The 72,089-nt window shown below is 37.6% G+C and overlaps 1 protein-coding gene and 1 pseudogene across 1 annotated transcript; one reads left to right on the forward strand and one right to left on the reverse strand.

Annotated features, from left to right (window-relative positions):
- The first annotated feature begins 16,118 nt into the window (after positions 1-16,118).
- On the forward strand, positions 16,119-41,911 carry LOC110798007 (probable inorganic phosphate transporter 1-3; annotated as a pseudogene).
- On the reverse strand, positions 37,563-40,202 carry LOC110798005 (cytochrome P450 81Q32-like). Its single transcript, XM_022003134.2, has 2 exons — positions 39,050-40,202; positions 37,563-38,420 (listed from the first exon to the last, which is right to left on the reverse strand). The coding sequence occupies exons 1-2, from the start codon at positions 39,959-39,961 to the stop codon at positions 37,800-37,802; spliced, it is 1,533 nt and encodes a 510-aa protein (XP_021858826.1). The 5' UTR covers positions 39,962-40,202; the 3' UTR covers positions 37,563-37,799.
- Positions 41,912-72,089: the final 30,178 nt, after the last annotated feature.

A 72,089-nucleotide genomic window follows, 5' to 3' on the forward strand; every position in this document is an offset into this window, starting at 1 on the left:
CTTCGCTTGCGGTAGAGGTTTAGTTAATGGATCTGATATGTTGTCATCAGTTCCAATTTTGCTTATCTCGACTTCTTTTCTTTCAACGAACTCTCGTAGAAGGTGAAATCTACGAAGTACATGCTTGACTCTCTGGTGGTGTCTAGGCTCCTTTGCCTGTGCAATAGCTCCGTTATTGTCACAATACAGGGCTATTGGTCCTTTAATGGAGGGGACTACACCAAGTTCACCTATGAACTTCCTTAGCCATATAGCTTCCTTTGCTGCTTCATGTGCAGCAATGTACTCCGCTTCAGTTGTAGAATCCGCAATGGTGCTTTGCTTAGCACTTTTCCAGCTTACTGCTCCTCCGTTGAGGCAGAAGACAAACCCAGACTGTGATCTGAAATCATCTTTGTCGGTTTGGAAACTTGCGTCCGTATAGCCTTTAACAATTAATTCATCATCTCCACCATAGACCAGGAAGTCATCTTTGTGCCTTTTCAGGTACTTCAGAATATTCTTGGCAGCAGTCCAATGCGCCTCTCCTGGGTCTGACTGGTATCTGCTCGTAGCACTGAGTGCGTACGCAACATCCGGGCGTGTACATATCATAGCATACATTATTGAACCAATCAATGATGCATATGGAATCCCATTCATTCGTCTACGCTCATCAAGTGTTTTTGGGCACTGAGTCTTGCTTAGAGTCATTCCATGAGACATGGGTAGGTAGCCTCGCTTGGAGTCCGCCATCTTGAACCTATCAAGCACCTTATTGATATAAGTGCTTTGACTAAGTCCAATCATCTTTTTAGATCTATCTCTGTAAATCTTGATGCCCAATATGTACTGTGCTTCTCCTAGATCCTTCATCGAAAAACATTTCCCAAGCCAAATCTTGACAGAGTTCAACATAGGAATGTCATTTCCGATAAGTAATATGCCGTCGACATATAATACTAGGAAAGCAATTTTTCTCCCACTGACCTTCTTGTATACACAAGATTCGTCTGCGTTCTTGATGAAACCAAAGTCACTGACTGCTTCATCAAAACGTATATTCCAGCTCCTGGATGCCTGCTTCAATCCGTAGATTGACTTCTTTAGCTTGCATACCTTTTTAGCATTCTTTGGATCCTCAAAACCTTCAGGCTGTGTCATAAACACAGTTTCTGTTAAAACGCCGTTTAAGAAAGCAGTTTTGACATCCATCTGCCATATTTCGTAATCGTAATATGCAGCGATTGCTAACATTATCCGAATAGACTTTAGCATTGCAACTGGTGAAAAGGTTTCATCGTAATCCACACCGTGGACTTGCCTGTAACCTTTTGCAACCAATCTAGCTTTGAAAACTTCAAGTTTCCCATCCTTGTCCTTTTTCAGTTTGAAAACCCATTTGCTTCCAATGGCTTGGTAGCCATCTGGCAAACCGACCAAATCCCATACTTGGTTTTCAGACATGGAGTCTAATTCAGATTGCATGGCTTCTTGCCATTGCTTGGAGCTAGGGCTCGTCATAGCTTGTTTGTAAGTCGCAGGTTCATCACTTTCAAGTAATAGAACGTCATAGCTCTCGTTCGTCAAAATACCTAAGTACCTTTCCGGTTGAGATCTATATCTTTGCGATCTACGCGGGGTAACATTTCTAGATTGACCATGATTCTCACCAGATTCTTCTAAAGATCTCTGAGTTTCATCCTGAATGTCATCTTGAGCATTCTCTAGAGTTTGTTGTTCGACTCGAATTTCTTCGAGGTCTACTTTTCTCCCACTTGTCATTTTGGAAATGTGATCCTTCTCCAAAAAGACACCATCTCGAGCAACAAACACTTTGTTCTCAGATGTATTGTAGAAGTAATACCCCTTTGTTTCCTTTGGATAGCCCACAAGGATACATTTGTCAGATTTTTTGGATGAAGTTTTTCTGAAATTAATCGTTTGACGTATACTTCACATCCCCAAATCTTAAGAAAAGACACATTTGGAGGCTTTCCAAACCATAATTCGTATGGAGTCTTTTCGACAGCTTTAGACGGAGCTCTATTTATAGTGAGTGCAGCTGTATTTAGTGCATGTCCCCAAAATTCTAATGGAAGTTCGGCCTGACCCATCATTGACCTGACCATGTCTAGCAAGGTTCTGTTCCTCCGTTCCGACACACCGTTCCAATTTGGTGTTCCAGGAGGAGTCAACTCTGATAGAATTCCACATTCTTTCAGATGGTCATCAAATTCATAGCTCAGATATTCACCGCCTCTATCAGACCGCAGTGCCTTAATCTTCTTGCCTAATTGATTCTCTACTTCACTCTGAAATTCCTTGAATTTGTCAAAGGATTCAGACTTATGCTTCATTAGGTAGACATAACCATACCTACTGAAGTCATCAGTGAAAGTGATAAAGTAGCTGAAACCACCTCTAGCATTTGTACTCATTGGTCCACATACATCTGTATGGATTAAACCCAATAGTTCATTTTCTCTTTCTCCAACTTTAGAGAAAGGTTGCTTTGTCATTTTGCCAAGTAAACATGATTCGCATTTACCATAATCCTCTAAGTCAAATGGTTCTAGAATTCCTTCCTTTTGAAGTCTTTCTAAGCGTTTCAAGTTTATATGGCCTAATCGATAATGCCACAGATAGGTGAGATCTGAATCATTCTTTTTGGCCTTTTTGGTATTTATGTTATATACTTGTTTGTCGTGATCTAATAAATAAAGTCCATTGACTAATCTAGCAGATCCATAAAACATCTCTTTAAAATAAAACGAACAACTATTGTCTTTTATTAAAAAGGAAAATCCCTTAGCATCTAAGCAAGAAAATGAAATGATGTTTTTAGTAAGACTTGGAACATGGAAACATTCTTCCAGTTCCAAAACTAGCCCGGAGGGCAACGACAAATAGTAAGTTCCTACAGCTAATGCAGCAATCCGTGCTCCATTTCCCACTCGTAGGTCGACTTCACCCTTGCTTAACTTTCTACTTCTTCTTAGTCCCTGTGGATTGGAACATAAGTGTGAGCCACAACCTGTATCTAATACCCAAGAAGTTGAATTAGCAAGTATACAGTCTATAACGAAAATACCTGAAGATGGAACGACTGTTCCGTTCTTCTGATCTTCCTTTAGCTTCAAGCAATCTCTCTTCCAATGCCCCTTCTTCTTGCAGTAGAAGCATTCGGATTCAGAAGTAGGTTGACTGACCTTCCTCTTTGCAGATTTGGCGCCAGTTTGCTTAGTTGGGCTGGCCTTGTTGCCACCTTTCTTAGCATTCCTCTTCTTTCCAGATTTCTTGAACTTGCCCCCACGCACCATAAGCACATCCTGCTTATCACTTTTGAGCGTCTTTTCAGCGGTCTTTAGCATACCGTGAAGCTCAGTGAGCGTTTTGTCCAGACTATTCATACTGTAGTTCAGTTTGAACTGATCATACCCGCTATGAAGAGAATGGAGGATGGTGTCTATAGCCATTTCCTGAGAAAATTGCTGATCCAGCCGACTCATATTCTCAATGAGTCCAATCATTTTGAGAACATGTGGACTTACGGGCTCGCCTTTCTTAAGTTTGGTCTCAAGAATTTGCCTATGAGTCTCGAATCTTTCGACTCGAGCCAGATCATGGAACATGTTCTTCAACTCACTGATGATTGTGAAAGCATCTGAGTTGATGAACGTTTTCTGCAGATCCGCACTCATGGTGGCGAGCATTAGACATTTCACATCCTTGTTGGCATCAATCCAACGATTGAGGGCTGCCTGAGTGACCTCGTCGCCTGCAGCTTCGGGCATCGCCTCATCTAGGACATACTTCTTTTCTTCCTGCATAAGAACTATTTGCAAGTTCCTTTGCCAGTCAAGGAAGTTTTTCCCGTTCAACTTCTCCTTTTCGAGAATTGATCGAATGTTGAATGAATTGTTGTTTGCCATATTAAAACTACAATTGAAAAGAATAAACAAATAAATAACCATTCACAGTTTCTCTTAATAAACTTAAATTCTAGCATTCATGCATAATTCAATGTTTATTAAGCATTTTATTCAAATTATGTGTTCCGGCAGGTGTGAATAAAATGATTCCAAGATCCTAAAATCATTGAAGAACTAAGCACAGTTTGTCGACTTAATCCTAGAACATCTTAGGTAAGCAAAAGCCTTTTGCTAATAGTCTAGAAACTATTCTTGGTTGATAGGTACGTCTAAGAACTTATTAGGTAAACCTATCGATTTTGCCACGACATAAAAGGACTCCTTACTTATATCGTTGAGTTTCACCAAAACTAACATGTACTCACAATTATTTGTGTACCTTGCCCCTTTAGGACCAATAAGTAACACCTCGCTGAACGAAAACTATTACTAGATTGATGTAAAGGATATCCAAGCAAGTGTATATTTTGGCATGGCACCTTTTAACTCAATTTTTTTAAGTTTGGAACTTAAGGCTCTTACTATGTTGGTTAGATTTTAAGTGAACTAAAATCCTTAATCATGCAACATAATCAAGATTTTGATCTCATGCATTTTAAGACATATTTAAAAGCAATAAATAACTTAAAACATGCATAAGATATTTGTGATCTAGTATGGCCCGACTTCATCTTGAAGCTTTAACTTCAAAGTCCGTCTTGAAAATCTCCGTGGGAGGCACCATTTTCTTCAAATAGGATAAGCTATAACTAATTACAACTATTTGATGGTTCGCAGACCATATTTGAATTGAAAAATAACTTTGGTACTTTAGACCAATTACATTCAAATTAATGGTACGCAGACCATATTTTCTATCCTATTTGGGCCATACTAGTCACTTCATAACCTGCAAACAGTACATATACAATATATACCATTCACCCATTCATTATCATGAATGGCCCACATAGCTGGTTAGTAAAACACATTATGCATCACATAAACATTTGCAGCAATTAATCAAGGGCACCAATAATCTACCAATTATTCAGTCCTTATTAATTCTAATCAAGTTGTTTTAACCTTAAGGATTTGTAGACCTAATCAAGAGTTTATGACTAAAAAACGCTCCCACTTAAACCAATAAATTTATATGCTTTACTAATTTTAAACATAAAAATGTATTTCTAGTCTAACCGGAAACATACAAATTTAATTAAAATTTAAAGCTCATATAAATTTATAATTGAATCCAAAAAGTTTAATTTAATTTCAGTCGTTTATTTAAATTAATTCATGATTTTAATTTTAGTAAAATAATTAGAATAAATAACATTTATTATAATTACAATATTCAAAATTAAAATCCAAGAAAATAATTTAAATTATTAATTTTAAAATTAATTAAAATTACGTGAACTGAAATTTCCAAATTAAACATTCAAAACGATCTAATCGTAACGCAAACACCCTACGCATTGCACGCCCATGGGCCGCACGCACACAGCCATCGCTGGCCATGTGCGCGCAGCCCATGCGCTCGTCGCATAGCTGCTGCATTTCCATCGCAAGCCATCGCACGCTGCGCGCGCGCCAGCGCTCGTCGCACGCGAGCCATTGCTCGCAGTGCGCGCTCGCCAGCGCTCGCTGCGCGCGAGTCATCGCTCGCTGGGCGCGCGACATCGCTCGCTGGGCGCACGACATCGCTCGCTGTGCGCGCGACATCGCTCGCTGGGCGCGCGACATCGCTGGCTGTGCGCGCGAGCAACGCTGGGCGCAGCGCTCGTGGCACGCGAGCTTGCGCTCGCTGCGCGCGAGGCTGCGCGCTCTTGCGCGAGGCAGTGCGCGTTGTGGCGCAGCTCGCTTGCTGCCCACACGCGACTGCCTTGGCTCGCCCTTCGCCCATGCCCATTCGTCCATTGCTCGTGGCCCACGACACAAGGCAGGGCTGCTGCCTTGTGCTCGTGCACTACGCCCTTGCTCATTGCATTCGTGCCGCACGGGCGACGAGCTCCCTTGCTCGTCGTCGCATGCCTGCACTATACAACACCCCTTAAGGGTAACACGAAGCGTCCATTGCTTTGTGCGTGCAAGTTATATGAACGAATCGCATAAAAAATTTAAAATTTATAAAATTAATGACAAATTAATAAATATTATTAATTTCATAATTTTAGGGCGAAAAATCGAAAATTTATTATCCAATTGATTTCCGATTGTTATGGATTCAAGCCTAGGTCATAAAAATTTAAAATTTATCATAAATTTACAATTTTTATGGTGGTTTTTAATCATAGGTTTCTAATTAAATTACAATTAATTATGAAAATCAAATTAATTCTAAATTATTCTAATTTTCAACAAATTAATCATAATTACAAATTAGATTGCATAATTAACAAGACTAGGCATTCAAACTTGTTAAACATATGCAGTAGGTCAATAAAAAATTCAAGATTTATCAACAAGAATCGCAAATATTTAATTTAACATCTTAAATTTACGAAATTTTGCATTCGAAAAACTAAAACCTTCGAAAAGTCATAGTTAGGCTTCGAATTTGAGAATTCTGGGTTCGGCAGAAAAATAACTATTTTTGTCAAAATTTTAGAATGCCTTTTACATGCGGAATTGACACAAAAATCAATCGATTTGGATGAGTAACGAAGAAACTGCCGAAAAACTGCGTACGTATAATTAAATAAACGCAATTTGCAATTAATTAACAATTACGAAAATTAATCACCCCTTTTAATTCTTGCAAATTTGTAATATTTAACCATGTTTATGCAATTTAGATTATGAAAATAATAAGGGGCTCTGATACCACTGTTAGGTTATGATACATATGATATTACATAAATCATGCGGAAACAACCATTAACCCAGGATTACATATTATTTACACATAATCATATAGCATAATTTAGATGCATACTCTTTGTTGCGTGCCCTCCCAAGCTGCGCCCGAACCGAGCAAGAACAAGTCTTTAGGACTCCAAGTGTCGTCCCTCCGTAGATAGTCCACAGCACGTCCGGATCCGCCTTAAGATTGACCAACTAGAATCGCCCTTAAGGTACTAGAATTTTCGGCACTTTTGAGCAAGATGTGTGGCTGAATTTTTCTCTCAAAAACTCACTTTGAATACTTTGAAAACTCGTTATAAATTGTGAACCCAGGCCACATATTTATAGGGGTATGGAAAGGGAATTGGAATCCTATTCAGATACAAATTGATTAAACCTAGAATCCTGCAAGAACTCTAATTTAATTAATTTATCAAATAGAATTAGGAATTTAATCATTAACCGAACTCTGCACGTTTTAGGAAACGTGCACGAACACAAACACTTACACACGCACACACGGCAGCCACGATGGGCCGCCCATGCGTGCGCACGAGCAGCAGCCCACGCAGCGAGGCCTGCGCGAGCTGCAAGCCCACGCAGCTCCCGCGCGCGCTGCGCGCGCTGTGCGCGCTGCCACGGCCTGCTGGGCCTGGCCTTGCGCTGGGCCTGGCGTGGCTGTTTGTGCGGCGCGCTTGGCTTGCTGGGCGATGGCCTGGCTTCGTGCTGGGCCCTCGTCCGGCAGGCTTCGTCCGATGCTTATTCGTACGATACGCTTCCGATTAAATTTCCGATTCCGGAATCCATTTCCGATACGAACAATATTTAACATTTCCGATTCCGGAATTAATTTCCGTTTCGAACAAATATTTAATATTTCCGTTTTCGGAATTATTTTCCGATTCCGGTAATATTTCCGATTCTGACAATATTTCTGTTTCCGGCAATATTTCCGATTCTGGTAATATTTCCATTTCCGATAATATTTTCCGATACGTACCATGTTTCCGTTTCCGGCAACATCTACGACTTGGATAATATTTATATTTCCGATACGATCCATATTTCCGTTTCCGGTAATATCATCGTTTCCGGAGTATTCATTTCTTGCCTGTGACGATCTCAGCTCCCACTGAAACCAAGATCCGTCGATTCCGAATATCCATAGATAGAGTATTTAATGCCATTAAATACTTGATCCGTTTACGTACTATTTGTGTGACCCTACGGGTTCAGTCAAGAGTAAGCTGTGGATTAATATCATTAATTCCACTTGAACTGAAGCGGCCTCTAGCTAGGCATTCAGCTCACTTGATCTCACTGAATTATTAACTTGTTAATTAATACTGAACCGCATTTATTAGACTTAACATAGAATGCATACTTGGACCAAGGGCATTATTTCCTTCAACATGTTCGGATTTTCTAAAGAACTTCGAAAAGCCTCCTGAATGTCCGTTTATGTTTGTTGTTCGCCTCGAAGACTTTCGAGGTCTATTTTCTCCCACTTGTCATTTTGGAAACGAATCTCCAAAAGGACATTATTTCGAGCAAACAAACATTATGTTCTCAAAAATTCGTGGTAGAAACAATACCCTTGTGTCTCATTTGAATAAGTTACAATGAAACATATATCTATACTTGGGCCTTAGTTTGTTGAACAACAAACACTAAGTTCCCACTGAGTTTAGAAACTCTTTAGATATATATGATTAAAAAGATATCCTGAAATTACTTTTCAATAGCTTTGACGAATTTGGTTTAGTTTGGTGGTAGTTGAGCATTTTGGTTTAGAAATTATAGGAAAAGTCTTTATGATTCATCATTGATCGAATCAAGTACTAATTGACTTCGATCATTCCACTTAGATATGCCATATCTCATGGAGCTAGATCGTGAAATTACAACACACAATCATTGATGATCATTCTTGACTTAAGTAATCATCAACATGATCTGACCTTGTTTCCTTGCCAAGTGGATTTTATACTTCTGAATCTTTGAACTAGCCAAACAGATTCAAACTTATATCACATTTGAGTAAATAAACCTATATTCACTCAAATCTATGTGAAATAATAAAGTCATAAAACCTTTCTTTAGCTCTGAACTCTATCGTCTAGGCGTTCTAACAATAGTTCATATCTTTTGTTACTTTCAACAAGTAAGACTAGCTTGTCTTGAATTGATCTAGATATCAATCAACTTTCAAAAGTCCATCAAAATAGAGCTTTATGAATGTTAACTTCTTGATATGGTCTAAGCAACAATGCCAAAGTTTAGTGGAACTCAAATCAAAGGTTTGATTTGAACCTTGTAAAGTTTTTATTGTTAAAGAGTTGTTTGTTTTAATCAAGCATATTGACTCAACCCGTAATTGACCATTTCATTCAAATAAACAAACAAACATTGTTTTTGTTTTTCTTGAATGTGAGTCTTTCTGTGTTTGAAAACAGAAATTTAGGTATGATGATTATGGAACAAAATAGCCATTAAGTTCCAGCCTTTGAAAGGACTTAAAACAAACTAGATGACCCTACAACTAATGTAGCATTGCCATGCTTCATTTCCCACTTGTAGGCCATTAGTGTAGCTTAGCTTCCATAGTTTGAGTTTTTACCGAAGTAAGAACCTCAAACGGTATATGATACCAAGGAAGTTTGATTGCTAGGTCACTTCTCTTTAAACATAAACTTATAGGTAGAAACGGAATTGTAAATTCCTTTCATTTGTTCCTTTGTTTTCCTATTTCTTGTACCCTTTCTTATAGTCTTAAGAATTGTATTCTTTAGTGTTGACTTTTATATTTTGTTTAGACATGTCCAATGTCACTCCAACAAGGTTCTTACCATTTTAATTTATGTTGAATATTTTGTTTCAAATAGATGATCTTACCAGAAGCTTCTAAAGTTCTCTAAGCATCGATCTATTCGAATGTCTAGGGACTAGACTCATTCGAGAATTAAATGGACAAAGATGTTAGGTTGTTAACCATTGGTAAAGCTGAGCGTTTAAGCTCAATGCTTTATGATCTCAAAACTACATTGTATTTTGAATTCACAAGCACAAATCGGTTTGCCATTCGATTTTGATACTCGAAAACAACCATAAAAGTCGCTATAAGAATAGTACATTTAAATTGCTCATTTTCTCTCATTTTCGTGAATCGTTCTTGGATTCATTACCAATCGAGGAAATTTACTGTTACCTTTCTAAAAGGATTTACTGCAGTGCAAGATATTTAATTATAAACAATAATTAAAACATACATTGAAGGATGCAAAGTCTAAACATTTATCATGAGTAATAACTTGAAAATTAAAGCAATCATGCAATTTAAACAAGTTATTAGCATTTTATTCGATTTTATTGTTCCGGCAGGTGTGAATAAAATGATTCCAAGATCCTAAAACCCATTGAAGAATTAAGCACATTATGTATTTAGACTCAATTCTAAAATCTTTTAGGTAAGCAAAAGCCTTTTGCTAATAGTCTAGAAACTACTCTTGGTTGATAGGTACGTCTACGAACTTATTAGGTAAACCTATCAATTTTGCCACGACATAAAAGGACTCCTTACTTATACCGTTGAGTTTCACCAAAACTAACATGTACTCACAATTATTTGTGTACCTTACCCCTTTAGGACCAATAAGTAACACCTCGCTTAGCGAAAACTATTACTAGATTGATGTAAAGGATATCCAAGTAAGTGTTTATTTTGGCATGGCACCTTACTATGTTGGTTAGATTTTAAGTGAACTAAAATCCTTAATCATGCAACATAATCAAGCCACAATCTCATGTATAATTAAGACATATTTAAAGCAATAAATAACTTAAAGCATGCATAAGATAAATGTGATCCAGTATGGCCCGATTTCATCTTGAAGCTTCAACTTCAAAGTCCGTCTCAAAAATGGTAACTTCGTCTTTAATTTCACCGTGGGAGGCGCCATTTTCTTCAAATAGGATAAGCTATAATTAAAATAATTACAACTATTTGATGGTACGCACACCATATTTAAATTGAAAAACAAATTTGGTGCATTAGACCAATTACATTCAAATTAATGGTACGCAGACCATATTTTCTATCCTATTTGGGCCATACTAGTCACTCCATAACCTGCAAAACAGTACATATACAATATATACCATTCACCCATTCATTATCATGAATGACCCACATAGCTGGTTAGTGAAACACGTTATGCATCACATAAATATCTGCAGCAATTAATTAAGGGCACCAATAATCTACCAATTATTCAGTCCTTATTAATTCTAATCAAGTTGTTTAACCTTAAAGGATTTGTAGACCTAATCAAGAGTTTATGACTAAAAATGCTCCCACTTAAACCAATAAATTCATATGCTTTACTAATTTTAAACATAAAAATGTATTTCTAGTCTAACCGGAAACATACAAATTTAATTAAAATTTAAAGCTCATATAAATTTATAATCGAATCCATTAATTTAATTTATTTCAGTTGAATTAAACGAATTTAAATTAATTCAAGATTTAATTTTAGTAAAATCATTAGTATAAATAAAATTTATAATAATTATAATATTCAAAATTAAAATCCGAGAAAACAATTTAAATTACGAATTTTAAAATTAATTAAAATCGTTTCCGAACTGAAAATTAAAAATTAAATTCAAAACGCATCAATCGGGTCAAGACGAGGCCATGGGCTTGTGCCCATGCCCCGTCGAGTCCTCGAGGCAGCATCGCCCCTCACGAGTGATCGCACAGCAAGGCACGAGCAGATGCCACGCGCAAACGCAGCAAGCCGAGCCACGCTTGCGCGCAACATCGCTCGCTGCTTCGTAGCACAGCAAATGCTTGGCGAGGCTGGGCGAGGCAGCGCTCGTTGCTGCGAGGCACCCCTCGCTGCCCGCGCGTGCGCCTGCCATTCTCGCTCGCCTTGCTTCTTCGCCCATCCGCCAATGCATCATCGCAGCACTCGACGCAAGGCAAGGCTGCTGCCTTGTGCTCGCGTGCTACTCGCCTTGCTCGTTGCATTCGTCCCGCATGGGCGACGAGCTCCCTTGCTCGTCGTCGCATGCCCGCACTATACAACACCCCTTAAGGGTAACACGTAGCGTCCATTGCTTTGTGCGTGCAAGTTTTTTGAGCGAGTTTCATAAAAATTAAAAATTTTATTTCAAAATTAATGACAAATTAATAAATCATACTAATTTCATAATTTTAGGGCGAAAAATCGAAAATTTATTAATCAATCAATTTCCGATTATCATGGATTCAAATCTAGGTCATAAAAATTTAAAATTTATCATAAATTAACAATTTTATGGTGGTTTTTAATCATGGATGCCTAATTAAATCGTTAATTAATTATGAAAATCAAATCAAATTCTAAATTATTCGAATTTCAACAAATTAATTACAATTACAAATTAGGTTGTATAATTAAAAAGCTTAGGCATTCAAATTTGTTAAACATATACAGTAGGTCAATCAAAAATTCAAGATTTAACAACAAGAATCGCAAATATTCAATTTAACATCTTAAAATTACAAACTTTTGCGTTCGAAAAACTAAAACCTCTGAAAAGTCATAGTTAGGCTTCGAATTTGGGAATTCTGGGTTCGACCGAAAAATAGTACTTTTGTCAAAATTTTAGAATGCCTTTTACATGCGGAATTGACACAAAAATCACTCGATTTGGTTGAGTAACGAACATTCTGCCGAAAAACTGCGTACATATAATTAAATAAACGCAATTTGCAATTAATTAACAATTACGAAAATTAATCACCCCTTTTAATTCCTTGCAAATTTCTAATATTTAACCATGTTTATGCAATTAAGATTATGAAAATAATAAGAGGCTCGTGATACCACTGTTAGGTTATGATTCATATGACAAAACATAAATCATGCGGAAAAACCATGAAGCCAGGAAACATATTATTTACACATAATCATTTAGCATAGTTTAGATGCATACACTTTGTTGCGTGCCCTCCCTAGCTGCGCCTGAACCGAACAAGAACAAGTCTTTAGCGCTCCAAGTGTCGTCCCTCCGTAGATAGTCCACAGCACGTCCGGATCCGCCTTAAGCTTGACCAACTAGAATCGCCCTTAAGGTAGCTTAGGAATTTCGGCTATTAGGTGCAAGTGTATGGCTGATTTTTCTTCAAAATCTTACCTTTAGAATACTTCAATTGTGTCTATAAATTATGACCCTAGGCACCTATTTATAGAGGTATGGAAAAGGAACTGGAATCCTACTAGGATACGAATTAATTAAACTAGAATCCTAGTAGAACTCTTATTTAATTAATTTATCCTTTTAGGATTATGAATTTAATCATATATCGAATCCTGATAGCTTTAGGATTCGTATATGAACACAAACACACACACGCATGCACAGCAGCCCACGAGGGGCGCCATGCGCGGGCGCGCAGCCCGCGAGCACTCGCAGCCCATTGCCACGAGGCCCACACGATGCCGCAGGCTTGGCGCGCGCTGGGCCTGCCTTGCGGTGGTCCTGGCGCAGCCTTGGCTGGTGCGTTGTGGCGCGCTGGCTTGCTGGGCGATGGCCCGGCTTCGTGCTGGGCCTTCGTCTGGCAGGCCTCGTCCGATGCTAATTTGTACGATACGCTTCCGATTAAATTCCCGATTCCGGAATTTATTTCCGATACGAACAATATTTAATATTTCCAATTCCGGAATTAATTTCTGTTTCGAACAAATATTTAATATTTCCGTTTCCGGAATTATTTTCTGATTTCCGATAATATTTCCGATTCTGACAATATTTCCGTTTCCGGCAATATTTCCGATTCCTGCAATATTTCCATTTCCATTAATATTTTTCGATACGTACCATGTTTCCGTTTCCGGCAACATTTACGACTTGGATAATATTTATATTTCCGATACGATCCATATTTCCGTTTCCGGTAATATCATCGTTTCCGGAGTATTCATTTCTTGCTTGTGACGATCTCAGCTCCCACTGAAACCAAGATCCGCTGATTCCGAATATCCATAGATGGAGTATTTAATGCCACTAAATACTTGATCCGTTTACGTACTATTTGTGTGACCCTACGGGTTCAGTCAAGAGTAAGTTGTGGATTAATATCATTAATTCCACTTGAACTGAAGCAGCCTCTAGCTAGGCATTCAGCTCACTTGATCTCACTGAATTATTAACTTGTTAATTAATACTGAACCGCATTTATTAATTAGACTTAATATTATATGCATACTTGGACCAAGGGCACTATTTCCTTCATCATCATTGCTTTAATTAAAACGGTTCTGCACAACAAATTCATAATGGAAACGAAGACCTATTGAATCGAAGAAAAGAGGGAGGTGAGAGAAAACGAAAACTTACAGAGAATTTGAAGATGAGAGTACAGAGATGAAAGGTTGAAAGCCCAGTCAATGAAGAAGATTAAACAAAAGAGGAGAGAGAATATGAGAAACAAAAAAAAAGTTACCGTAAAAAAATTGTTTTATGGGAATTTCAGAAATAAACATGAAATACATTTACTGCATTTTCCGGAAATTTAGATCATTTATTGCATTTTCCGGATATTTAGATAGAAATACACACATGGATACCCATTTGGAAAAGTTTGCGGCTGAAATTCACTTGGACCCCACATATTCGGTGGTCAGTATAATTCTGACCACTGAAGTATGATCGACAATTACCCCATACCTTTTTCTCCGATCCTTTCTCTCCAAAAATACAAAGTCTACGTTGAAAAAATCAAGTCAATGATCTAAATCGAATTTCAGGTGCTAGTCAACAACCTAAATGTGTTTAAGGGCCTAGTTTGTCCAATTTTTGTAAAATATAATTTTCTCACCAAAGTAGTACCATAAAATTAGGGTCGTCTTTTAACAAATTCCAAAAATTATATTATATCCAAAGTTCCAACATTCTTGTTTTAAAGATTGTATATAAAATTTGAGACTCTTTCAAAAAAAAAAAAAAAGTGACGCTAATATATACTTAAAAAGTAAATAAATACATTGCATGGAATGGTAATACGAATACTATATGAAAAAGTCATGTACTTGACTTAGCATAACAAAGCTATTAGTCTAATAATAATAATAATACTAATCCTCTTTTTTTAATAAGAAATAATACTAACACCAACGATTAAGACATTAAATCAAATTGGTATTAATAAACTTAAATCATGAATATAAATAATTTGGCATCATTCACCATTGTCCACCACCTTAATCATAGATTCATAGGTCATCTCTAACTATAACAAGTTTCTCAGCCGCCTTTCTCAATCTTCATAGTCATAAGGTTCGTTTACTTAACAAGGTTCCTACCAAAGAGGGCGAGTAAGGATGCCTTTCTTGAATATAACAAACAGGGCGACAAAAACTGTCCTGTTAGATCTCAACCAAAGAGGGCGATTTTTAATATTTGCCCTGAAAAGCTAATACAACGGTGGTAACAGGGCGACCTTGAGGGCGATTTTGAGGTCGCCCTTTTAGCTTAACAGGGCGATATTTTGATCAAGGAGGGCGACTTTTTTCGCCCTCTTTGATCTTATATGTTGTAGTGGCAGTTTGTAATGATATTTTTTTTTTAATTATCTGCAAATGAGAAATATGTCGTTTCTTTTTTTTTTATTTCATGTTATTATAAAATGGATATTTTACCTTTGTTAATCAAACAATCATCCAAACTCAGTTTGTTTTAACGTAAAACATTTTTATTATACAATGATTTTAAATAGAACACCGTATTTAGGTTCTGTTTGATTTAACGAATACATTTTCAATGAAAACATGTTATTCATGAAAAATATTTTTCAAGAAAAATAGACAAATGTTTCTTTATTTAGTTCATTACAAGAAATGTCTTAGGAACATCGAAATTGGAGTGAATAGGTGAGAATTGATGGGGAGAGTTAAGAGGGATTTAAGAAAGGGAAAATAACTTTCTTTTCTTTTAAATGGAAAAGGTTTGTTTTCCATCATTAGAATTTTTTTTTTGTTATTTTTGACATAGACATTGGAAAATTGTTACTCCTTAAAGGGAAACACATTTGTAAAATAATTTTCAGACCATGGTTTCCTTTCAAAAGAAAAGTTATATCTCCATATTTTATTAAATTGTGCACTTTAATTTTTACAAAGCGACTATATTTAATTAGATCGTACATGTTCCATTTTTTACTTTCTCCGTTTCATAATGATATTACAATTTCTATTTTTTACGTCTGTTAATGCACATTTTATATCATTTTTATCTCTAATTGCACAATATTACAAATTATAAAATTTTGATATTCTTAAAATGTTATTGAGACAAATCAAACAAGACCAACATGAATATGTTTTTTTATATGTTGGAAATAATTAAAAAGATTATCTGTAATCGTGAATAGTCTCAAAATTCTGAACTAAAACATCATTATAATTAAAACGGAGAAATATTTTTTTACATTTTAATAATATATAACAGTTTAAACATTAACATTTGATTTGTGGCTTGTTTTGTCCCTTTACAAATTAAAGGTTAGTTCCTAATCAATGGCGAAGAGACAAAAGTTAAAAGTGCTAAGTGTACTTGACGTAGGAAAGACACTTGAAAGTTTTCATCATTGTTGGTATGGGCTTCTTTACTAATGTCTATGAGCTTTTCTCCATATCTGTGGTGACCAAAATCTTAGGCCGTCTCTATTACACTGAGCCAAATCCAACTAGCCCAGGGTTTTTACCCATGAATGTGTCTTTCGCAATTAGTAGTGTGGCCTTATGTGGTACCTTTGCTGGGCAACTCTTCTTTGGGTGGTTAGGTGATAAGTTAGGAAGGAAAAAGGTATATAGTCTTACCTTAGTCATGATGTCTTTCTTATCATTAGCCTCTGGTCTCTCATTTGGCCATACAACAAAGGCAGTCATCACAACTCTTTGCTTCTTCCGTTTTTTGGCTTGGGTTTGGTATTGGAGGAAACTATACACTTTCAGCCACTATCATGTCGGAGTATGCCAATAAAAAGACTCGTGGGACATTCATCGCAACTATCTTTGCTCTTTGCAATGCAAGGAGTTGGGATCGTGTTAAGTGGTGTCATCACTCTTGTTCTAGCTGCAATCTTCGATAGCAAGTTCAATCCACCTTCCTTTGAAGAAGATGCAACTACTTCACTTACTCCAGAAATTGACTACATTTGGCGGATCATACTAATGTTTGGTGCCCTTCCTGCTGGTTTTAGCTACTATTTATGCTTGTATATGCCTGAAACACCAAGGTACTCTTATCATCCTAACTATTCTACTTATTTAATTTTAGGCAATTTGTTAAAATGAGCTTTTAATTTACCACTTTTGTGAAAATATGACATTTCACTTTAAGGTTGCTGACTGAGAACTTAATCCTGATTTCGAACACTCCCTGGTTTCTTTCAAGGCAGGGGCGAGGGACATCTGTTTTAGTCATAAGGGTGATTATATAAAAGTCACAAGTTGCGACAATATATATATATATATATATATATATATATATATATATATATATATATATATATATATATATATATATATATATATATATATTTTAATATTTAGTTGCCGCAATCTTACGTGTGAGAGTTTCACTACTACAAAAATGGGCAAAGAGACCTTTAACAAGAGACCCATAGATCAACATAACGGGTCTCTTGAATATAAGAGATCTATTATTAAAGATAACAGGTCTCTAATATGCACTGGGCCCCGCTGGTTTACCATATGAAAAAAATTAGAGACCCTTTACCTCACGTAACGGGTCTCTACACTGCAGTGGGCCTGCTACTTTTTCCCATGTGAGAAAAAAGAAAGACCTCTCAAATAGCTGACGGGTCTCTTCTCCAACTAAATATTTTTACAGTAAAAATAAATTATGAATGCCCTCTTCTCTCTCTTCTCACAAATCAGATCTGTTTATGGTTGAGTTCCTTCCCATCTGGTTCTTTCTATCCTCGCACAAAATCATCAATAAACAATGGTTTCTTCACCATCCATCCCCTTCTCTCTCTTCCTCACATTTAAAAATCTCTTGGAAATCTATTTTGTATGTTTTAATTATCTTGCAGATTTGGAAGGGATGTCGCAACAGCCTTAGGAGCCACCGCACCAGAGCGATTCAGGAATCGAGAATCGAGCTTAAACTCTTCAAGATTTCCCCTGCTAGTTTTATTAGAAAGTGAAAATGGTATAGTATCATCGATTAATTCCTCGATTTAATTGCTCTAGTTCTTTTTTTTTTGTTTGAAATTAGGGTTTTGATTGTGTTGCATTGATTTGATTTCAGCCTCGAGACAGTTTGTATGTGCCTAGTTGAAGTTGAGAAATCTCTAAAGCCTTTCGATTTGTGCTCCATGCCTGTTCTTTCTGGTAAATTGTTGATTTCGCCTTGTTTATTTCTCATATATTGTTAATTTCTCTAATTAGTATCCGGATAAAAGTGATTTTTGGAGTGCGCAATTTTGGAGTATACGCTTGAGGAATTGCTTATGTTTAGGGTTGAAGAGCATGAGTCCATTTTTTCCCATTATGCTTCAGAGATGTTTGTGTGATACTGCTAGTCTTTGACCACTAGTTTTTTACCACTGCTTGATTATGAGATATTGAGATAGTTAAATTATCAAGTGCTATGATGTGAGTGGATTTTCATTGAACTTCTTGCTTCAAAGTTTCAACTGTATTCTTATTGAACTTTCTGCTTGCAAGTCTAAAATTCCTGCTATCTTTCAAACCTCCTGATGAGTAAACTTGCAGACCTTTATATAAAAAAATTTAGCTTATAAAGGCTACATAGAAACAGTAAAGAGAAAAAAAGGCCTAGTTACAGTGATTGTTTGTGAGATGTCACTGCTCAACATTTAGCAAAATACAGACTAGTTAACATATTTTCTTTTTGGTGTTTCCCTGAATATAGTGGGGGAAGAAAAGAATGACTGTATAGGTGACTAAGAGTTTTTATCAGATGTTTACAATTGTAGTTTGTTACCATGTTCTACACTGATTAACTATATTCAAATTAATCTACGGAAATGTCAACCAGTTGTAGTGTCGTTGTTGTCTCATCGCATTCGATTCAAAGATGATTTATAATAAATGTCTGGATCTACTTTTGTTATAAGTCTTATTATTTATGTGAATTCATTGGTATTGAATTTTGCTACTAAGAATATGATTAGCTTGGTTTGCAATTAAGTTTCTAATTTTAGAGTTTAATTTTAAGCTTTAACTTTTGCATATAATCTGACTTTATTCTGCAAATACTACATCTAACTAGTATTATACAGACTTGAAGTTTTCCTTACTAGCTACTCCCTCCGTCTCTCTTTGATTGCCCTTGGAGCAATTAAAAAGGGTTGAAGGAAGTAACTTTACTATAGGAAAATCTTCTTTTCTTTAGGCCTCGTGATGTACATTGTATCATTCTCATGTAAATGTCTCGTGTTGTTACTTTTAAGATATTTTCAATTGCCTTTGCATCATAATACATTGGTTTTCTCCTTGCACATAGGTTCTTGTAAATGTCTGAGATGGACCAGAAATATAAAGACTAGGTAGTTGATAAAGAAACTTGTGTTTCTTCTGAAGTAAAACCTTCTTAGTCTTTGTTGGTTTTGTTTATCAAGCAGTGGAAGAGGACTACTTTGCTAAACCAGCTGAGACTAGGAGGCCTTTCCGTGCTCTTCTTGATGATGGCCTTTTAAGGACACCTATCACACGAGTTTTTGGTGCTCTCTAGGTATATTTTGGTTTTATTGTGTTGAGTGGGAATGCATTGCCTTAATGGTTGGTTTTCTAGAACACTCTTGTTGTAATGCATGTTCAATTAGTGTTTGACCAGTGACCATTAAATCTCATATCTATAATTCCGAATTAGTCTTCATCATTGGGTCTACTGTATTCATGTCTTGAAAATCACACTAGTTATGGCTTGTGAAGCAAGGAGGAGTTATAGAGCAGAATTGTAATATTTTGTCTCAACCCAAAGCTCTGGTTCTACATCTATTAAGTGTATTTCCTGGATACAAAATTTGTAATTATTGGGTTATTATTTGATATAGTCTTATATAAATTAAGAGTGGTCATGAAAGGCTGTAAACGTAACTGTTAACATCAAATAGGAGCTTAAAAAAGAGATCAATACTCAGATGATATTTAGTCATGTATACTTGATTAGTTTTCTTTTTACAATTTTTTTTGGTTGATTGCAGTATTGAAAGAGATGAAGAAAGGAACACAATTACAAGTGTAGTTCAAGCTATAAAAATCAAGGCGAGCTCTTATTTTCCTTCTAAATAACTTAGGATCAAGGGTAGCCATTCCAAATCATCATTAGATGTGGGAGTTTGTTTAAGAGTTATGCCTGTTATTTCATTCTGTATATTATCTTTTTAATATTTCTTTGATCTAATTTTCTTATAAAGAGGGATATGAAATTAATTTGAAAATGTTTAAGCGTGTGTTTGAAAGCAGGGATTGGGTGTTGGTCTAAGTCGAGTTGTTGATGCCTACTCCTCCGAAAAACAAATATGAACGAGATCAAGCCCATGCTCCTGGATTAGATATTATATGTTGCAGAGCTTATAAATGCGACTACGGAAAATGAAGATGGGGGTATGAAATAGCTCAATGACATTATATGTTTAGTGGGAATTAATTATAAATGTATATGGTTTTAAATTATTGGTGTAAACGATGGTACCTTGTAAAATTATTATGAAAATTTGTTTTTGATATCTATTATTATTGGTGTAAACCAGGCCTCTCGCTTTTTGGCGTGTTAAATTACTAATGCTTATTCTTTTATTTAAATTAGTAATGCTTTTTTTTTTTTTTTTAAAAAGGTGATAAAGAGACCCGTTATCTGCAGAAGCAGGGTCTCTCCCTTTCTGTAATAAAAAAATGTTAAAAATATCAAAGAGACCCCTTTTCTTCAGTAGGGGGTCTGAATTTATATAACAAAGAGACCTCATTTCTTTAGGGATGGGTCTCTTTAATTTAGTTAAGAGACCCCATTTCTCTAACCATGGGTCTTTTCCTCTATTAAATTATTTTTCGAATTTTAGGATAACAGACCCCCTTTCTCTAGCAAAGGGTTTATTCTTTCTTAATAAGAGACCTCCTTTAATGAGGGGGTCTCTTTATCAAAGAGACCTTTGAGATAGAGACCTGTCCATAGGAGGTCTCTTATGCATATCTGGACGGGTCTCTTTGCTTATTTTTGTAGTAGTGTTTAATTGATACATATAGGTGTCACGTAGGTTATGCGTCATCATAATATTTTTATTATGAATGCAATATTTTTAGTATGAAAATATGTAAAAAAGGTATTTGATATAAAAAAAAAAAAACAAATTAGAATATTAGATTTCCTACCCTTTTTTTGAAACATGTATGATAGGTTTGTTAGGTTATGATACATATGACAATTCATAAATCATGCGGAAAAACCATAATGCCAGGAAAGCATATTATTTACACATAATCATTTAGCATAGAATAGATGCATACATGTTGTAGCGTGCCTTCCCTAGCTGCGCCCGAACCGAACAAGAACAAATCTTTAATTAGGACTCCAAATGTCGTCCCTCCGTAGATAGTCCACAGTACGTCCGGATACGCCTCAAGTTAGACCAACTAGAATCGCCCTTAAGGTGCTTGGGAATTTCGGTTATTATTGCAAGTGTATGGCTGATTTTATTTCAAAAACTTACCCTTTGAATACTTCAATCGTACCCATAAATTGTGACCCTAGGCACCTATTTATAGGGGTATGGAAAAGGAATTGTAATCCTACTAGGATGTGGATTTGCTAGTTAGAATCTTATTAGGACTCTAAATAACAAAATCAATCTACTAGGATTAGGATTTAATCTTTGCACGAACTCTAATAGAATTAGGATTCCCGCACAAGCGTTGCACGAGCCGTGCACCCGCGCAAGCCTTGCGGCCCACGACAGGCGCACAACGCTCGGCCCACGCTGATGTGCTCTCGCGCGCGCGCGCCCTTGGCTGGGCCTGGCCTTGCGCTGGGCCTGGTCGTGGCGTGCGTTGGTGCGTGCGGCTCGCTGGGCGATGGCCTGGCTTCGTGCTGGGCCTTCGTCTAGCGGGCCTCGTCCGATGCTAATTCGTACGATACGCTTCCGATTAAATTCCTGATCCCGGAATTCATTTCCGATACGAACAATATTTAATATTTCCGATTCCGGAATTAATTTCCGTTTCGAACAAATATTTAATATTTCCGTTTCCGGAATTATTTTCCGATTCCGATAATATTTCCGATTCTGACAATATTTCCGTTTCCGGCAATATTTCCGATTCTGGCAATATTTCCATTTCCGATAATATTTTCCGATACGTACCATGTTTCCGTTTCCGGCAACATCTACGACTTGGATAATATTTATATTTCCGATACTATCCATATTTCCGTTTCCGGCAATATCATCGTTTCCGGAGTATTCATTTCTTGCTTGTGACGATCTCAGCTCCCACTGAAACCAAGATCCGTTGATTCCGAATATCCATAGATATAGTATTTAATGCCATTAAATAGTTGATCCGTTTACGTACTATTTGTGTGACCCTACGGGTTCAGTCAAGAGTAAGGTGTGGATTAATATCATTAATTCCACTTGAACTGAAGCGGCCTCTAGCTAGGCATTCAGCTCACTTGATCTCACTGAATTATTAACTTGTTAATTAATACTGAACCGCATTTATTAGATTTAGCATTGAATGCATACTTGGACCAAGGGCATTATTTCCTTCAGTCTCCCACTTGTCCTTAGGGACAAGTGTGCATTTCCTAATTCCTTTGTCGCTCGATGCTTGCTCTTGAACATAAGGTAAGAGTTGTCATCCTTATTATGTCCAGAGGTGTTTCTCGGTTTTAGAGTTCAATCGATCAAATAAATAGATAATCATAGCCTATGATTCATCCGAGCACGGCCATGCATTTCACAGTTTCTAGCTCTCCGAGTGGCCTTGTACAACTTTTAAGCATCTCATCCCGATTTATGGGAGGACAATCCCAATCTTGCGATCTTGAGATTAGACTTCGTTTAATAGGTGATTTCTTGAGCGTTGCCTTTATAGCCTCCTTTTATGGTGCGACGGTTGGTCAACGTCAAAGCAACCAGTTCTCAAACAAGTAATCTCAAATCACTCAGGTATTGAGGATTTAGTGTCTAATAATTTTAATGAAATTTACTTATGACAGATTTTCATCTCTTACAGTAAAGTTTCATAGGTCTTGTCCGATACTAGTCTTCCCAAAGTAAGTATCTATGCAAATGATTATGACATTGCCATGTCCACATAGTTCAAGAAACAGAACTACTAGTCATCTTGCATTCTAGTCGTCTAACGTTTTCTATTCGTCCAATTTTATAGAAAACTCCGACTAGGGACCATTTTCAACCTTTGACATTCAAGTTCACTTAATAGACATTTCTTAGTCACAGGACTGGTCCTGACAGTCTATCTTGAATATTTCGTCAAATTGAAGGGACTCATCATTTAATACTAAACCAAGATTAAATGGAATATGAAAATACATTTCATATATGATAAATGTTCAACCCCAATGTTTTACAACCATGGGCCTTAAACCCATCTTTAAAACAGTTCATGGAATTTCAAAGCTATGTTTGATTTCCAGTGCTACAATGTGAGTGTTGCTTCTCACTTGTTTCATAGGTTTAGTTATCATGCTTTGCCAATCTTAATATCCTTTTCATCGAATGATTTTCGAGATATGATGATAAGATCTTTTGAGTTTGTTTATTATGTGATCTAGTCTTTCTTACTTCGATAGTGGTTCTACGCATTTTGCAATGAAGAACCATCAAGTTAGCAGACATGTGATCTACCCAAGTTCAATGAAGAACTTTTCAACAACCCCGTTTTATTGCTTTCTTAGGCAATAAGTACTTTTACTTCAACTGTTTAGGTTGCTAGTGATGCTTTGTTTGGATTTACTTATCCAAGCAGTTCACAGATATGTGGAAAACTTTCCAGCTGTATTTTAGAACATAGAAATTAATATTTTAATTTCCCACGCAACAACTCATGGTCTCCAATCCATGTTGCCATTTCAAAACACGATGCTCTATAGCTCGTCCTTGTCAATGGTTAACTCCAAAGGGATCTTGCTTGATCCTTTGCCAGTGTTTAATGCGTGTAGCATCAAAGTTTAGCATATCTTTATTTCCTTGAATCAAGAACTAATCCTATGTACCTTTTCAAGTACCATAAATTTTTCTTGATCTCAATCTAGTTGATCTTTACTTAGACCAATAGAGATTGGTATATGTTCGTCATGCCTAAAGTCATACGATACGTTTTTGGCGATCCTCATATTATATCATACATGATAAATTCTTTTGCAGAATCATTCCCAATTGAATTTTATTCATGTAACTTTAGCTCATTCAATTTCAGTAGATACTGAATCCAGCTAAATTCTTTGACATATAAAATAGGTGAAGAATCTCATTAGATTCTTTGATGTTAACTTAGTAAATGCTTATACATAGTTCAAACATTCTTTTACTTAGATTTATTCACATGGGTCGAATATCTCCAATGGAGTATTTCGTGTTTGATTTAGTAAATTCCATTACTTAATCCAAAACAATATTATAAGATCTTTGTAAATAGATCTTAGTACCCAGTATGTACTAAGTTTCGCCTTGGTCCATCATTGATGAATAATCTCAAATCTAAGTATTTAGCATTTGAATGTTATTTCACAATAGAGAGATATATGTGTGATACACATAGGACCAATTAAGTTTTATGTACTCCCACTAAACTTCTTATATATCTATAAGAATCATGTACATTTTATGAAACTAAAATACTTATTAGCTTCACTAAAATACATTTCTAATTCCCAATTGCTTGCTTAAATCTGTACTTAGATTTCATAAGCTAGCTATTCTTTTCAAGCATTTATTTGGATCCACAAATCCTATGACATACCATGTACATAGTTTCTTCCAACATTTGACTGAGGAAGATGTTTTGTCATCCAATTGTCATATGTACCAATATGCAATCATTGCTTGAATTATAGACTTGAGCATTACGATTATGCATGAGGTTTCAACACAATCCACGCCGTGAATTTGCTTGTAACCTTTAGCAACTAATCTAGCTTTGTGTGTGAACACAATTTCATGTTTGATGGTTTTTATCCTTAAAACAAACTTGCAACCAATAGGTGTGAAACTATTCTTGCAAATCAACAAAATTTTAATTTTTCATCAAAACATTGAGTATGTTTTATGGCCTCTAACCATTTAAAACATTTGAGTCTATATACGGCCTCTAACCATTTTAGGGAATCTGGGTTTCGTCATAGCTTTCTTACAGGTCACAAACTCATTAATCTACATGATAATAGTTTCACTGCAAGTTGTAGTTTTCTTCACTATCTAATAGAAGAATCTCATAGCTTCAGTGACCTGAACTCCATGCCTACTTGGGTATAGAACATCAAACAATAGAATATCAATAGCCGCTTGAAAGACCATTGAATATTCTGTTCTCCTTGAAGCACTTGTAAAGTCTTCTAAGAGATGTCTATTCTTTAAAGCCACTTCTAAAAGTCCTTTAAAGAATAAGCTCGGATTTTCTGAAGCACTTCGAAAAGCCTCCGGAATGTCCGTTTATGTTTGTTGTTCGCCTCGAAGACTTTCGAGGTCTATTTTCTCCCACTTGTCATTTTGGAAACGAATCTCCAAAAGGACATTATTTCGAGCAAACAAACATTATGTTCTCAAAAATTCGTGGTAGAAACAATACCCTTGTGTCTCATTTGAATAAATCACAATGAAACATATATCTATACTTGGGCCTTAGTTTGTTGAATGACAAACACTAAGCTCCCACTGAGTCTAGCAACTCTCTAGATATATATATATTTGAAAAGATATTCTGATATTACTTTTCAATAGCTTTGACGAATTTGGTTTAGTTGGTGGTAGTTGAGCATTTTGTTTTAGAAATTATAGGAAAAGTCTTTATGATTCATCATTGATCGAATCAATTACTAATCGACTTCGATCATTCCAACTTAGATATGCCATATCTTATGGAGTAGATTGTGAATTTTACTACACACAATCATTGATGATCATTCTTGACTTAAGTAATCATCAACATGATCTTAACCTAGATCTTTATGATTTCTTGCCAAGTGGGATTTATACTTCTGTTTCTTTGAACTAACCAAACAGATTCAAACTTATATCACATTGAGTAAATAAACCTATATTCACTCAAATCTGTGTGAAATAATAAAGTCATAAAACCTTTCTTTAGCTTTGAACTCTATTGTCTAGGCGTTCTAACAATAGTTCATATCTTTTGTTACTTTCAGCAAGTAAGACTAGCTTGTCTTGAATGATCTAGAAATCAATCACCTTTCAAAAGTCCATCAAAACAGAACTTTTGAATGTTAACTTGTTGACATGGTCTAAGTAACAATGCCAAAGATTAGTGGAACACAAATCAAGGGGTTGATTTGAACCTAGTAAAGTTCTTATTGTTAAAGAGTTGTTTGTTTTAATCAAGCATATTGACTCAACTCGTAATTTACCATTTCATTCGAATAAACAAACAAACATTGTTTTTGTTTTTCTTGAATGTGAGTCTTTCTGTGTTTGTAAACAGAAATTTAGGTATGTTGATTATGGAACAAAATAGCCATTAAGTTCCAGCCTTGAAAGGACTTAAAACAAACTAGATGACCCTACAACTAATGTAGCATTGCCATGCTTCATTTCCCACTTGTAGGTCATTAGTGTAGCCTAGCTTCCATTGTTGAGTTATTACCGAAGTAAGAACCTCAAGCGGTATATGATACCAAGGAAGTTTGATTGCTAGGTCACTTCTCTTTAAACATAAACTTATAGGTAGAAATGGAATCGTAAATTCCTTTCATTTGTTCCTTGTTTTCCTATTTCTTGTACCCTTTCTTATAGTCTTAAGAATTGAATTCTATAGTGTTGACTTTTATACTTTGTTAGACATGTCCGATGTCATTCCAACAGAGTTCTTACCAATTTATTTATGTTGAATATTCTGTTTCAACTAGATGATCTTACCAGAATCTTCTAAAGTTCTCTAAGCATCAATCTATTCGAATGTCTAGGGACTAGACTCATTCGAGAATTAAATGGACAAAGATATTAGGTTGTTAACCATTGGTAAAGCTGAGTGTTTAAACTCAATGCTTTATGATCTAAAAACTACATTGTATTTTGAATTCACAAGCACCAACCGGTTTGCCATTCGACTTTGATACTCGAAAACAACCATAAAAGTCGCTATAAGAAATGTACATTTTAAATCGCTCATTTTCTCTCATTTCCGTGAATCGTTCTTGAATTCACTAGCAATCGAGGAAATTTACTGTTACCTTTCTAAAAGGATTTATTGCAGTGCAAGATATTTAATTATAAACAATAATTAAAACATACATTGAAGCATGCAAAGTCTAAACATTTATCATGAATAATAACTTGAAAATCAATCATGCAATTTAAACAAGTTATTAGCATTTTATTCGAATTTATTGTTCCGGCAGGTGTGAATAAAATGATTCCAAGACCCTAAAATCATTGAAGAATTAAGCACAGTTTGTCGACTCAATCCTAAAACATTTTAGGTAAGCAAAAACCTTTTGCTAATAGTCTAGAAACTATTCTTGGTTGATAGGTACGTCTAAGAACTTATTAGGTAAACCTATCGATTTTGCCACGACATAAAAGGACTCCTTACTTATATCGTTGAGTTTCACCAAAACTAACATGTACTCACAATTATTTGTGTACCTTGCCCCTTTAGGACCAATAAGTAACACCTCGCTGAGCGAAAACTATTACTGGATTGATGTAAAGGATATCCAAGCAAGTGTATATTTTGGCATGGCACCTTTTAACTCAATTTTTAAGTTAGGAACTTAAGGATCTTACTATGTTGGTTAGATTTTAAGTGAACTAAAATCCTTAATCATGCAACATAATCAAGCCACAATCTCATGCATTATTAAGACATATTTAAAGCAATAAATAACTTAAAGCATGCATAAGATAAATGTGATCTAGTATGGCCCGACTTCATCTTGAAGCTTCAACTTCAAAGTCCGTCTCGAAAATCACCGTGGGAGGCACCATTTTCTTCAAATAGGATAAGCTATAATTAAACTAATTACAACTATTTGATGGTACGCAGACCATATTTGAATTGAAAAACAATTTTGGTACTTTAGACCAATTACATTCAAATTAATGGTACGCAGACCATATTTTCTATCCTATTTGGGCCATACTAGTCACTTCATAACCTGCAAAACAGTACATATACAATATATACCATTCACCCATTCATTATCATGAATGGCCCACATAGCTGGTTAGTAAAACACGTTATGCATTACATAAATATTTGCAGCAATTAATCAAGGGCACCAATAATCTACCAATTATTCAGTCCTTATTAATTCTAATCAAGTTGTTTTAACCTTAAGGATTTGTAGACCTAATCAAGAGTTTATGACTAAAAGGGCTCCCACTTAAACCAATAAATTCATATGATTTACTAATTTTAAACATAAAAATGTATTTGTAGTCTAACCGGAAACATACAAATTTAATTAAAATTTAAAGCTCATATAAATTTATAATTGAATCCACAAATTTAATTTATTTTCAGTCGTATTTAAATTAATTCATGATTTTAATTTTAGTAAAATAATTAGAATAAATAAAATTTATTATAATTACAATATTCAAAATTAAAATCCAAGAAAATAATTTAAATTATTAATTTTAAAATTAATTAAAATTACGTAAACTGAAAATTTCAAATTAAAATTTTAAGAACGATCTAATCGTGACGCAACATCACCACGCAACGCATAGTCATACGCCACACGCACGCAGCCATCGCTGGCCATGTGCGCGCAGCCCATGCGCTGCGTCGCATCTGCTGCTGCATTCCATCGCAAGGCATCTGAGGCACGCTTGGCCTCTGGCTCGCTGCGCGCCTGCCCTCGTCGCACGCGAGCTTGCGCTCATCGCACGAGGTAGTAGCTGCGAGATGGCGCTCGCTGCGCGCGAGCGGTCGATGCTGGGCGTAGCGCTCGTCGCACGCGAGCTTGCGCTCGCTGCGCGCGAGGCTTCGCGCGCTTACGCGAGGCAGTGCGCGCTGTGGCGCAGCTCGCTTGCTGCCCACACGCGACTGCTCGTGCCTTGCTTTCGCCTTGCCCACTCGCCCATTGCACACAGCCCACGACACAAGGCAGGGCTGCTGCCTTGTGCTCGTGCACCATGCCCTTGCTCGCTGCATTCGTACCGCATGGGCGACGAGCTCCCTTGCTCGTCGTCGCATGCCCGCACTATACAACACCCCTTAAGGGTAACACGTAGCGTCCATTGCTTTGTGCGTGCAAGTTATATGAGCGAATCGCATAAAAATTAAAAATCTATTTCCAAAATTAATGACAAATTAATAAATCATATTAATTTCATTATTTTAGGGCAAAAATTCGAATTTTTTTTAATTTATTGAATTCCGATTAACATGGATTCAAGTCTAGGTCATAAAAAATTTAAAATTTAACATAAATTTACAATTTTTATGGTGGTTTTTAATCATAGGTATCTAATTAAATTATAACTAATTATGAAAATCAAATTAATTCTAAATTATTCCAATTTTCAACAAATTAATCATAATTACAAATTAGATTGCATAATTAACAAGGCTAGGCATTCAAACTTGTTAAACATATACAGTAGGTCAATAAAAAATTCAAGATTTATCAACAAGAATCGCAAATATTTAATTTAACATCTTAAATTTACGAAATTTTGCATTCGAAAAACTAAAACCTCCGAAAAGTCATAGTTAGGCTTCGAATTTGAGAATTCTGGGTTCGGCCGAAAAAACCCACAATTTTAGAATGCCTTTTACATGAGGAATTGACACAAAAATCACTCGATTTGTATGAGTAACGAAGAAACTGCCGAAAAACTGCGTATGTATAATTAAATAAACGCAATTTGCAATTAATTAACAATTACGAAAATTAATCACCCCTTTTAATTCTTGCAAATTTGTAATATTTAACCATGTTCATGAAATATAGATTATGAAAATAATAAGAGGCTCGTGATACCACTGTTAGGTTATGATACATATGACAATTCATAAATCATGCGGAAAAACCATAATGCCAGGAAAGCATATTATTTACACATAATCATTTAGCATAGAATAGATGCATACATGTTGTAGCGTGCCTTCCCTATCTGCGCCCGAACCGAACAAGAACAAGTCTTTAAGACTCCAAATGTCGTCCCTCCGTAGATAGTCCACAGTACGTCCGGATCCGCCTCAAGTTAGACCAACTAGAATCGCCCTTAAGGTGCTTGGGAATTTCGGTTATTATTGCAAGTGTACGGCTGATTTTATTTCAAAAACTTACCCTTTGAATACTTCAATCGTACCCATAAATTGTGACCCTAGGCACCTATTTATAGGGGTATGGAAAAGGAATTGTAATCCTACTAGGATGTGGATTTGCTAGTTAGAATCTTATTAGGACTCTAAATAACAAAATCAATCTACTAGGATTAGGATTTAATCTTTGCACGAACTCTAATAGAATTAGGATTCCCGCACAAGCGTTGCACGAGCCGTGCACCCGCGCAAGCCTTGCGGCCCACGAAAGGCGCACAACGCTCGGCCCACGCTGCTGTGATCTCGCGCGCGCGCGCCCTTGGCTGGGTCTGGCCTTGCGCTGGGCCTGGTTGTGGCGTGCGTTGGTGCGTGCGGCTCGCTGGGCGATGGCCTGGCTTCGTGCTGGGCCTTCGTCTAGCGGGCCTCGTCCGATGCTAATTTGTAAGATACGCTTCCGATTAAATTCCTGATTCCGGAATTCATTTCCGATACGAACAATATTTAATATTTCCGATTCCGGAATTAATTTCCGTTTCGAACAAATATTTAATATTTCCGTTTCCGGAATTATTTTCCGATTCCGATAATATTTCCGATTCTGACAATATTTCCGTTTCCGGCAATATTTCCGATTCTGGCAATATTTCCATTTCCGATAGTATTTTCCGATACGTACCATGTTTCCGTTTCCGGCAACATCTACGACTTGGATAATATTTATATTTCCGATACGATCCATATTTCCGTTTCCGGCAATATCATCGTTTCCGGAGTATTCATTTCTTGCTTGTGACGATCTCAGCTCCCACTGAAACCAAGATCCGTCGATTCCGAATATCCATAGATATAGTATTTAATGCCATTAAATACTTGATCCGTTTACGTACTATTTGTGTGACCCTACGGGTTCAGTCAAGAGTAAGCTGTGGATTAATATCATTAATTCCACTTGAACTGAAGCGGCCTCTAGCTAGGCATTCAGCTCACTTGATCTCACTGAATTATTAACTTGTTAATTAATACTGAACCGCATTTATTAGACTTAACATTGAATGCATACTTGGACCAAGGGCATTATTTCCTTCAAGGTTATATAAGCTAAATATTTTAGTTTCCAATTTAAATCATGGCACATAAGCGTACCACGTAACAATTGTGACACGGCTTAAAGATCGTATGTTGCGACCTTTATCATTTTCGTAGTCAGAATAACGAGTCCACAAAACCCTGATCGTAAAAGTAAACTATTATATCGCATGTTCTTTTGTTGTAGTGTCTATGTTATTTTGCTTTTGCACATATGTTCTTTTGGTGCACCATGTTCACTGTGCAACATGGTCCATAGTCCACGAATTGGACTGAGAGCTTAATCTTTGTTTCAAGGCAAGGGAGAGGGATATCTGTTTTAGTCAGAATGAGTCCCCAAAAACCCTGCGACATTAATTGAATAATTGTTTTTGTATTATAGGTACACTGCATTGGTCGGTCATATTGCTAAACAAGCGGCAGAAGACATGTCAAAGTTTTTACATGTAAACATTGATGCTGAAGAAGATATGTTAACAAACCTTGTAAAAGATAAGAAGCAACATTTTGGTGTGTTCTCGAAAGAGTTTGCACGATTATATGGCTTGCGATTACTTGGGACAACTAGTACTTGGTTCTTACTCAGCATTGTATTCTCCAGCAGCCAAAATATACTACAAAAAGATATTTTCTTCTCCACATGATGGATCCCTAGAGCAAGAGAGATGAGTGCTATAAGAGAGGTTTACGTACGTGGTTGCTCGAGCTCAGACTTTAATCGCCCTATGTGGGACCATCCCTGGGTACTGGTTCACTGTCGCCTTCATAGATGTAGTAGGGAGGAAGTGATAGAAGTTTGAGGACGCATGCGGAAGTTTGTATTTTCATCATTTATTACATTGATAAGAATTGTACAACAATATTGCGATAGTTCATGTCTCTCACTTATCTCTTTTGTAGAACTATTGTTTCTACCCCTCACTCACATTTTTTGTGGAGCTCTCTTGATTGGCTCACCCTCAACTAGGGATGGCAATGGGTAGGGTCTGGGTAGGGTCTAGTAATACCCGGACCCGGACCCTAACTTTTTGACATATACCCATACCCTACCCTTACCCTATAGGGTCTAAAATTATAAGACCCTTACCCGGACCCTATGGGTCCGACAGGGTATGGGTAGGGTCTAGGGTCTTATGCGGGTCCGCGTTAAACTATAACTTTTATTTCCTTTTTTGTATGCAATTATATGTAATATGCAAAAATGATACAAGAACAACGATTAATAAGACATTTTAAAACAAATAAATAGCTAGTCTTCAAAAATTATCCTTGTCTTTCCTTAAACACAATACATTTTCCTTAAACACAGTACGAAGCTCATAAGTTACAAAATCCCACATTCTTAACTACACAACATTAATGTTAATAAATAGGCATCTATTCAGTACTTTAGTAGTAGTTATCGTCCATATCATCATCTACTTCATCATCAAGATCCTACAAAAAAGTGATTTACATAAAAATAAGAAAATTTAAGCGGGTCTAAATATAGGGTATGGGTCTTAAGGGTCCGCGGGTAGGGTATGGGTAGGGTACGGGTCTGAAAAATTAAGACCCTTACCCTACCCTAAAAAAAACAGCATATGCCCATACCCTACCCTTACCCTATAGGGTCTAAAAAATAAAGACCCATACCCTAATTTTAGGGTAGGGTCCGACAGGGTCCGGGTAGGGTCCTGGACCCGCTGCCATCCCTACCCTCAACTCATGCACATACAACATATTTATAGTTGTACATAATTCTCTAGAATTTTCTAACTCTAGATTTTCCTAAACACTTATCTAGATATTTCTTAGGTAAATTCTAGATATTATTTTATCTAGATTTTTCCACACACTTTACTACTAGATTTTTGTGGGGTACATTCTAGATTTAGATTTTTCTAGATTAACATTTTAACACTCCCCCTTAATCTAGAAAAATCTTCTACTCCAAAATGTTTATCTTTCGAAAATCTTGTTGATGCACTTGTCACCAACCACCAATCGACATGGACGCTTGAGTTCCATTAATGTTGGCACCCGTGTTACCAACCTCCATCTTCTTGATCTTCAAATATCTGTATGCTCTTCTTGTTGGTATCCATGTTACCAACTATCCCACTGATGTACATGTCACCAGTAATCTCCTGAAATTTTTCTTCAAATTTTATTTTGCTATTGGTGCTCATGTCACCAACCATCCCGCTAATGCTTTTGTCATTAGCAAACTTCAAAATTTTCTTCTACATTTTCTTCAAATTTTATTTTGTTGTGGTGCTCCTGTCACCACCCATCACTGCTAATGCTCATGTCATTAGCAAACTCCAAAATTCTCTTGATTGACTCACCTTCAACTTATGCACATACAACATATTTATAGTTATACATAATTCTCTAGAATTTTCTAACTCTAGATTTTTCTAAACACTTATCTAGATATTTCTTAGGTAAATTCTAGATATTATTTTATCTAGATTTTTCCACACACTTTACTACTAGATTTTTGTGGGTACATTCTAGATTCAGATTTTTCTAGATTAACATTTTAAAAGGAAGGTCATCCAATTCGTAGGATTCTTAAAGATGACCATTTTCTTGCTATTCATAGCGTATCGGTACGAGAGTTTGATAAGGTCGGGATATATTCGTTTACTAACCTTATATGGATTTACCTTCTTTTTTTGCAAACTTTGGGCCTAATGCTACTACTTTTGTGGTTCCTGCTGAGATCTTTCAGGCTAGGATGAGATCGACTTGTCATGGTATATCAGCTGCTGCAGGTAGGGCTGGGGGTATAGTCGGAGTCTTTGGGTTTTTCTATATTTCTCAAGAGAAGGACCCTGCAAGGAGGCTATCTGACATCCCGGCTGGTATTGGAAGGCGATCAACTTTGTCGAAATGCTTTTAACCTTGTTGGTGCCTGAAGCTAAGGGTAAATCGTTGGAAGAGGCGTCTAAGGAGCCGGGTGCATGTCCAATATGAAGAGGAACTTAGTGTTGGTGGTTGGTGGTCATTCTGAGACCAGGCGTGCTGTAAAAGTATCAAGTTCGTGTGTTTAATGTTTATTCCTAACTTTATTTCGTTACTGTAAATAATTTCAACGTATATATATAGCCTGAATTTGAATGTAATTTTTTATTATGTTGTTTAAAATGATTGTATAAACATATATTGTACAAATAGTCCAGATTGGACATCCTATAACTAAACTATGCCTTCCTAGGCTGCCTAACTGTATATCTTGAATGTATTTATATGAATCCATGGGAAAAAAGGCCAAGGAATTTATTTAAATAAATCAATTACAACCAACATAATAATAAACCTTAATAGAACTTGCAAATTACACCATAAACAATAAATACTACATCTTGCAAACATTTTCCACCTTCAAACCAGTAACTTCACATCAACCACTAAGCATCTTTCTTGCCATAAACTTAAAACTTCATCATCTCAACCTGCATAACATATTAACACTGTCCATACTAGGACAAGTTCACAAAGCAAAATCAAGAAAAATGACTACATATTGCAAACACAAAAATACTTTTGATAGATGGCTCAAAATAAGATTTTAGTTTTGTGTGATTGCTTAACTTTATCAAATCCAAAAGTTCACAAATTTTGAGCCCCATCAACTGCATTATACTTGCATGAAATCTGGCGGCATAATTATATTGTTGAAAACAGATACTATTACCGCATATATAGCTGCAAAGTCAGAAATTTTAATTTACTACCAACAACAAAAACAACCACAAAGCCTTAGTCCCAAAATGATTTGGGGTCGGCTAACATGAATCGGCGTAGGAGATCGTCATTGTCGCCAATCAAACCAGAAAAGAGCATGAAAAAATAAAAGATAATGGAATTAATGAAAGTAAGATAAGAGAAAAATGTATATAAATATTAAAAAAAATATTGTAAGAGATAATAAAAAAATAAGTAAAGCTTAAAATAAATGAATAAGTAAAGTAGGTACATTTCAAAATAGCATGTAAAATTAAAAAAAAAATTAAGAATTTAAAAAAAAAAAAAAAAAAAATAGAAAGAAAGAAAGAAAAATGGAAACTGTATTATGATGTTATAAGTAAGCCTGTTTTAATCGATTGATTATAGACCAATTCATTTAATTTTTTGCCAAAAACTTGTTCCACCACTTGAGCATGAATCAGTCACAAAGACACATTAGATAACGACATCATCAGTAATTAAACTTAAATATTTACGTATTCTGATATTCACATATAAATTTTTGTACAATCAATAAGCTACTAGTTGCAATGCTGCACTGATACATATATCAGTTTTGATATTTAACATGTTTGTTCCAAGGATGAGGAGTAAACCATATAGGAGGAGAATCAATATTTTCAGCTTCTTTTGATACATTATCAGAAAAGTATACAGTATTTGTTTCACATCTGCCAAAATCAGAAGCCTGTAATGATAAGGATGAATTCAACCCCAGAAACAGCAACTTACCATTCAATGTTTCTTGTAACACCCATGAGTTAGTACTAGTATCAAACTTGTACATTAAAATCTCTTTGTTGATATACCGTGATACAAGGAAAAGTTCACCATCTTCCTCTGAACTTACAAGATAATAACGCATCCTAAGATCAGGCCGGGTCTGCGTGAGGGATTTGAGCATGTATCACCTTAGTGGTCGGTTCAGGACCACTAAGGTCACAAATTGTGAGTTCTTCTCCATAAAGTCCATTTGATAAAGCTGAAAGTATCCCATTGTAATATACAGCATCCTCAGTAGATCTGTGTGCACTAGGAATAAAATTCAAATGGATAAAATTCCATTGTGTATCACCTTTGTTACAATAAGCTAATTGAGTTCCAGATTGAATAACTGCAAGGGCGATGTAATCAGCTCCATTAATGGGGGAGGAAGACAATATTATCATCTTAACATACCAGTCCCTCATTTGGGTTAAACTCAGGTTTTGTGGGTATCCATATTGATTGCTAATCCTGTAATACCCCTCATGATTGCTAAATTGTTCAACATCAGGAAAATCAGAGAGGCGTGGCAAATCAATCCGCTCCTTGGAAATCGGGTTTAGGCAAAATATTTCACCGGTTAAACTGACAACAATGAGGCAGCCATGGGATGAACCAACAACCCGGTGAGGGGGAAAAGCTTCCGGAAGATTCATAGAGTGCTTCCTTTCATCAAGAACGATGTTGATAAAATGACAGCAACTTTTATCCTGTGAACCTGCAGGCTTCTGCAGTTGGTGTTCAAGCAGCATGAGCAGAGGAGGGATAGCTACATGGTGACGTGGAAGCTTGGGTAAATTCAATGCCCAATCTTTGCAAACCATTCTGAGAGAAAGGTAATCGGAGATTGTTGTTAGTTTATCTGCTATGTTTCCTAAGCAATCCCCACAAATTTCAGACCAGGCCATTTCCAGGCTACTCGTATCTTGGACAATCTGCAGACTGCAGGTAGCTTTACTTATAGGCATACCGCGTGCGTGTAGTTTGGCTATTTCTAGTTTTTTTGCTCAACTTTTCTGCTTGCACTGAATCTTTCTTGAAAGACTGTTCTTGCTGCCAAAGTTACTGCAACTACTGGTTTACGAATTGATGGAATCGATCAACTTACTTTTTTTTAAAGTAACTCTGTAGTGTTGTTTTTCTAACCAGATCAACGAAAATAACTGCTGCAATTATCAATTCAAAATATGATTTACTGGTCCATCAATATCCATAATTACTTCCAACACGAACCTAGTAAGACTTGTATCTGATCAAACTCCCCTTCGACATGGGCTTGGGTACAAGATTTCAGTATAAGGTAATGTACTTTTCGATCACTTGAACAAGTGAACTCTTCCGATTCTATCAAAGAACTAGTCCTGATTTGATTGGTGAAGTATTGCAGAACAAGTGTTACTTTTTTCTTTGAGGGACAGAAGAAGTGTTACTTGACATAACACCGAATACAGATTAAGGCATTACAAACGCTATAATAGTTTATACTAGCCGCATTAGAAATAATATTGCTTAAACATTGTGGAAATTAAATAAGTAGCAAATAAATTATACGCACATGATACATTTAAGATATACTCTCCCTCCATTTTGAAATAATGGTTACACTTTACTTTTTCTTAACGCTTGCCAATTTAAATGTTTGGAAATTAATATAAATTCTTATTAGTAAAAATTATAGAAATTTGATATTTAAAAAATATATATCGAGACGAATCAAACAAGAACTCTCACGGCTATTTTTTACCTTACCCATAATATATTACAAATGATCGATAGTCTATTTGAAATTTGTTAATAGTGTCAAAAATCAAAGTGTCCTACTATTATGAAACGGAAGGACTGAAGGAGTATATATACTCATAAACATATAAATTTGATCTCCCTCATTAAAAAAAAAAAAAAAACATTTAAAAGGAAAATATCAACATTCTACTGAATGTCGACGAGATTACATTTGATCAAGTAAGTTCATCATGGATGGACATGGGCGAACCACAACTCGTAATGGCTCAGCTTTCTGCAAGTTAAACCCAGACGCTATGGTCATATCTACCAGCTTATGATCAATACTCTCTAACTCGAAACATTGGATAAGAGATCCAATGGTTAACCCAATAACTCGAATAGCCAAACCTTCTCCAGGACAACTTCTTCTACCAGACCCAAATGGCATCATTTTGTATCCTATCTTGTGACCCTCAACTCCTTCAAATCTTTCAGGCCTAAAACTTGTAGGGTCATCCCAAATCTTTGGGTCATTTTGTATTGCCCATAAGTTGATTTGCAACATTGTACCACGTTGAATATAGTAACCTCCAACGGTACAATCTTTTGATGATTCGTGTGGGACAAGATTAGGGGCAGGCGGGTACATTCGGAGTGTTTCATTGATGATGCATCGTAGATAAGGAAGGTGGTTCAGATCGGATTCTTCAAGTAATCTATCGTAACCAACATGGTTCTTGATTTCAGTTTTGGCCTTGTTAAGAACTTGGGGATGGTTGACTAATAGTGATAATGCCCATTCCATGCTTTCAGATGATGTATCTGATGATCCTATTAGTAGATCCTGAACATGTTTACAACTAATTTAATTAGTTTTGAGTATAATTTATTCAAATTTAATTAAATTTTTTTATAAAATTACTAAAGTTATCGAAGTACGTGGAAGTTACATTGATAATTTAAAAGCGACTATTATTAAAAACGAATTAATAATAACATTATATCCACAATTTAAAAAAAACGAAGAGAGTATTTTATTGTGGATTCACAAATTCTTATTTACAATAAAAGTTAACTCAAAATGCTTAAAAGTTTAACTTGTAAAAGTTATCTATTTTTAAGTGATAAATTTTTTCATTTTAGTAAAACTTATTTCTTCAAAATCACTAATAATGTATAAAATTAATCATTTAATCCTTTAAAATATTTATCTATCATTTTTTTTACCTAATATAAAAGTTAATCAAAACTAGATTAAAGTTACAAAAAAAAGGGTTAAAGTTACAAAAAAGGTTAAAGTTATCTTGGTGTACAATAAATTTATTATACACCTTGTGCGCGCAATACCTTTTTTTGTTAGATTCCTTGGTTTTGGTATAAGTAATATATTGTTAAGATAGTCATGCGCAAGCATTAGATCTTATTAGATTATATTTGACTTTTAAGTTGGAAGTTGGAAGAAAGAAAACGTACCAAAATTATGCAAAAAATGATCTCATCCTTGTAATACTCCGGCTCTGACTCCTGCAGCCTAAGCAACACCTGGATAAAAGGCTTAACCACCATAGACAACTCCCCATCTCCACCTTCAACCTTCAATTTCTCCCTATGTTCCTCCATCAACTCCCTCAAAACCACCCCTCTCTCCGCCTCAAATTTCAATAGCCGCCTCGCTTTCCACCGGTCTAACCACCTAAGACACGGCACCATATCTCCTATACAAGCATCATTAAACAATATCAACATTTTTGCCAACATTTCACTAAACTTTTTACCCTCCTCATCTTCAACACCATAGTATCTCTTCCCAAATATCATCCTCGTCATCACGTTCATCGAAACATCATATACCAACGGCTTCATTTCGATCACATCCGATGATGAACCACAAACTTTATACAACAACCGTTTGATCATGAGCTTTACCTCATCGGACCGTATGCCGGAGAGTAGTTTAAGGCGGTGAGAAGAGAGGATTTCGACGGTGGCGATCCTCCGTAGATTTCTCCAATGAGGTCCATATGGAGCCCAAATAAGGCTAGTATAGTCATAGGCTAGGTGTTTTGCAGTAAGGAATCCATTAGGACGGTTGCAGAAGACGACGTCGTTTTTGGAAAGGCACTCCTCGGCCGCAGCCGGAGATGATATTAGGAGAACCGGACGAGAACCAAACCGGAGAGATAGGACTGGACCGTACTGGTTTGCAAGGTTGGCTAGGGTTTGGTGGAATGGTTCTTTCAAAATATGGAAATGGCCAATTATTGGAAGACACGTGGCAGGGCTTGGAGGCCATTTTTGCGATTTTCTAAATAAGTGGGATTTGAATAAGTAGAGAATTAAGATTAATGGTAATATGTAGTAGAGGTAAGTAGTTGTAATCTCCATGTTTGATTTAATTGATTGATATTATTAAGCTTAAATATATAATGTAGATTTAAGAAATTAAGAGATATATTAACTAGGAGTGATTGATTAGTCTAGTAGGTGACTTGGAAGTTACGTTTCATATTTATTTATATAATATTTGATTAATTAGTATTATACTATTGTGCATTGTGACATGTAAGTTGCAATATAAAACAGTTAAGAAATGGTTAAAAAGGAATAATATAATTAAGATGCATTTGTCATGTACTTATTCATGTGTTTATGCTTTCTTTTCTCTCAAGCAAGCTAGGATTGACCTTGAGAAATATAACACTTTTCTTTCTTTTTTTTGGGTAAATGATGAATTATATTAACCAAAACAATAGAGTATAAGCTATGCAACATATAAACGAAAGACGGGGAACAAATCAAAGTGAACCGCCCTTCTTAACTAAGGAACCACTAAAAAAAATAAACACAACTCTAAAACGTACATAGAGATCGATTTTACTCTTAACAACGAACAAAAATAATACTTCGTGTTCCGGTATTGAAACAAGGAGTTTCGGATTGAAGACCCTTTCGTTGATGTGGAAGATCTAGCTTGAATGATTGTGCAGAATCCAAATATACATGCACAATGAACAAAGTAACTGGCATCGAGAGTGTTCCGAGGAAAGCCCCTCTGATACATAAGTAAGTACTTGGTTCGGATTCTAGAGAGAGTTCTCTAGATAGTAAGTGTTAAGGCAATAATTTGGACGTACCTTGAGTTATGCGATTTGGCGGCTTATTTATAGTATTTGTGTAGTAAATGCTACGTAGGGCATTTATTACTTGATGGGTTGTGGACCGCTTAGGTTGGCTGGACAACCCTTGAAGGGTGTTTGGCTTTTATGTTGGTTACAACCTATTGAGCTTTTGGGCTGTAGGCCCAATTGGGAGTTAATTGGGCACCCAAACAACATGCCCACCAGACCTGTTCTATTTAAGGATAAATGGATGGATATTCACTTGACGATTTTGAAGTCAAAAAGTCCTACCAATGGATTCGCAAATGGGATTTTTGAATCCATGCATTTATGACAAGCATGTGTCGATCGCCTCTTCAGTTTCCTTTGATCATATGGTGCAGAATTGAGCGGAAGTTGGGCGGTTTTCCAGGATATTTCCTTATACATACGCGACTTAATTCATCATTTCAATCTTTATTCACACCGCTTTCTCAAAGTTTAATGAATTCTGACGCTTTCTTGCTTATGAGTTCTTCAGATCTTCACCAATCCACTGGGAATTTGCTTCGGGGCTTTGCATCGTTTACCTTGTCGACGAATTTTGCTTCGGACGAAGGTAATTTGTTTGTGGATTTCTTGCTTTTTCTGTACTTTTCTCTTCTTCCCTACCTTCTAAACCTTAGATTTAGAATCTTCGACCATGGTTGGAGGGAGATGGAAGAAGAAGTTCACTGTAGCTTCCTCTTCTAGTTAAAGAGATGAGGAGAAAGCTCATTTGGATAGGTCGAGGGATGTTTCTTAGGACCTTGGAACTCTAGGGAGTGTTGATGTTATGAGCAGGTCTGAAGACGAGGTTCGTGCTGAGTCAGGCCAACGGGTCGGCGTTACTGGTCGTTTCCCCATCCGTTCCTTCTTTCCCCGTCGCTTCGAGGAGGCGAGCCCTAATGGGCGGCTCGCGCCCATTTTGCATGATGTTTTTCGGATTGATGGTCCGGCGGGCCGAGCAGTCGACGAAACTTGGATGGTTGAAGCAGAGAGAGGTTTTTATCACCGGTTGGCCGAAGATCTATACGACATCCAGTACTCCCAGGGGGATTGGTGTGAGCTCCCTACTCAGGAGAATGCGAGGGTGACTCGTCCTCCTCCTGGTTTCATTGTTGTTTATACCCATCACTTCGACTACGCTCTTCGGTTCCCCCTGGATCCTTTCATATCCAGAGTGTTGATGGAGTAAAATATCTCGTTGGCTCACCTGACGCCGAAATCAACGCGACACGTAATTCGGTATTGGTGGGTGTGCGATTACCTCAGATATCCACCTTCTCTGCGCGTCTTAAAGGAGATGCATGAAATTCAGAGAAATTCGTGAAGAAAATAGTGCCCTTGGTCCAAGTATGCATATAATATTAAGTCTAATAAATGCGGTTCAGTATTAATTAACAAGTTAATAATTCAGTGAGATCAAGTGAGCTGAATGCCTAGCTAGAGGCCGCTTCAGTTCAAGTGGAATTAATTATATTAATCCACAGCTTACTCTTGACTGAACCCGTAGGGTCACACAAATAGTACGTAAACGGATCAAGTATTTAATGGCATTAAATACTCCATCTATGGATATTCGGAATAAACGAATCTTGGTTTCAGTGGGAGCTGAGATCGTCACAAACAAGAAATGAATACTCCGGAAACGATGATATTACCGGAAACGGAAATATGGATCGTATCGGAAATATAAATATTATCCAAGTCGTAAATGTTGCCGGAAACGGAAATATTGTCTGAATCGGAAATATTATCGGAATCGGAAAATAATTCCGGAAACGGAAATATTAAATATTTGTTCGAAACGGAAATTAATTCCGGAATCGGAAATATTAAATATTGTTCGTATCGGAAATAAATTCCGGAATCGGGAATTTAATCGGAAGCGTATCGTACGAATTAGCATCGGACGAGGCCTGCCAGACGAAGGCCCAGCACGAAGCCGGGCCATCGCCCAACAAGCCAGCGCGCCACACGAACAGCCAAGGCAACGCCAGGCCCACCGCAAGGCAGGCCCAGCGCGCGCCCAAGGCTGCGGCAGTCGTGGGCTCCATGGCAATTGGGCTGTGTTGCTCGGGCTGTGCGCGCGCGCGCATGGCGCCCCTCGTGGGCTGCTGTGCGTGCGTGTGTGTTTGTGTTCACCTACGAAACCTAAAGCGTATAGGATTCGTTTAATGATTAAATTCCTAATCCTAAAAGATAAATTAATTAAATAAGAGTTCTACTAGGATTCTAATTTAATTAATTCATATCCTAGTAGGATTCCAATTCTCTTTCCATACCCCTATAAATATGTGCCCTGGTTTCACAATTTATAACGAGTTTTTCAAGTATTCAAAGTGACATTTTTGAGAGCAAAATTCAGTCATATTATTGCCCTATAATACCCGAAAATTATAGTACCTTAAGGGCGATTCTAGTTGGTAAATCTTAAGGCGGATCCGGACGTGCTGTGGACTATCTACGGAGGGACGATACTTGGAGTCCTAAAGACTTGTTCTTGTTCGGTTCGGGCGCAGCTAGGGAGGGCACGCTACAAAGTGTATGCATCTAAATTATGCTATATGATTATGTGTAAATAATATGTTTCCTGGCATTATGGTTTTTCCGCATGATTTATGTTTATTCATATGTATCATAACCTAACAGTGGTATCACGAGCCTCTTATTATTTCATAATCTAAATTGCATGAACATGGTTAAATTTTACAAATTTGCAAAGAATTAAAGGGGTGATTAATTTTCGTAATTAATTGCTAATTGCGTGTATTTAATTATATGTACGCAGTTTTTCGGCAGTTTCTTCGTTACTCATCGAAATCGAGTTATTTTTGTGTCAATTTCGCATGTAAAAGGCATTCTAAAATTTTGACAAAATTAGTATTTTTCAGCCGAACCCAGAATTCCCCAATTCGAAGCCTTACTATGACTTTTCGGAGGTTTTAGTTTTTCGAACGCAAAAGTTTGTAAATTTAAGATGTTAAATTAAGTATTTGCCTTGTTGATAAATCTTGAGTTTTTGATTGACCTACTGTATATGTTTAACAATTATGAATGCCTAGACTTGTTAATTATACAACCTAATTTGTAATTATGATTAATTTGTTGAAATTCGAATAATTTAGAATTGATTTGATTTTCATAATTAATTAATAATTTAATTAGGTACCAATGATTCAAATCCACCATATTTATGTTAAATTTTAAATTTTTATGCCCTAGATTTGAATCCATGTTAAATCGGAAATTAATTGATTAATAAATTTTCGATTTTTCGCCCTAAAATTATGAAATTAATATGTTTTATTAATTCGTCCCTAATTTTAAATTAAAATTTTTAATTTTTATGAAAAAGCTCATGAATGTTGCACGCACAAAGCAATGGAATCTACGTGTTACCCTTAAGGGGTGTTGTATAGTGCGGGCACGCGACGACGAGCAAGGGAGCTCGTCGCCCGTGCGGTACGAATGCAGCAAGCAACGAAGCGTGGCGCGCGCGAAGCAAAGGTGCTGGCCGTGTGTGCTATGCGATGGGCGAGGGCGAGGGGCAAGGCAAGCGAGCAGTCGCGTGTCGGCAGCAAGCGAGCTGCGCCACAGCGCGTACTGCCGCGCTGGCCCGCGTGCAACGAGCGCTGGCTCGCGCAGCGAGCGCTGGCTCGCGTGCAGTGCCTTGCGAGGGTGAACAACAGCAGACGCGACACAGCACAGAGGCTGCGCGCATCGTGGCCAGCGATGGGTGCGTGTGCGTGTGCCCTATGGCTGTGCGTTGCGTGGTGATGTGCGTACCTTGTGTTAAGATTAAATCGTTTTAAATTTTAATTTGAGATTTTCAGTTCATGTAATTTTAATTAATTTTAAAATTAATAATTTAAATTGTTTTCTTGGATTTAAATTTTGAATATTATAATTATTATAAATTTTAATTTATTCTAATTATTTTACTAAAATTAAAAACCTTGATTTAATTTAAATCCAACTGAAAAATAAATTAAATAAGTGGATTCAATTATAAATTTATATGAGCTTTAAATTTTAATTAAATTTGTATTTTTCCGGTTAGACTAGAAATACATTTTTATGTTTAAAATTAGTAAAGCATATGAATTTATTGGTTTAAGTGGGAGCAATTTTAGTCATAAACTCTTGATTAGGTCTACAAATCCTTCAAGGTTAAACAACTTGATTAGAATTAAAAAGGACTGAATAATTGTTAGATTATTGGTCCCCTTGATTAATTGCTGCAAATATTTATGTGATGCATAACGTGTTTTACTAACCAGCTATGTGGGCCATTCATGATAATGAATGGGTGAATGGTATATATTGTATATGTACTGTTTTGCAGGTTGTGAAGTGACTGGTATGGCCCAAATAGGATAGATAATATGGTCTGCGTACCATTAATTTGAATGTAATTGGTCTAAAGCACCAAATTTATTTTTCAATTCAAATATGGTTTGTGTACCATCAAATAGTCGTAATTAGTTTAATTATAGCTTATCCTATTTGAAGAAAATGGCGCCTCCCACGGTGAAATTCAAGACGGAGTTTCCAATAAATTTTCAAGACGGACTTTGAAGTTGAAGCTTCAAGATGAAGTCGGGCCATACTAGATCACATTTATCTTATGCATGCTTTAAGTTATTTATTGCTTTTAAATATGTCTTAAATATGCATGAGATTGTGGCTTGACTATGTTGCATGATTAAGGATTTTAGTTCACTTAAAATCTAACCAACATAGTAAGAGCCTTAAGTTCCAAACTTAAAAATTGAGTTAAAAGGTGCCATGCCAAAATAACACTTACTTGGATATCCTTTTTTCATCGATCTTAGTAATAGTTTTCCGCCATAGCGAGGTGTTACTTATCGATACTAAAGGGGTAAGGTACACAAATAATTGTGAGTACATGTTAGTTTTGGTGAAACTCAACGATATAAGTAAGGAGTCCTTTTATGTCGTGGCAAAATCGATAGGCTTACCTAATAAGTTCTTAGACGTACCTATCAACCAAGAGTAGTTTCTAGACTATTAGCAAAGGGCTTTTGCTTACCTAAAAGATTTTACAATTGAGTCTAAATACATAATGTGCTTAATTCTTCAATGGTTTTAGGGTCTTGGAATCATTTTATTCACACCTGCTGGAACAATAAAATTGAATAAAATGCTAATAACTTGTTTGAATTGCATGTTTGCTTTAATTTTCAAGTTATTATTCATGATAAATGTTTAGACTTTGCATGCTTCAATGTATGTTTTAATTATTGTTTATAATTAAATATCTTGCACTGCAGTAAATCCTTTTAGAAAGGTAACAGTAACTTTCCTCGATTGGTTGTGAATCTAAGAACGATTCACGGAAATGAGAGAAAATGAGCAATTTAAAATGTACGTTTCTTATAGCGACTTTTATGGTTGTTTTCGAGTATCAAAGTCGAATGGCAAACCGATTGGTGCTTGTGAATTCAAAATACAATGTATTTTTGAGATCATAAAGCATTGAGTTTAAACGCTCAGCTTTACCAATGGTTAACAACCTAAAATCCTTTTTCCATTTAATTCTCGAATGAGTCTAGTCCATAGACATTCGAATAGATCGATGCTTAGAGAACTTTAGAAGCTTCTGGTAAGATCATCTAGTTGAAACAGAATATTCAACATAAATGGTAAGAACTTTGATAAAATGACATTGGACATGTCTAACAAAGTATAAAAGTCAACGCTAAAGAATTCAATTCTTAAGACTATAAGAAAGGGTACAAGAAATAGGAAAACAAGGAACAAATGAAAGGAATTTACGATTCCGTTTCTACCTATAAGTTTATGTTTAAAGAGAAGTGACCTAGCAATCAAACTTCCTTGGTATCATATACCGCTTGAGGTTCTTACTTCGGTAATAACTCAAACAATGGAAGCTAGGGTACACTAATGGCCTACAAGTGGGAAATGAAGCATGGCAATGCTACATTAGTTGTAGGGTCATCTAGTTTGTTTTAAGTCCTTTCAAGGCTGGAACTTAATGACTATTTTGTTCCATAATCAGCATATCTAAATTTCTGCTTCAAACACAGAAAGACTCATATTCAGAAGAACAAAAACAATGCTTGTTTGTTTGTTTGTTTATTTGAATGAAATGGTCATTTACGGGTTGAGTCAATATGCTTGATTAAAACAAACAACTCTTTAACAATAAGAACTTTACTAGGTTCAAATCAATCTCTTGATTTGAGTTCCACTAATCTTTGGCATTGTTACTTAGACCATGTCAACAAGTTAACATTCAAAAGCTCTATGATGATGGACTTTTGAAAGTTGATTGATTTCTAGATCAATTTAAGACAAGCAAGTTTTACTTGTTGAAAGTAAAAAAAGATATTAACTATTGTTAGAACACCTAGACAATAGAATTCAAAGCTAAAGAAAGGTTTTATGACTTTATTATGTCACACAGATTTGAGTGAATATAGGTTTATTCACTCAATGTGATATAAGTTTGAATCTGTTTGGCTAGTTCAAAGATTCAGAAGTATAAAATCCACTTGGTAAGTAATCATAAAGATCTAGGATAGATCATGTTGATGATTACTTAAGTCAAGAATGATCATCAATGATTGTGTGTTGTAAATTCACAATCTAACTCCATAAGATATGGCATATCGAAGTTGGAATGATCGAAGTCAATTAGTACTTGATTCGATCAATGATGAATCATAAAGAATTTTCCTATAATTTCTAAACAAAATGCTCAACTACCACCAAACTAAACCAAATTCGTCAAAGCTATTGAAAAGTAATTTCAGGATATCTTTTCAATTATATATATCTAAAGAGTTGCTAAAATCAGTGGGAGCTTAGTGTTTGTTATACAACAAACTAAGGCCCAAGTCTAGATATATGTTTCATTGTGATCTATTCAAATGAGATACAAGGGTATTGTTTCTACCACGAATTTTTGAGAACATAATGTTTGTTTGCTCGAAATAATGTCCTTTTGGAGATTCGTTTCCAAAATGACAAGTGGGAGAAAATAGACCTCGGAAGTCTTCAAGGCGAACAACAAACATAAACGGACATTCCGGAGGCTTTTCGAAGTGCTTCAGAAAATCCGAACTTATTCTTTAAGGACTTTAGAAGTAGATTTAAAGAATAGACATCTCTTAGAAGACTTTACAAGTGTTTCAAGGAGAACAGAATATTCAAAGGACTTTCAAGTGGCTGTTAATATTCTATTGTTTGATCGATGTTCTACACCCAAGTAGGCATAGAGTTCAAGTCATTGAAACTATGAGATTCTTCTATTAGATAGTGAAGAATCATGGAGTTCAGGTCACTGCAGCTATGCGATTCTTCTATTAGATAGTGAAGAAACCTACAACTTGCAGTCAAACTATTATCATGTAGATTAATAAGTTTGTGACTTGTAAGAAAGCTATGACGAAACCTAGATTCCCTAAAATGGTTAGAGGCAATACATAGACTCAAATGTTTTAAATGGTTAGAGGCCATAAAACATACTCAATGTTTTGATGACAAAATTGAAATTTTGTTGATTTGCAAGAATAGTTTCACACCTATTGGTTGCAAGTTTGTTTTAAGGAATAAAAACCATCAAACATGGAATTGTGTTCACACACAAAGCTAGATTAGTTGCTAAAGGTTACAAGCAAATTCACGGTGTGGATTGCGTTAAAACCTCATGCATAATCGTAATGCTCAAGTCTATAATTCAAGCAATGATTGCATATTGGTACATATAGCAATTGGATGACAAAACGTATACCTCAATCAAATGTTGGAATAAACTATGTACATGGTATGTCATAGGATTTGTGGATCCAAATAAATGCTTGAAAAAGAAAGCTAGCTTATAAAATCTAAGTACAGATTTAAGCAAGCAATTGGGAATTGGAATTGTATTTTAGTGAAGCTAATAAGTATTTTAGTTTCATAAAATGTACATGATTCTTATATATAAGAAGTTTAGTGGGAGTACGTAAAACTTAATTGGTCCTATGTGTATCACACACATATCTCTCTATTGTGAAATAACATTCAAATGCTAATAACTTAGGTTTGAAATTATTCATCAATGATGGACCAAGGCGAAACTTAGTACATGCTGGGTATTAAGATCTATTTACAAAGATCTTATGATATTGTTTTGGATTAAGTAATGGCATTTACTAAATCAAACACGAAAGACTCCATTGGAGATATTCGATCCATATGAATAAATCTAAGTAAAGAATGTTTGAACTATGTATAAGCATTTACTAAGTTAAACATCAAAGGATCTAAGAAAGATTCTTAACCTATATTATATGTCAAAGAATTTAGCTGGATTTAGTATCTACTGAAACTAGATGAGCTAAAGCTACATGAATAGAATTCAATTGGGAATTATTCTGCAAAAGAATTTATCATGTATGATACAATATGAGGATCGCCAAAAACGTATCGTATGACTTTAGGCATGACGAACATATAGCAATCTCTATTGATCTAAGTGAAGATCAACTAGATTGAGATCAAGAAAAACTTATGGCACTTGAAAAGGTACATAGGAACAGTTCTTGACTCAAGGAAATAAAGTTATGCTAAATATTGATGCTACACGCATAAACACTGGCAAATGATCATGAAAGATCCCTTTGGAGTTAACCATTGGCAAGGACGAGCTATAGAGCATCGTGTTTTGAAATGGCAACATGGATTGGAGACCATGAGTTGTTGCGTGGGAAATTAAATATTAATTTCTATGTTCTAAGATATAGCTGGAAAGTCTTTCACAAATCTGTAAACTGCTTGGATAAGTGAATCCAAACAAAGCATCACTAGCAACCTAAACAGTTGAAGTAAAAGTACTTATTGCCTAAGAAAGTAATAAAACAGGGTTGTTTATGTTGAAGAGTTCTTCATTGAACTTGGGTAGATCACATGTCTGCTGACTTGATGGTTCTTCATTGAATAATGCGTAGAACCACTATTGTAGCAAGAAAGACTAGATCACAAAATAAACAAACTCAAAAAGATCTTATCATCTATCTCGAAAAACATTCGATGAAAAGGATATTAAGATTGGCAAAGCATGATAACTAAACCTATGCAACAAGTGAGAAACAACACTCACATTGTGGCACTGGAAATCAAAGCATAGTTTTGAATTCCACTAGTTGTTTTAATGATGGGTTCGAGGCCCATGGTTGTAAAACATTGGGGTTGAACATTTATCATATATATTTTCATATTCATTTAATCTTGGTTTAGTATTAAATGATGAGTCCCTTCAATTTGACGATATATTCAAGATAGACTGTCAAGACCAGTCCTGTGACTAAGAAATGTCTATCAAGTGAACTTGAATGTCAAAAGTTGAACATGGTCCTTGGTCGGAGTTTACTATAAAGATGGACGCATAGAAAACGTTAGACGACTAGAATGCAAGATGACTAGTAGTTCTGTTTCTTGAACTATGTGGACATGGCAATGTCGTAATCATTTGCATAGATACTTACTTTGGGAAGACTAGTATCGGACAGACCTATGAAACTTTACTGTAAGAGATGAAAATCTGTCATAAGTAAATTTCATTAAAGTTATTAGACACTAAATCCTCAATACCTGAGTGATTTGAGCTTACTTGTTTGAGAACTGGTTACTTTGACGTTGACCAACCGTCGCACCGTAAAAGGAGGCTATAAAGGCAACGCTTAGGTAATCACCTATCAAACGAAGTCTAATCTCAAGATCGCAAGATTGGGATTGTCCTCCCATAAATCGGGATGAGATGCTTAAAAGTTGTACAAGGCCACTCGGAGAGCTAAAAACTGTAAAATGCATGGCCGTGCTCAGATGAATCATAGGCTATGATTATCTGTTTATTTAATTTGATCAGTTGAACTCTGAAACCGAGAAACACCTGTGGACATAATAAGGATGACAACTCTTACCTTATGTTCAAGAGCAAGCATCGAGCGACAAAGGAATTAGGAAATGCACACTTGTCCCTAAGGACAGTGGGAGACTGAAGGAAATAGTGCCCTTGGTCCAAGTATGCATATAATATTAAGTCTATAAATGCGGTTCAGTATTAATTAACAAGTTAATAATTCAGTGAGATCAAGTGAGCTGAATGCCTAGCTAGAGGCCGCTTCAGTTCAAGTGGAATTAATTATATTAATCGCCAGCTTACTCTTGACTGAACCCATAGGGTCACACAAATAGTACGTAAACGGATCAAGTATTTAATGGCATTAAATACTCCATCTATGGATATTCGGAATCGACGGATCTCGGTTTCAGTGGGAGCTAAGATCGTCAAAGGCAAGCAAATGAATACTCCGGAAACGATGATATTGCCGGAAACGGAAATATGGATCGTATCGGAAATATAAATATTATCCAAGTCGTAGATGTTGCGGGAAACGGAAACATGGTACGTATCGGAAAATATTAATGGAAATGGAAATATTACAGGAATCGGAAATATTGCCGGAAACGGAAATATTGTCTGAATCGAAAATATTATCGGAATCGGAAAATAATTCCGGAAACGGAAATATTAAATATTTGTTCGAAACGGAAATTAATTCCGGAATCGGAAATATTAAATATTGTTCGTATCGGAAATAAATTCCGGAATCGGGAATTTAATCGGAAGCGTATCGTACGAATTAGCATCGGACGAGGCCTGCCAGACGAAGGCCCAGCACGAAGCCGGGCCATCGCCCAGCAAGCCAGCGCGCCACACGAACAGCCAAGGCAGCGCCAGGCCCACCGCAAGGCAGGCCCAGCCCGTGCCCAAGGCTGCGGCAGTCGTGGGCTCCGTGGCAATTGGGCTGCGTTGCTCGGGCTGTGCGCGTGCGCGCATGGCGCCCCTCGTGGGCTGCTGTGCGTGCGTGTGTGTTTGTGTTCACATACGAAACCTAAAGCGTATAGGATTCGTTTAATGATTAAATTCCTAATCCTAAAAGATAAATTAATTAAATAAGAGTTCTACTAGGATTCTAATTTAATTAATTCGTATCCTAGTAGGATTCCAATTCTCTTTCTATAGCCCTATAAATATGTGGCATGAGTTCACAATTTATAACGAGTTTTTCAAGTATTCAAAGTGACATTTTTGAGAGCAAAATTCAGTCATATTATTTCCCTATAATACCCGAAAATTATAGTACCTTAAGGGCTATTCTAATTGGTCAATCTTAAGGCGGATCCAGACGTGCTGTGGACTATCTACAGAGGGACGACACTTGGAGTCCTAAAGACTTGTTCTTGTTCGGTTCGGGCGCAGCTAGGGAGGGCACGCTACAAAGTATATGCATCTAAGTTATGCTATATGATTATGTGCAAATAATATGTTTCCTGGCATTATGGTTTTTCCGCATGATTTATGTTTATTCATATGTAATCATAACCTAACCATTCGAATGCCGAGCATAGTTGGTGGACCATAGTCAATAAGAGAGCTTGGAAGAACGAGGTCGCCTGACAATGTACCCCTACGTTTCAGCGGTTCATGAGTGGAAGGGGTATTGGCTCTTGGTTCGCGATCCCGTCGACCCGAAGCATCCCAATTATTACCGGGCGCCGAAGTGGTTTGTTAAGGTTGATTAGGAGATGTCAATGATTGGCTCTATCAATCCTAAGAACCCGAATCATACTGACCTCCTAAAGTGGTTTCGAGCCAGAACCGCCTGTTTGAAGCATAATGAGCCCGAGTTTTGGTTGCCGAACATGCATTACATCACTCGGGAGGCTATCCTTGTTGGTGCTGGTCTCAGTAGGATTTTTGACAAGGGTGAGGTTTCTTATTCTGAGATCGTGCTTCAGGCAAGGTATTTGCCTCCTTTTCTTAGTGTTTTGAATCTGACTTCCTCTTTCTCTATTTTCTTTGTGCAGAGACCGGGAAGGCTGCTATCAAACCCTAGATGTTGGGCTACGTCAAGGAGACCAACGAGATTCTCCATCGTGTGTCGAGGTACGATTTCAACAAGAATAATCCCCGTCAGCCAAAGTTGGAATCTCATCGTCTTTCCGAGGATTCGTTTGCTCGGAGTAACGTAACGACGTTCGTGTGAGGGGGTCGAAAAAGCACGAGGCTAATGCGTGACCTCGTCCCTCGTGGGTGTGACGTTTCTTTTTGTCAAATCAAGTGTAATTGGATTTCCTGTGAGTTTACACCCAATTGACTAGTAATATAGGAGTCGTCATTCAGTTTTTAACGACAATGAGAAAAACTGACAAAACCCGTTTATCGTGACATAAAGGGAGTGCAATTATGTTTGACCACGACGGCCATAGGTTCCCTTGTGATCCCTGGTGTGGGGATCTCTCAACATACACCCGCAAGGTAGAGATTGAGGGTTCGGGGGACTGTAACTACCGAGAGGAGTACTCGCTCGTCGATAACTCCAGAGGCAGGATATCCTTACTAGCTCAGCATAAATAATTCAAGGGACATGCGTTAACTATTAAACTAATCTGAGTTGATTTTAACAATATGCAACATATAATACTAGATCGATCGCGATTATCTGATTTAGATTGTTTTAAGGGACCTAGCATGATAACCCAATTTCCCAAAATATTATTTTTATTAGGCGTGATAGAACAATCAGATTTGATTAGTTTAACAGTTCATAAAAGGGCGAGGGAAGCAATTAAATCATGAAAATTGACACATTACGACGCACCCTTGAGAGGTGCGTCACGGTTCTCAGAAAACTAACCACTTTGACTTTGCTATCCTTTTACTTAACGAATCTCAAGTTACTGGACAGGATACGTTCTGTTCGATTTTTGGATCGATTGCGACAGAACGCGGGATCAATTTCGCAGCGTGAGGCTTAGGCTTAGGGGTTGGAGTCAATACTCAGAATAATGAATTGTGTGTGTTCTTTTTCACGTCAAACTTGGGGCTATATTTATAGAAAAGAGTTCGTGGAAAGATAGAATTGTAGAACTCTAATCCACGAAGAATTAGGAAAGAACACGTCCTAGGTAATTTCAGCGCCCAGGGCTGGGCGCCGAAGATTTCGGTGGCCAGAGCCAGGCGTTAAAAATAGGGTCTGGGCCGTTTTCTTTGTCAGATTCGGACTCTTAGAATCCGGAGTGTTCGAGACTTGTTCGAGTCTTTTAGTGCGTATTAACTTTATGAAGGGATGCGTTTGGGCCCGTTACGAACTCTAGGCTCGTTAGGATTTTAATTAATACGTAACTCTTATTTTCGAATCATATTGGGAATAGGATTCCTCTTGTAATTTCTATCTCATTTAGGATTTATGTTGGAGTGCAACACCTAATTCTGACAGGTTTCTATCTTTTATGACTTGCCACTTTTAACAACTACCCATTACGGTAGCTACTATTTTTAGCAGGTTTCTATAAATAGCAGGTTTCGGGTGAAATGAAAAGGGTGATTGAGATTCGTTATTTTATAGGAGATGCGTTGCCAAGTGGAGATTTATGTTCTCATCATCGAACCTTCCCTTTCGGGAATGGGGACAAAAGTAGGTGTCTACAGTTAGCCCCCACTTTGACTGAGTCTCGGGATGAGACGATGGTCAAAGTACTAGACGGAGTGCGTCACACAAGCCATAGTGTATGTGACTCGTTTTGCGAGGGTCTCACGAGCCCCCGAGTGATAACATTTGACTTAAGGGTCATCACTTGAAGTGTCGACATATCCCTCACGTGTCATTGGGATTTGTCAACGGATAGTGTAGAAACTCCCTCACTTTGTCATTGGAAGTATCTAAAGAGGCGTAGAAACTCCCTCACTTTGTCATTGGGAGTAGCTACAGATGTTTTCGAAATCAAAGCTATAAAGTGTAATTGGGGCCTGGCCAAGCCCAATCACGAGGTAAAAATGTTTTTAAAGATTCTCATTTTCAGGGTTAGCTAAACGAGAAAACCCCCTTGTTTTTATGGGACGTAAAACGAAGGAAAATCCAGCACATCGTTCTTTTTTGGAAAAAACGGAAAACCAATCCTTTAATTTTTGGAAAAAAGGAAAACTACTCACATCGCTTTTTTTTTGGAAAAAACGGAAAACCAATCCTTTAATTTTTGAAAAAAGGGAAAACCACTCACATCGCTTTTTTTGGAAAAAAGGAAAACCAATCCTTTAATTTTTGGAAAAAAGGAAAACTACTCACATCGTTCTTTTTTGGAAAAACGGAAAACCAATCCTTTAATTTTTGGAAAAAAAGGAAAACTACTCACATCGTTCTTTTTTGGAAAAACGGAAAACCAATCCTTTAATTTTTGGAAAAAGGGAAAACCAGAAAAAGTTATCGCTGCAACGACTAAGGACCTGCGCGGTTAGTGGCGCAGACCCCGCCGGTTAAAGATGGCGAGCCTGTCCCCTAAGGGTGGACGCCCCGTCCGAAAGAAGTGGACGAATCTGTTTTGAAGTTTGTTTGTTTTTTTTTTTTTGAAGATTTTATGTTTCGAAAACTGAGGACCTGCACGGCTAGTGACGCAGACCCCGCCCGCTGAAGGTGGGCGAGCCCTGTTTTTGTTTTTTTTTTGAAGAATTTATTTTCTTTCGAGGGATGCCCGGATTTAGTTGCAACCTGAATGTGGGTAGACAACGTGCTTAGACGGACCATTGTCTCGTGGTCATCATCTTTCATGGTTTTGAGCTAGTTTTTACGGCTCAATTTTGCCACTACTTGGGTCCTTGATTATGGGACTATGTATAAGTATCAACGGCGACCTTTGTCTTGAGGTCGTAAACCGGTTTTATTTTTTTGAAACATCCAAACATGGGACTTCGTACAACATAGTCTGGGAATATTGTTTTAACTTTGCATAATATATATTTTCCTTCGAGCCCCCAAGCACTCGTGCTTGACGGTCATTTCTTGTCAAAGAGGTTCCTTGGGGATATGTATTCTGTAATGTCCTTGATCGTGTTTGGGATTGTGCTCGTAAGTGCGAGCGACCCTTGTAGTGGTGTGCTACTCTTAACAAAGCCGTGAGGTGCGACTTTCAGTAAAGAAATCGGCAATTTTCAAGTGGAATGAATATGGCAGGGCCCTATAGAAGTCAGAGCTGTTTTTGGGTCTGGGATCATTTTCGGCGCCCATGCTTGGCCATAATCATTTTCGGCGCCCAGCGCTGGGCGCTGAAAATGATTTCTGGCGAGGTTTCTTGATGACACAGTTGGCCTCTTGTTCGTTCGTTTTCTTTTTTTTTTCTTTTGAACGCGTTCGTAAATGTTCGATACTTAGAAAAGATGATATGTATGTGCGAACGAGCGTTCATAGAATGGCCGTTGTGTGCGGTCCATTAATCAGTTTGTTTGAATCATTTTTTTTGAGAAATGACTGATTTTGAATAGAAGCTTGATAGGGTTCAGGCCCATTCACGAGGTGGGCTCAAACATCGTCCCCTTTCGATTGTTCAAACATTTGCTTCGAGATTTTATTTATTTTGCTATGGTTGTTTCGTAGGTTGGAGCCCCCAAGTATACATGTTGGGATGCTTCCTTTTGGCGTACGATTTTGTAGGTTCTTTTGAGAAAGATTCCTTGGGGTTCCGCTCGTGTAGGTGCGAGCTATCACTTCTGTGATAGGTAATATTTTGCTACCTTTAATCCTTAATGTAGAAGTCGTGTGGCTTGCATTTTGAATTTGGGCGATAAGTAGTCTTTGCCTCTTTTACACATGCTCTTTGGTTGTGCCCGCATTAGTGCAATATGCCTTACTCTTTTTTTTTTAGACTTGTACCGTGGGATGGTTGAACTTATGGTGCGACGTAGGCTGGTGTGGCCTAACAACATGTATTAGAACATTTCTCCAGGTATTGGGATATCATTATTATTTTTTGCATTGGAGTACTTCATCACGCCTCGTTCAGGTGCTCGAACAAGTGTAGCACCTTCTGCGTGGGTGTGCACGGCTTATTACTTCGTTCGATGCGAGCATGCATAGATGTTTCTTTCTTTTTATTTTCTTATCCTTGATTTTTCTTTCGCTTTTGCTTTGGAACGACGTAGACTGTGTAACGGGCGCTTGTAGGGCGAGCGTTATGTGCAGTAGTTTGATCGGAGTTTTGGGTGACTCGCGATTCTCAGTTTTCCTTGTTAGTGGGGTGACTTTATATGTTCTAAGTAGTGCTTAGAATTTGGGAGGATTTGTAGCCATCCTAAGGTTAGTTTTACACGATCAAACCTTAGGATTGAGCCCCTATGACGTGTGTATAGCATTAGCGTCGAGAATTTGCGATAAAATCGTCATTTCGAGCATTTTTAGAGTGTTTTTCTCAAGCCCCCAATTGTAGCTACGGGATGGGCTTGGTGCTATAATGCTTTGCATACGTCTTTATGCATTCATGGTGACATGGATCATGAATAGTTTGAACCAGACTCGTTTAGTGCGAGGTACGTTCTAGTAGTGATCTGCTACTTCTCTTGTAAATGTCGTATTGTGCGACATTGCCATGGTCAAGGTAGTCACATGTTGAAGTGTGCCTTGACCAAAAGCTAGGTGCCTTTCTTTACCCATAATCATATTTAGAAATCTTTTGACTCACTTGCAACATCGAGATAAACGCATACTTAGCTTAAACCAACGACACTTTATTATGTTCGAAGAAGTCTTTAAAAATTATTTGAAATCCGAGTCCTACTGTGTACAATCCGAGGTGTCCTAAGTAAGTTGACTTATAGAAGGGTTCGTACAGGATTACCTGAGTGAATCAGAATACGATTTTTGGAATGCTATCTAAGGATTTGCTGGAAGCCAGGGTGCAGGCGTCAAGATATTACTTGTGCCCGTATGGCACATGCTTTGGGCTTTTAGGGGCCATCTTTTCCAGAATTGCGGGAATATAAACCGTTTTCAAATTGACTTAGATTTACTTGGTATATGTCTGCACAAAAGGTCAAGGTATACTTAGTTCTTTCCCTAGCTCTTTCATTTCAATTTTTAGCCCCTTGTTGCTATTCTGTCTTCCCATTAATGATGCTTTTAGATTTCGATTTTAGATGCCCGTGTCATATGTCTGAGTAGGGTGAGCCTTGGTTAAGTGCCAAGTCCTATTGACAATGTCTGATTTTTTTCAAAGGGGAATCGCAAGCATTTGAATTACCATGAACGGGTGCCCTGAGTTTGAAGGAACGATGGGGCGACGCCGTAGAACAATCCTCTTTATTGTAAGCTTACTGCCTTTACTACTTGTTGGCGATTATGACTGCGTCTAGTGGTGAAAGAAGGTCTTTAAGTGAGTTAGTTTGTTTTAGGGAGGGTCAAGTCGAGTACTTTAGAGGTCATGGACGCTTGCGCTAGCCCCCATTCAATTGAGGCAAACGATCTTTTAAGTCTCGGCTAAGTGCCTAGGAGTGTGGGTGCTCCTTCTGGCAAGGGTACGTGCCCTTATTATTTTTCGATGTATGCTCATTTTGGCATATTGATGACTTGGATTCTTCTTTTGACTTAAGTTTTTCTTTCGACTTGGATTGCAAGTAATTAAATTTCAATAAGGGACTCTATTTCTTATTCTTGTTATTCTATAGCCTTTAATATTTTTGCAAATTTGTTGGACCGAATCATGGATTGCCTACGTATCCGCCTTAAATAGATTTAATTTGGAATCAGGTCTTGCGTAGTTCTTAGCCTAGAAAATGGTTTCTTAGAATGCTGATTTTAAACAAGTACGTTCGAGTGGAATCGTAATGTTTGAAATAGGGTGAAATAAGTGAAGTTTATTATTATTTTATTCTGCCCCTTTGCCGTAAGCCAAAATTTTGTTTTATTTTTTTAAGTACATGTATTTGCACAAAAATCTTTTCATGTGTTTTTTGGTACGTATATCTGAATACGTGATGTACCCCTCCAAGTGTTCGTTATTGTTCCGTGTAATGTGCGGATAAAATGACGAGCACTTCTTGACAAATTTTAGCAAGCAGAGAGATTCAGCGCCCAGGCTGGGGCGCTAAAGATTTCGGCGCCCAGCTCTGGGCGCTGAAAATGATTTATGGGAGGATCTTTTTTGGTGCGCAAAATGCTTCTTTTTCTTTTTAGACTAACTTTAGAGGCGCTTTGCAAAGTTCCTTTTTTATTATTCACATTTTATTTTTTATTTTTTTCTTACGTTGAGCGTAGAATGTACTTTTCATTTGTCTCTTTTTTATATTTGCGACTCAAGACGGCTTGAAAGATGGGTTGAATGAGATAGGATAATTTGTATAGGTATTGGTCAAGCATGAGGATTACATCTGCTAGGACTCACAAATTGCAGCCTCAAGCTAGTGTCATGAGTTTACATCAACCAAGGTCAATGAGTAGCATGGGGACGGCTCAAGGGTATATCAACAGGATGTATCCAAACAAGTTATATGGTCATTATGCTAATGGTGGTGTAAGAGCATGTTTGGGCTTTGGAAATAATGGGTATGACGCACGTGTCAATGGCCGTGCGTGGTTTGCAGTTGATAACAAGTTCAAGAACAAAAGTCGGGGTAATGGTCTCTTGGGTTATGGCAATGAGCACATGGATGGGTTAAATGAGCTGAACAGGGGCCCCAGAGTGAAGGCGTCTAAGAACATAAGGATTGGAAAGGGTAGACATCGTAGAACTTTATGTAGTTTTTGTGGCATGATTTGGATTGGTTGACTCAATTCTTTTCCTTCGTTTACTTGGGTAAATTTCGCACTTTGGGAGGTACGGGCTAACTCAATTCTTTCCCTTCGTTTACTTGGGTAAATTTCGCACTTTGGGAGGTACTGGCTAAGTACTTCATGGATCGCTCTTTTCGCTCTCCCTTTTCTCTTTCTCTTTTTTTCTTTTTGCTTGGGATTTCTCCCCAACATAAATCCTTCAAATTTTTTTATTTGGGCTAAAAGGTAGATGGTTGTGGTCTTTGAGTCACGAGGCGAGACTGAGTGAGCCTCGTTTGGTAGGCCTATAGTGGACCTTTAATTTTAGTAGGCCTAGGGTGGACCTTTAATTTTAGTAGGCCTAGGGTGGACCTTTAAATTGTCTTATTTTGCAAGCGTATTTAGTCGTTTCTTAAAATGTGCAAGTAGCGTAGATTCAAAATGTTGTTTTTACCTTATTGAAATTTAGCGAAAGAGTTACATCGAAAATAATTTTTTGCTTCTTTTCAGATTCCAGTTTCTCGGATTTAATTGGAAGTTGTGATTTAGACTCGAACTTTCATTAATTTTTCTGATTATAACCCGTGTATGAATACAAGGAGGTGGCCTAGACTCAAAATAATGACGTGGCGTAAGCCTATAATACTTGACCAAGCGACTCTCAGACTTAGGCTAATTGGACCATAACTTTCGTTGGTTGACACTTTAGATTTTAACCCTTGGGTGTTCATTTGTCATGCGCCATTTTGCTTTATGTTGGCAAGGTAGTTAGTCGGGGAGATCGAATTTTCACTTTTTCAAGACTAGAATCATTAGTGCGGCTTCCCTCTTAGTGTGTATTGCTTTTACCCCAATGGTAGCCTTATGGCATGCCGATTTGGGTATTTTCATGGTTCGTCATGTTGCGTTCATGGAAAATATTTTAGTCCGTACTTAGGGGTACTTCAAGGAGCGAGTGGCTCGAGAGGGCTATGATAGTCGTGACCCAATGTGATCATAAGCCTTGAGGCCATTAATTTTTTTTGCTAACGGTATTGACACCTTAGGCTCAGTTTGGGGGTTGTGCGACTATGGGGGAATGATTTTCAGAATGTGACTGTTTCCATTTTGCAAATACTATAATATATTCTTTTTATTGGTGAGAGAGAGTATTGAGGTCGTAGATTCTTAGCAAGGGATGACAATTACATATGGGTGCTTATTGATTTAAATGTTAGGAAGGGAGACTCAATATGGTTTAACCTTTTAACTTGCAGAACGACACCAAGCATTAGGACCGATTCTATGGATAAGACAACTAAGACTTAGGATTTAGATTGTACTTATTTTTGGGGGTTTGTGGGTTTCGTTACGGGCCATCCCGAGCGTCACTTATTTTTGTGGCGATCGTTCGGGTTTGCGGAACACGTATTTTGGTATAACTCTTTGGCCAATTGATTCATGAATGTTTGGGCAATTTTTAAGGTCGTTGGTTTTCTAGCATTATTTGTCACACACAATCACATAATTCTCTACACATAACTAACATTACATCATGAGTCAAAATAATAATATGTCATGTAATTTATGATAGGCTTCTATGGGTAGTATTTGCGCCGGCTTGGTACCGCTTCTATCGCAGATCCAACACATGCCCCGGTCGAGGTAGTGCCTTCAACAGACGAATTTCGCCCAAGAGGCCTATCACGATGTAAGCCAAGGGGGCATGCACCAATGAGAGGGACCTAGTGGGCGAGCGATTGGGTTGGGGACGGGTGTACTACTAGCGAAAGTGCCGAGTGGACAACATTCGAAGCGTATGCATTCCCCGGTTGGCGATGGGTAACCTTAGTCCCAACTCCCGTGATGAAACATCTAAGGGAGCCAAGATTCGTTATGCGGTTCTGTCCGTTCACATTAATATGCTGATTTTCAGGTCGTCCCAACTTGATGGGGAAATAAACGCGGGGTAGGATCGTTTCACCCTTCGGCTATTTTGATTACCTACGAGCACGAGTATTTCCTTCACTATCCCCAGTGGAGTCGCCACTGTGAGGGGGTCGAAAAAGCACGAGGCTAATGCGTGACCTCGTCCCTCGTGGGTGTGACGTTTATTTTTGTCAAATCAAGTGTAATTGGATTTCCTGTGAGTTTACACCCAATTGACTAGTAATATAGGAGTCGCCATTCAGTTTTTAACGACAATGAGAAAAACTGACAAAACCCGGTTATCGTGACATAAAGGGAGTGCAATTATGTTTGACCACGACGGCCATAGGTTCCCTTGTGATCCCTGGTGTGGGGATCTCTCAACATACACCCGCAAGGTAGAGATTGAGGGTTCGGGGGACTGTAACTACCGAGAGGAGTACTCGCTCGTCGATAACTCCAGAGGCAGGATATCCTTACTAGCTCAGCATAAATAATTGAAGGGACATGCGTTAACTATTAAACTAATCTGAGTTGATTTTAACAATATGCAACATATAATACTAGATCGATCGCGATTATCTGATTTAGATTGTTTTAAGGGACCTAGCATGATAACCCAATTTCCCAAAATATTATTTTTATTAGGCGTGATAGAACAATCAGATTTGATTAGTTTAACAGTTCATAAAAGGGCGAGGGAAGCAATTAAATCATGAAAAGGGACACATTACGACGCACCCTTGAGAGGTGCGTCACGGTTCTCAGAAAACTAACCACTTTGACTTTGCTATTTCTCCTTTTACTTAACGAATCTCAAGTTACTGGACAGGATACGTTCTGTTCGATTTTTGGATCGATTGCGACAAAACGTGGGATCAATTTCGCAGCGTGAGGCTTAGGCTTATGGGTTGGAGTCAATACTCAGAATAATGAATTGTGTGTGTTCTTTTTCACATCGAACTTGGGGCTATATTTATAGAAAAGAGTTCGTGGAAAGATAGAATTGTAGAACTCTAATCCACGAAGAATTAGGAAAGAACACGTCCCAGGTAATTTCAGCGCCCAGGGCTGGGCGCTGAAGATTTCGGCGCCCAGAGCCAGGCGTTAAAAATAGGGTCTGGGCCGTTTTCTTTGTCAGATTCGGACTCTTAGAATCCGGAGTGTTCGAGACTTGTTCGAGTCTTTTAGTGTGTATTAACTTTATGACGAGATGCGTCTGGGCCCGTTACGAACTCTAGGCTCGTTAGGATTTTAATTAATACGTAACTCTTATTTTCGAATCATATTGGGAATAGGATTCCTCTTGTAATTTCTATCTCATTAGGATTTATGTTGGAGTGCAACACCTAATTCTGACAGGTTTCTATCTTTTATGACTTGCCACTTTTAACAACTACCCATTACGGTAGTTACTATTTTTAGCAGGTTTCTATGAATAGCAGGTTTCTATAAATAGCAGGTTTTGGGTGAAATGAAAAGGGTGATTGAGATTCGTTATTTTATAGGAGATGCGTTGCCAAGTGGAGATTTATGTTCTCATCATCGAACCTTCCCTTTCGGGAATTGGGACAAAAGTAGGTGTCTACAATTCGCGCTGATCCTTGGGATTCTACTAATTCAGCGGAGGCGTTCCCTTTGTAAACTGTTCTTCGCTACCTGGTTACTACCTCTGATCTGGTAACTTTTTCTTTTTTATTTTATTTTATATCCGAGCTTCTATGTCCCTTTTGCGACAAGGCTCGGATTTTGTTTTGTTTCTCCTCTTAGGGTCCCGAGTGTCGACTGTTGCCGCTCCCATTCTTTCGTTGGCCTCATCTCCCCCTTCTCTTACCGCGACTGAGGTAATGATGCTCTCCTAGGTCTTTTCAGAATTTCCCCTTTGTTTCTCTTATAGCTTCTAGTTCTGACATCGTTCTTTCTTTCGCACTTTAGGATGAGAGAAAACCGAGGAAAAAGGAAGTCTTCTGAAAGGTATCCGGTTCGGAAGACGACATCTTTGAAATCGAAGGAGAAAAGTATCAAGGAGAAGCTAATACTTAGCCTAATGGTTATGAACTTTCTGAAGTAACTTTTTGAAGCTCTCATTAAACAGGCGGTTGCTGAGAGTGAGGATCGGATGGGTCCCCAGAAGAACCTTCAGAGCTTAATTCCTTTGCCTGGGGCCAAGTGTAATACCTCGTATTTTTAAGTAACTAGTTGTTGGACCGCGCGCTAACGCGCACGGTCCCCAAAGATATCAAAATCAAAATAGTTAAACTAATAATTCAATTATTCAACGCAAAATCTGCAAAAATGTATTGACACAAGTCATTTAATCGAAATGTCGGGTATGTCACAGACTTTTACAGGGTGCTGATGCTAATTTGTAAGGTATATATGTAGTATTGTTTTGCATTGAAATGACCTTATGTTACACTCAATGATGGCTGATAGTTGATGGCACCAGACCAAAAATTCAAGAACCCTCTTGTAAAAATGGTGCAAGACAAGTACCCGACTGATAGACAAGTATCCGTCCACTTGCCACTTGTGCAGCAATCAGCAACATCCATAGGCGTATATATTCACACATCAAGCTGCGAAATTTTTTGAAGCACGCATTAGTATAATGAATATTAGTGTATAATCTGTAGTGTGATGAATTAGAAAAGAGTGCAGCATGCTAGGGTTTTGAGTAGAATGTTTTACAACAACTCCATAGAACTGAAGAATAGTTTTCGGTCAACCATGTTAAATGTCGTTTCCTTTTATAATATATCATGTTTGCTATTCTACTATCCCAATTCACTCAAGTTTTTGAAACATAAAAACAGTGGTTACACATCCATATATACAACAAACATCTAATTGTTAAACCATCATACACCATGTGTTAGAGACTCTAACAAGCAGTGCTGTTATGCAACGACCATATCACGAGAATGAAGGAAATATGTCCTTCACCCAAGGTGCATTAGTCTAATACCAAGGTTCAGATTAATTACGAATAATTAATTCAGTGAGATCAAGTGATCGGAACAGCTAGCTGGAGCAATGCTTCCGATCAGTGAGTTCTAATATATATAATTAGGCTCGCAGCTTACTCTTGACTGAACCTATAAGGTCACACCATTAACATGTAATAGATCACCTGATTAAATGAATCGGAAATTCATTTAATATCTTTTCGGGTATTAGTTCGGGAAAACATAAATATATGATATGACGTTGAATCGGAATCGTATATCGTATTGCGTATATTCGCAAGCTATGCGAAATGAATAATCGTATCATACGATGTTGAATCGTCAATTACTATACAATAAACAATTTCTGTAAGGCATTGGACGCTAATACGAGAAGGCAACGCTGCCAGCCCGAAGAGCCTAGCGCGCAAGCGCCCAAGGCCCATCAGGCACAGTAGCGCGCAAGGCTAGGCGCGCGCGGGAAAGCAGCAGCAGCAACGCACAATAGCGCGGCCTAAGGCCCAACAGCTGTGTGGCTGTGCGCGCGTGTGGGCTTGCGAGGAGTTAGCCGACCTTGGCCTTTGTGTTTTGGCCGGTTGGTGTTATAACCGAAAGGTTATAACACCAATCCCTCCCTTATGTTTTTCTAACACACAATTCACAAAATACACTTGAACCTGGACATAAAGAAAACCCTAATTCTTTGTGTGCATCCGTCTAAAGTGTTCTTCCCAAAAGCAAACAATCTTGAGTGACTTCTAAGCCATCGATCTCAAGACGGATCTGAACGCGTCGGTGAACCAAGTATAGGAACGAAATCTGGAGTTCTTGTTCGATAAAAATCTAATTTTTAAATGTTTAGAACGATTTAAACTTCTAAGCCATTCAGATTTTTGTTGATTCACGTCTACGTTAAATTTGAATTTTTTGTTAGCCATGATTTATTTAATTTCTCAAATTGGATTGTTTGAAATTTAATAAAATCTCTCAAAACGTTATTTTTCGTAATTAAAATGATTAATTTTGTTAAATTTATGAAAAATAACATCATGCAAATAATGTTTCGTGAAATAAAAAAATTATTTTTTTGGTTAGTTGGCTCGTATGGCACGAGCCAAAGGCACGTAACAAGGGGTGTGCGGCGTGTGTGGCTCGGCGTAGCCCATGCGCGCTGCACTCCGCAGCTTGGCGCAGCGACGCGAGGCACCCATAAAGCGATCTGGGTGAGCTAGCGCGCGCTGGACACAACAGCAAGCAACGCAGCAGCAGCAGCTCACGTTGCAAGGCTGTGCGCTGCGCTGGGCGGGGAGAGGGGGTTGCTCCTCGGCCTCGTTTGGCACGCAGTGCATGAGGCATCATTGGGCTGGGCACAAGCCTAGCTCGTGTTGCACAAAATTTTGCTATTTTGCTTCGGGTTTTAGTCAAGGCCTAATTTTGGGTTTTGGGCTTAATTTTGCATGAAAGGGATAACAACAGACTTTTTATTTATTTTATTTTATTTAACTTGGGCTGGGCGTGAGTTTAAATATTTAAAATTAAAGGTCCAAAGTTAAATATTGGTTTAAGTGGAAGCCGTTTAAATGAAATTATTTAAAATAATTATTTTTAATTATTTTTCGTAGGGCACCATTTTTTTAATTAATTTAATTTTTTATTAGAATAATGTTAAGGATTAATAATTTGGAATTCATTAATCTTTTAGGACGCGGTTACATGAACGTGATTTTTTATTAAATCGTGTAAATACTTGCTTATTTACTTGGGCCATTCATTTTAGGACACGAATGGGTGAATGCATAGATATTGTTTTATGTATTGCAGGTATTGAAGGTGACTAGTATGGCCAATATAGGATAGTTAAATACGGTCTGCGTACCGTTCTATCTTTGAATGTAAAGTTTTAAATATGGTCTGCGTACCGTTCTATCTTTGAATGTAAATTTTTAAATATGGTTTGCTTACCATTGAAGTTTTGATGTAATGATTAGGTTATTGTTATTTCAAGTTTTTCTAGATTATTTAGAACTTTAAGTTAGATTTTAAATGAAGTTCAAGATGATGCCAAGCTAACAAGGTGAAGGGAAGATTGGATGCTTCACGACCAAGTTTTTGGGTCATACTAGTTCACCAAAGTTATTTATGCACTTATATATTGAATGAATGTATATTATGCATGAATGGTTGTTTGTATGTTTGATTAGGATTTAGTTCACTAACAATCAAACCAACATAGAAACAACTAGGTCCAAAGTAATATTGAGTTTATAATTCCCTTCCAAATCAAGCACTTACAAAAATCTAAGGACCTAAGATAGTAGGTTTCCGCCAAAACGAGGTGCTATTTTAGTAGACTTTGATGGTAAGGTATCCCAAAGGAACACGTTGATTGTGGTTTTAACTCAAACAATAATGGAATATATTGTGGCAGTGGAATAAATTATGGTATTAGTTTATTAACCAAGAGTGATTTGGAATTACTAGAAATTGGTTTTGCTTACCTAGAATCTTAAAAGACTTAAGAAAAGCCAAAGCATGCTTAAGAATTTAGGACTTTAGGGTCTTGGAATCGTTTCATTCATTATGGACCATGTTTATTTTACATGAATGAAATGTTTAATAGCTTTAATGATTGCATGATTGCTTTTATTTCAAAGTTATTAAAGGATAATGAATGGTTATTTATTACAAATTCTTTTCAATTGTAGAATGTCTAAAACAACAAACAAACTATTAGAAATTCTGGACATCAAGTTAAACTTGTCAAATTTTCTTGATTGGGAAAGGAAGATTCGGCAAATCCTCAGATGGAACGACATTGAATATGTTGTTGAGACTCCCATCCCCAGCTGTTACTCAAAAGATATGACTCCTGAAAAGCATTGTGTGTGGGCGAACCACATGTCGCTAGTGATGGATCTTATTCTTGGCTCAATCCCCAAAGATTGGAGTGCAAGGTTTATTGCATATGAACCATGGGCACTTCTAAGGCATCTTAGGGATATATGTCGTGGTAGATTCCAACATGGAGGTCAAAATGTTGACCAAAATGTCTTTGAATTGGTACATTCAATTAGGGATCTTAAGTGCTCCACTGGGTTGTTGCTTTGAAGTCGAAAGACAAAAGGCAAGGGAAAGGGTCATTGATGTCAAAATGACTGTAGGAACGCCAATTAAACTCATACGAAGAAAATGGTTAGATTGTTCAATCGCCTTGAGTTACTTGGTGATCCATTCCCAGATTCCACAGCTGCAGGAATATTATTGAATTCTCTTCACCCTGGTTACAAGAAATTCAAGCTACTCTATTTTTCTAAAAGAAGAGAAAATACTGTTAGTGAGCTAATCAATATGCTTCATCATTATGAATTGGACTTTGTAAGTGATAAGCATGTATCACTAAAAGTAAAGAGTAAGAAAATCAAGAAAAGGGTTCCGGGGAAGATCCAAAGCAAGGTGCATCTTCATCTACTCCAGGAGGGCAAGTGGCGCCTTCCAAGAGGCAAATGAAGAGGGATCGTTCTCCATCTACATCGCAATGCTTCTATTGTAATGAAATTGGTCATTACAAAAGAGATTTCCCTAAGATAAAGGAAGATGGGAAGGACGGAAACGTCGCTTCTCCTTCAGGTATGTATGTTATACATTGCAATCTTGCAAATTCTACTTCTTGGATATTAGATACTAGTTGTGGCTCACACTTATGTTCCAATTCGCAGGGACTAAGGAGAAGTAGAAAGCTTGATAAAGGCGAGATGGATCTACGCATGGGAAATGGAGCACGGATTGCTGCATTAACCGTAGGATCTTATTTTATATATTTGCCTAGTGGTTTTGTTTTGGAACTATAAAACTGTTACTTTGTTCCTAGTATTACCAGAAACATAATTTCCGTTTCAAGTTTGGATTCTAAAGGTTTTAGTTTTCAATTCAAAGACAAAAGTTGTTCTTTTTCTTTGAATGGAATGTTTTATGGTTCATCACAACAAGAAAATGGTCTATATGTGCTAGATACAAGCAAACAAAACTATAACATAAATACCAAAAAGGCACAAACTGGTGATTCCGATCTCATATATCTCTTGCATTGTCGATTGGGCCATATAAACACAAAGCGCATGGAAAGATTTCAAAAGAAGGGCATTCTAGAATCATTCAACTTAGAGAAGATTGATCAATGCGAGTCTTTTTTACTTGGCAAAATGACAAAGCGACCTTTCTCAAAAATGGGAGAAAGAGAAAGCGAACTACTAGAGCTAATACATACGGACGTATGTGGTCCTATGAGTACGAAAGCTACAGGTGATTTCAGCTATTTCATAACGTTTACGGACGATTTCATAGATATGGCTATATTTACTTAATGAAACACAAGTCTGAATCGTTTGAGAAATTCCGAGAATTTCAAAATGAAGTAGAGAATCAACATGGCAAGAAAATCAAAGCTCTAATCGAGGAGGTTAATATCTTAGCCACGCGTTTGATGACCATATAAAATAATGCGGTATTCTTTCTGAATTGACTTCTCCGAGGACACCTCAATGGAATGGAGTGTCAAAACGGAGAAACATGACCTTACTTGATATGGTCAGGTCAATGATGAGTCAAGCTGAACTTCCTTTACAATTTTGGTGACATGCGTTGCAAACAACAATACTCACACGAAATCGTGCTCCGTCAAAAGCTGTTGAAAAGACTCCATACGAATTATGGACCGGGAAACTTCCAAAGTTGTCTTTTCTAAACATTTGGGGTTGCGAAGCATATGTCAAGCGATTAATTTCGGACAAGCTTGGATCAAAATATGACAAATGTTTCTTCGTTGGGTATCCAAAATAAACTAAGGGGTATTACTTCTACAACAAGTCAGAGAACAAAGTATTCGTTTCTCGTGACAGTGTCTTTTTGGAAAGAAATCACATTTCCAAATTGACAAGTGGGAGAATAATAGACCTCGAAGAGATTCGAGACGAACAACGAACTAAGAACTCTTTAAAGCAGTTCAAGGTGAAGAACCTCCAAGGCCTTTAGAAGAGCCAGTGGGGGTAGTTCCTCAAGACGTTGTTGCCCCTCGAAGGTTACATAGAACTAAGGTTCAGCCGGACAGATGGACAGGTGTCCTCTTGACTGAAAACTTAGAAGTTCTCATATTAGATAGTGATGAACCTATGACCTACAAGCAAGATATGACGAGCCCAAGCTCCACAAAATGGTTAGAGGCAATGAAATCTGAAATAGACTCCATGTCTGAAAATCAAGTCTGGGATTTGGTTGATTTGCCAGATGGGCTTACACCTATCGGAAGCAAATAAGTCTTCAAATTGAAGAAAGACAAAGATGGAATTTGTTATCCCACTTTTTGGACTGACGACATAACTGCTCTAACGTTTGATCATGTCGTGTCGACCAGGTATTGTCGTGTCACAGGTAACGTCGTGCCAAAGGAGCACGTCGAATATGACGTCAGACGACAGGGCATCGGCGACAGTGGACTGGCGATAAGGAACCAGCAACGACCGACAGGGAAGTAAGCAAAAATAGGTCAAAATCCAGGCCCAAAGCCCAAGACATGTTGCGCCGTCACATAAGCGGAACGGGTCCAAAGAACCACCAAAGACCGCGGAAGTAGTTGAAGACCAGGGAGGATCATGGGCAACGACCAATGGAAAATCCCTATCTTCTAGGGATTCTCCCAACTAATAGGGTCGTTGGAGCTCACGTATAAAAGGAGAAAGGCAGCGACATCAGAAGGACAAGTTAACTCAAGCTCTCAAGCATTCAAGCAATTATTATTCTCGTACTTTAAAGCGTTCTTTGTATTAGCTATTATTCTTACGAAAAAGAATAAACAAGCATATACATTAGTTAGGATACTTAGTGGATTGATAGCCTCATAGCTATCCGCGGTTTTTTACCTTATTCCTGGGTTTTCCGTGTCAACATCTCTCTGTGTCGTGTCTCCTTTATTTGCTTTCCATATTCATTGCTTAGTTAGTGTCGACCCAAGCCAAGTGTCGCCCCTAGACGAAATTTGGCATAAACAGTTTGGCGCCATATGTGGGGACATTAACTAGGTTTCACACAAAATTACCCATCCTGCAATGGCTGCTGAAGATATGACACTCGCAGAGATGAAAGCGGCCTACGATCAGGCCCAGGCAGAGCTTGCTCAAGAGAGAGCATCCGTTGAAAACCTCCAGAAAGAGCTCGACTCCGTGAAAAGCAGCAAGCCCCAGTCGCGCTATAAGTCAGGCGCAAAACCGAAGAAGTTGATATTTGAGATGACTGATGAATCCGAATATCTGTCCGACGGCGACGAGCCACATGGAGAGGAAGATGAAGCAGCACCGGACCCCGTAACCAAGCGCCTGAACAAGTTGAAACCCACATGAAGAAGCAATGTTCGCTGATGTTGAAGCTAATGACCAAGCTGCCAGGGGAGCCCACCCTAGAGGAGACGGAACCGACCGACGGATATGCAGCATCACCATTCTGTGAGGCAATCGCCAGGGTGACGGTCCCACACCAGCTCCGACTCCCTGTCTGGACCACTCTGTACGACGGAACGTCCGACCCATATAGGCACGTCAACGTCTACAAGCAACGAATGTGGTAGATTGGCATCCCCTATGACCTGGTCGAGCCCGTCATGTGCAAATCGTTGGGAGGAACCCTCGACGGAGCAGCTCTGGAATGGCTCATGAACATCACCCCTGGATCCATCTACTGCCTGTCCGACCTCAGCAATTCGCGAGCAGTCGCCAGTTAGAGAAGCAAACAAGTGACCTCTATCGGTTCCTCCAAGGGCCAACCGAGTCGGTACGCGATTACTTTAACTGTTTTAATTGTGAAAAAATTAGTATAAAAAAGTGTGATGTCAGGACAGCCATCGAAGCATTCAAAAGAGGTCTCATCCCCAACTCGGAATTGTACCGGGAGATAACCAAATATCCCTGCGCAACCTTCGAGGAGGTCAGATCGAGAGCCACTGCCCAGATGCGGATCGAAGACGACGAGATCACGGATGGCTTCTCAGCGACCAACAGGGGGCAGCAGCGACTGACGGTCGTACACCCCAAGGAACAACAACTGGCGACACCAACCGTACAATCACCAGAACCAGGTACAAAATGTCAATCAATATGATGATACTAACAATGTTTACAGGAATGAACGGGTCGATCACCCCAACATCTCCGAATACGGCTTCAACGTCGACATTGGAGGCGTAGTGAATGCCATTCAAAATGTAGGTGGAACAGTCAGGTGGCCCCGAAAAAGCGACAGACCAGATTCCATGAAAGACATGAGCAAATGGTGCGATTTCCACCGCGACAACGGTCACAAAACCGAGGAATGCATCTCGCTTAAAAAGGAGGTCGCATTTCTCCTGAAACGGGGGCATTTGAAGGAGCTTCTGAGCGACAAAGGGAAGGAGACATTCAACAAGGAGCAGACCGCCCAACCCGACCCGAAAACGAGTAGTGACCGACCAGACCCACCTACGTTCAACAAAGTGGTAAATGTTATTTCTGGTGGTTCAGATATTTGTGGACTAACATCTTCTGCAGCTAAATAGATCAACAGAGGAGAATCCGGAGCCGTCGAAGAGGAGCAAACAGAAGATGAGATCGCACTGGACAAGTCCTTAGCAACAATGACTATCACCTTCGACGACTCAAATTCAGTAGACATGCATCAGGAGCATCACGACGGACTGGTAATATCACTCCCAATAGGTAACGCTTTGATAAAAAGGATATTGATCGACAACGGAAGTTCGGCAAACGTACTATTTCTGGATTCACTACAGGAAATGGGACTCGAAGAAAAAAACATCATCAGGAGATCAACAGTCTTGGTAGGATTCAGTGGAGAGTCGTTGCGCACAGTTGGAGAAATATCACTC

The sequence above is a fragment of the Spinacia oleracea genome, chromosome 5, assembly GCF_020520425.1.
Source record: "Spinacia oleracea cultivar Varoflay chromosome 5, BTI_SOV_V1, whole genome shotgun sequence".
Taxonomy (NCBI): Eukaryota; Viridiplantae; Streptophyta; class Magnoliopsida; order Caryophyllales; family Amaranthaceae; genus Spinacia; species Spinacia oleracea.

Coding starts and splice junctions, on each gene's coding strand:
- LOC110798005 (XM_022003134.2), bottom strand. CDS start 39,961: ATGGAGATTACAACTACTTACCTCTACTACATATTACCATTAATCTTA. Junction 38,421..39,049: donor TCATTTTTTGCATAATTTTG/GTACGTTTTCTT, acceptor AAACATGTTCAG/GATCTACTAATAGGATCATC.